At 37.6% G+C, this 72089-nt stretch overlaps 1 protein-coding gene across 2 annotated transcripts; it reads left to right on the top strand.

The window, feature by feature from the left end:
* Positions 1-23663: 23663 nt before the first annotated feature.
* LOC148033646 (phosphate transporter PHO1-like) lies at positions 23664-40592 on the top strand. Of its 2 annotated transcripts, XM_087681562.1 has the most exons (15): positions 23664-24680; positions 25609-26047; positions 28109-28715; positions 28920-28968; positions 29123-29194; positions 29317-29446; positions 29750-29873; positions 30005-30254; positions 30542-30646; positions 30764-30808; positions 31067-31216; positions 31332-31610; positions 31705-31841; positions 32499-32603; positions 36415-40592. In XM_087681562.1, the coding sequence occupies exons 1-14, from the start codon at positions 24447-24449 to the stop codon at positions 32590-32592; spliced, it is 2715 nt and encodes a 904-aa protein (XP_087537688.1). In that variant the 5' UTR covers positions 23664-24446; the 3' UTR covers positions 32593-32603; positions 36415-40592. The 2 variants fall into 2 exon arrangements, with proteins under 2 accessions (XP_087537688.1, XP_087537687.1); XM_087681561.1 differs by lacking the exon at positions 36415-40592 and having other exon boundaries at positions 32499-32604.
* Positions 40593-72089: the final 31497 nt, after the last annotated feature.

The following is a 72089-nucleotide window of genomic DNA, read 5'->3' on the forward strand; positions in this document are numbered from 1 at the left end:
TTTTTATGGGTAATTTGAGAGCTAGTTGTAAGTAGTAAGGGGGTCAAATGGTGGTGGTGGTGGGGGTAGCAATAGAGGGATAGAGATTGAAGATATGGATAATATATAACTAGAATGTAGTTGGCACTGCATATGCCATATAAAGCTATAACAAAAAAGAAGGGGGGCCTATATCACATGCACCTATTGATCTAAATAGGCAGTTAACAAGGAATTTGGATAATGCCAGCAAGCATAACCAAAATGTAGTTAGTGTACTGCATATGCAATATATATAGCACTTACTCATGTGATAAGTAGTTTCACCCATAGTATGCATCAAGAGTGGCACGGTTCATTGTACCAACCGCATCTCATATGATTTAGGAAAATATTTTGTGGCATCTATGAAGTTAGGTCATGGTTTAGACCACTACATAACCCACCTATTATGATTGGCATAGATTACTATGTTTTAAGGTTGGTGTCATCAATAAAACTATAGTCTCAAAGCATTGGTTAATAGTCAAAAGTTAGGAGAATGATCAAGTTGGTTGATGGGGAATGCCAAGTGAACCCTCATATGTCACGAGGGTGTAGTACTGGGATGTGCCTATGTTGTACTTTTTCTTTCATGGAACAATATGAGAGTATACCTTACTTGCACATATTGTATTACCTTTCTATGCCGTGTTGAGTGAGCGATTGAATGTAGGTGCATTACACTTGGTATTAGAGCAACTCTTGCTCGGATTTGAGGAGTTACGGAAGTAGGAGAGAAGATACATCACCCTAAGATCAAGTGATGACACCCCATGTCACATTGACCTCATCTGCAATGTCCCCTAGCGCGACAACCCCTAGCGTAATGACCCCAACATGAGTTGCCATTTGAAGATGTGATGTGGCTTCCTTGCAGCAACATAACTACCACCTAAAGGTGAAACACGACTTCCCCAAGGCAATAACCCCAAAGTCGAGGCAATGGCTTCCCATAGCAACATGGAGGAAAATGGAGAGAATGCACCCATCCCGGTGGTTGAAGAGAGGAAGAAGAGCCAAGGTCAAGAATGGAGAGAAGCTTAAGAAGAGGAAGTAGCCTAATTAGAGAGACAGTTAGAGGGCACGTTAGGTTTGTTAGAGTCAATTTGGAAGAATATGCAAATGAAGGAGGAAGAGGAGAAAAAGAGAAGAAAGTTTGAAGAGGAGCAAGGATAGAGGGATGAAGTCACTACAGGGATATCAAAGAGGGTGATATGAAGTTAAGTGATGAGTAGCCAAAGGCTTCAATGCACCCTACTCCTCCTGAGCATGTAATGGAGGATGTAGCATATGAAAGAAAGTAGGATGATGTTAACCCCGGTGCAAAGAAAGTGAAAGAAAATAAAAAAGACATAAGACCAAGCAGAAAAAGGCAGCCCAAAGAAAAAACACGAGGAAAAAGGGCCAAAAGCACAATGATCAAATTTAAAAGTCTAGCACAGGGGACATGTGCATCTTAAATATGAAAGCGCATCCTAATTCCTTGTAAAAGAGTGCCAATCTCCCTCTTGTGCAATTTGTAAATGTAGACGGGCATGGGTGAAGGAATAATGTAAATAGGAAGGGAATAGGGAAAGCGGACCTAGGTATTTGGTAATGTAAAAAGGGATGGGCACCCAAAGGGAAGCATATGTATAAAAGGAAAAAAGTGAATGAAGAAGCTCATTCTTGTGTGTGGCTAAAACTAGGTCTCTTCTTCTTCTTCTTCTTATTCTTGCTTGTGCATGTGCTTGAGAGAGGGAGTGTGTGAGGGTGAGGGACCATGGTGGAGAATCTCTCCATCTTCTCCTCTCTTTTCTTGTCTCACACATGGCAATGGAGCTTGGAGCTTGAGGATTGAGCTTGCTTGAGCTTGCACCTTGGATCGTGGAGTCACGAGAGAGCTCGTGGAAGGAAGCAACTCGATTGGGTATGAAGCTAAGCTCACTACGCTCGTAGGTGTGAGAGTGCACATGTCTACATGAGAGGTAGTCATTGCACTTGGCTTGAAATGCTTGAAACAATAAGGGGTTCATGGGTCTTGATGGTTGAGGTTGAACTTTTGTATTTTGATTCCATTGCTGAGATAAAAAAAATTCAAGCTTTGAGCGCTTGTATGCTTTGAATTGAGCATTGAAGTAGGGTTTGCCCTGAACCAGTGCTTGAGATAGGTAGGAACTGAGGGAGTTGGAGGGCATTTGATCTTTTTTGCAAGTAATTTTTTTGGTTTTTAAGGTTTAGATGAGTGGGTTGGATAAGCTTAAGTGTTTTCTTTGATTTGGATGCATTTAGGTGGGGAAAACTAAGGAAAAGAAGGGAAACAAATAGTAGGATTACTGCTATAAAACATGGTAGAACACAGAGAAAAAGGGGCTTTAATGCATTAAGAGAGGAAAGAGAGAGAGAGGGGGGAAGTGGAAGACTAAAAGAGAAGGGTTTAAAAGGTAGAGAGAGCAAGGGGAGCTCATTTCTACACTCTGGGTTTGAGAGAGAGAGAGAGAGAGAGAGAGAGAGAGAGAGAGAGAGAGAGAGAGAGAGAGAGAGAGAGAGAGAGAGAGAGAGAGAGGTTTGCGGCAGGGTAGCACGGAGGCAAGGAGAGCTTTAATTTTGTGACTGGGCACATTCTGAGGCTATAAGTAAGTTGTTTTGATTGCTGACCCTTTGTTGTTTGATTCTGGAGCTTTTTAGAGATTAGGAGGAGAAAGCATCGAGCGTGATACACCTCATTTTTGTCGAGTTTGTGCATGTTCTTGCTATCGTAATCGGGCTATTTGATTCCCAAAATCAGACCGTTTGACTCTCAAAAGTCATCAGATTTTCAATTTTGACACATCACAATTGGATCATTCGATTGGACAACACTTGGCCCACCAAAATCGGACAACTTTGACCATCCAATTTGAACAACACATTCGAACCAAAATCGAATGGTCTAGAAATGGACGTAAGAATATTGGATTTAAATCTACAAATTAGACAAGAGAATAGAGCGTTAGTTTCTGGTAGTTTCTGACCTTTCCAAACCCTGTAGGGACCAAACCCTAGTTGTAGGACATTGCAGTAGATCTCTAGGCAAGTAGATAGGGGAATAGAGTCGATTGACTTGAGGGTTAAGACCTGACAGTCCAAGAGCAATTGTGACCACTGGACCATACTCCAATAGAGGTTCAAACTGACAATCTGAACACACTGCCCTTCAGATCACACATCAAACATACAACAGGGACCTAGAGTGGACCACTACGAGTAGCCACCACTTGTATGGGAGAGCTGCAACTAGCCACCACTTGTATGGGAGAGCTGCAACTAGCTAGAATTGATTGAATGGAGTGTGGTTTGCATTGATTATGATTGAACTTGCACACTTCATCACATACATACTTGAAGTGCACAAGGAAAGATAGAAAGCCTGATTTGGCACAAGTTCACTCCACCACTCATGTGTCCAGTTCATATAACATTGCAAACTAATTTGTATAACAAGGAACACATTAATGAGGTCTATGTAAGGAATGAATCCACTAATAGGAGCAAATCCCAAGAAGACGGATACAACCTAAGAACTAAAACCTGAAATGAACAATTGTGAATTGTCAAGTGATAGAGAAGGGAAAGAGAGCCGACAGGATTAGGGACACAGCTTTACCCGATCTGATCAATTTGATCGACATCCTAGTTGCTCAGGAAACCATTGACATGTGGGAAGCTAGCACCAACCCTGCAGACGATGAGCTCAACTTGGGAGTATTCCCAGTCGACATTTAACAAATGGTAAACCAACTTGCGAACCAAAATGGTGCATCAGGGTAGACCAATTGAGGACATCATAGTTGAACTTGACGAAGAGAGGTAATTGGCAAGGAAAGCACTATAAAGCATAGCCACCCACGACCAAGAGCAGTGAGCTTAGAAATTGAGACAAGACATAGGAATCCTTGAGGTCCAGTGCGTCTTAGCTCTCGCTAATAGAACTAGGGCAAGACCAAATGCTGAGAGGGAGGGAGTGCTAGAAGTTGATCTTACACTGAGTGAGCTTCTCACGAAGCGACTCTTAGATAAGACAACCTATAGAGAGCAGAATGGAGCAGCCCTAGCGACTACATTGCTAGCATGATTAGGAATCACATCAAACTCTAAGAGCCAAACCAAAATACCTGCGGTTGCTTAGGCAACTCGATAAGTAGCAGCCCAATAATGAAACGTACAACTTTGTGGAGCAATTCAAGCAAGTATACAAGGAAAATGACCTCATGGACCTTGCTTAATGAGCACAAGCTTTTAGACTTTGTCTAGGAGACAAAGAATGGATGTGGTTTACTAGCCTAGAATGTAATACTTTTAATAACCTCAAGAGTCTCTTCAGCAAGAGGTTCTCCAAAGCAGGATACTCCAACAACCTCATTATCACGTTGATGAATGTTAGCTAAAAGGAGGATATTCGAGACTATGTTACCCACATGAAGAGTCTTTTTAAGAGAACCCTATTGGCAGAATGACCTAACAAACGAGTCATCTCCACTATATTTATAAATAGAGTCCAAAGCGAAGAGCTCTACAAGGTCTTGGTGAGAAACTCGAACCTGCAAAGGGATATGCTAGTTAGGGTCTTTAAAGAACACATACATGTCTAAAGAAGAAGATGAGATTGATGAGCTCTCTAGCATGAGCACACTAGTCTCGCCTATGCGGTTAAGATCAAGAGACGCATCCGCACCCCATGTAGCACTGCATAGACAAAGGCTAGATGCCACAAGCAAGTAGGTTGGTCGAGATCACTAGCAAAAGAGTGTAGAGCCTAATGAAAAGCAAGTGCTTGGAAATTAGCTCATGCCATTGATATCAGCCACTGTGACTCTACCTCTAGGAGAGTTGCTTAGGTAGAACCCAACACAATGGTAAGTGTTGAAGTAGTGGTGGTGGATAGAAAGGCCTGATGAACTTGGAGCAATTGACTTGCCTGACCACAATGTAGTAACACACATATCTAGCTTGGCCCTCAACTTAGGGCCTAAGTCTTTGCATATAAATGTTTTTTGGGAAGGCATAGAGATGCACGTAGTCTTATCTGTCAACGTATTAAGAGATGCTACAAGGAAGGAAATTGTAGTTACAAGAGCGGGATTCAGTGTGCTCAGCCATACAATCTTATAGGCTTGGGGTGATCCACTTGTGGAGATTGCTAGGTTTAATGTCGTGCTGGCTAATAGAATAAAGGTTAGACCATTTGGAGTACTAAAAGATTAGCCCTTGAAGATAGCTGGAGTGCAGTTCTCAGTAAACTTCATAGTCATGAACAGAGTGGACTATGACATCCTACTAGGTTGGCCCTGGGGATATAAAATGCATGAGTGATAGAAGATTGGGAAAACAGCCTCATATTCTTAGGTTACAAATCGAAAGCTATAAGAGTCGAGATGGACACCTAGAAGACCACGCCCCTGGATCTAGATGCTGTCTTTGCTATCTTGAAAGGAGACTCAAAAGTTAATAATTCCTACGGGCCACTAACAAAGTATATCCCTTGCCCCAAGGAGATAAGTGGCATTGGATGCATGTGCTAGCCACCATTGATCTGCCGTTCTCAGATGTGTTGAGGAGGATTATAAGCAGGCTGCCAATGGTAGTTGATGAGTCCCACAAAGCCACACTATCTCAACTATTGAAGAGTAGAATCCCACCATCAATACCACTCCGCATGATGGCCATGAGCTCTAACAGTCAACAACACGTGTCCCCTTCCACATTCCATTTAACAAACTCAAACTCTAGGGGATTGTCAAATACTTGATAAGAGAGCTAGTTGGTAACCCAGTTGCCAATCTCAAGCCCCTCAAGGACGTCATGGACGAGTCAAAGTAGCAATGGACCAAAGTGCATGACTTGAATGTATTATACAATTGGGCTTTAATCACGGATGAAAAGAAGGTTGAGAGTAGAAGCTTAGGAGATGATGAGTAGTCAGAATATGACAATTCAGACGATGAGTATGAAGGCTACTACTCTACGAGTGAAGAAAGTGAGGAAGAAGCCAATACAATAGAGTATGATACGAATGGTTGAGTGATTGAACAAATACAAGTAGACTCCAAGCCACAAAAAGCCAACATCTTTAGGATTGAATGAGGAGTCGTCTTAGGACAGAATGTGACCCTACTTGGTTGGACCACCTAGGTGCAATAAACCATGAGCAAGCTGGATTAGTTCAACCAAGTATCGCACCACTCTTTAGAACTGAGTTGGCCTCAGAGCTGCGACCACCAAGGGAAACTCCTTCTAGTGAGGGTTGTGAAGTTAACTCTGAATATAGTGTGCTCAGAGAGCAATCCAAAGATACCCAACCACCTAAGACCAAATGCACCAAAGGGGACCTACCAATCCACCTACGGTGGAGGCGGTTGGAGGAAAAGAGGAGACAGTCAAAGGAGTCAGAAGTCGAAGAGCAAATGAAGCCCTAGGATCTATCGAAACACTTCACGAAGTTCAAAAAGGACGACGGGGTAGTGACCTTACTAGGAGCTAAGAGGCAAGGATATGCAAGCAAACTGATAAAAGGGCTCGCTAAGGTCAAGGAGGTTAACTTAGCAGGGGAAGAGGTGAAAAAGCTTGACCCATTTTCATAGCTGAGGACCTGACTGAGCAAAAAGAGGAGGCTGATCTCATTGCTCTCCTTTGAGAGTACATAGCTATGTTTGCTTGGTCCTTGGATGAACTGAAAGGAGTAGATTCAAGGGTTGTGACTCATAACATCGCTATGACTCTTGATGCAATGCCAATTAGGCAGTGACCATACTACCCATGAATTCGAAGCATGCACATGCCGTTAAGAAAGAGATAGATAAGTTGTTGACGGCCCGATTCATCTATGAAATTGAGCACACTAACTAGGTGTCATGTATATTGATTGTCTTGAAGAAGAACGGGAAGATTCGAGTGTGCCTGAATTATAAAAGGGTTAATATTGTGACTAAGAGGAACAACTATCCACTACCCTACACAGAACACATGCTTGAAAGAGTAGCGGGAAAGGAAGCCTACAATTTCTTGGATAGCTTCTCAGGCTACAACCAAGTGCAGGTACACCCTGATGATAGACATAAGACAACATTTGAATCGAATGGGCCATATTTGCCTACATAGTCATGCCATTATTTAGGCTGACAAATGCACCGGTTACCTTTTAGTGCCTCATGCACCCATCTTCAAAGACATGCTTAGGCAATAATTGGAGGTATTCATCGATCTGTGTCCACTCTAGTTGGAGGGAACACCTAGATAAACTTCATGTAGTCTTTGAGAAGTGTAGGTTGTATAATCTCTCCTTGAACTGCCTAAAGTGCTAGTTCTAGGTAAAACATGGATGTATCCTAGGGCACATGGTGTCTAAGAACAACATTGCCACCGACTTCTCCAAAGTTAGGGTCATTGTCGATTTACCACCACCCATGAACTATAAGGGATTTCAGTGCTTTCCTGGGGCACACAAGGTACTATCAACGATTCGTTCTAAACCATGCATCGATTGCTAGTCCCCTTTACAAATTGCCGATTGTATTTGAGTGGACTAAGGAATGCCAATGCGCTTATGAGGAACTAAAGAAGGCTCTTACAACCACACCGATCTTATGAGCCCTAGATTGGAACATAATATTCCACATGCACATTGATGCATCAAAGTTCACCGTGGGACATATTTTGTGCCAACTTGGTGAACATAATATTGGTTATCTTGTGAGCTTTGCTAGCAGATAACTCACAAGTACAGAGATGAATTACTCCATGATGGAGAGGGAAGGCCTAGTTATGGTGTTTGCTATGAAGAAGTTTAGTCATTATCTTTTAGCTATGCCCTTCACCTTCTTCATTGAGCATCAGGCGCTTTGCTTTATTTAGTGAACAAACCCTGCACTACTACAAGATGCATAGCCAAATGCTTACTTCTGCTTCAAGAGTTTGACTTCTTCGTGGTTGTATGCAAGGGTAATCAACACTACATGGCAGACCAGATGTCTTGCATATCCATAAGAGAAGATGCTAAGCAGGGCATCGTAGATGACTTACCAGATGCAAACGTTTTTAGCATGTTCAATGAGAGAAATCTATTTAGGGCCAATCTAACACTGTATTAGGCAGATGACATAGTCCAAATCCTAGAGCATGTATTTCCTGAGAGACCTATAGAGAAGGCTAGACTAAATTGCCTTATCCTCAAGGTTCAGCCCTATTAGTTAATAGCCGGCCAGCTCTATAGACTAGGACAAGATGGATTATTACGAATATGCATGTGTGAGCATGAGATGCATGATGTACTTCTAAAGTGCATGGTGGAATTTTTTTAGGACACTTCAGTAGAGGCACTAGAGCACATAAGGTGCTCCAATCTCAACTAAGGTGGCCCACCCTATTCTGCTACACAATTAAGTTCGTGAAGCATTACCACAAGTGCTAGAGAACCAAAGTTTCCATCCGTAAGGACAAGATGGAGTTGACTTTGGTAATAGCATGATAGCCCTTTGAAATGTGGGGAATCGACTTCATTGGGCCAATCAGTTCCACAATGTAGTACTCACAGGCAAAGTACATAATTGTGGCAATGGATTATCTCACAAAATGGGTTGAATCTTGGGTCACCAGGAAGAATAACACTAGGACCATGGCTAAGTTCCTTTGGAAACAGGTGATCTTGCCATTTGGCTACCCCATCGAACTAGTTAGTGATCAAGGCGCACACTTTATTAATGAAGTGATAGTCCATTTACTATCCACCTTCTTGATCATCCATAGGAAATCCTCACCATATTACCCTCAAGCTAACAGTCATGCAGAATCTATGAATAAGATCCTAGTAAATGTCATGACTAAGATAGTCTCCATCTCGCACACTAACTAGGACAATAAGCTCATGGTAGTGCTATGAGCCTATAGGACATCTTATAAGACGGCCATAGGGTAGACACCATTTAAGATAACCTATGGGATCGAAGCAATCCTGCCAGTGGAATTCTTCATTCCATGCTTGAAAGTAGCAGTATAAGAGAGATGGAATGGAAAGGAAGGATGGATGGAATGTTTGGTCGAGTTAGAACATCTCTCTAAAACCCAACTCGTGGCAACCCATGCACTGATCTGTGAAAAGGCAAGATGCAATAGTTGGTTTGACAAACATGTCAAACAACACGACTTCAAGTAGAGTGACCTAGTGCTTCTATGCTTTGTGAAGGGCTTGGCACCTACATACCTGCGCATATCGATCATTGCCAAGAGGACACATGCCTTTGATGCGCTCATTGACAAGGGAGTTGACTTTAATATCCTTACGCATGATCATTGCCCTCATTGGTTAGCCCCAGTTGCAACCTACTAATGCTAAACTCAGCTTGGTTGGGGGGCAGTCTTATTCATTGCTATTGGGAAAGTGTAAGGTAGCTGTCTCTATTGAGATTAAAAGCCTACCAATGATCTTCTACCTATTGCGTAACACTAAGGCCACTAGTAAGGAACGCTACTAGGATGTGCATTCAAGAAACAAGCACACTGCAATGTCGACCACAACTCATAGTGTATTCACCTTACCATTGGCAATGTTCGGATAGTGACGACTTTCAACAAGGGAAGCATGGTTCCATCTAGCAAGATGAGGAGGGTTTTGTCCCATTAAGCTAGGGAGAGAAGGGAAAAATCATGTTGAAAATCCCAGGCAAGAAGAAGGAAACTACAATAGAAGAGGACAAAGCCTTAGAAGAGGTGCAGAAAAAAAATCAAGAAAGCTAGAGGAGGAATGGAAGAAGAAGTAGGAAGAAGAGGAGGAATGCTTGCGAAAGGTAGAAGAAGAGTCTAGAAGGTTGAAAGAAGGATGAAGGAAGAAGCAACCAGAGGAGGAGGAAAGACTAAAGAGAGAAGATGATGAGTAGATTGCTCTTGCCCTTAGATTGTCAGTGGTGCAAACCTCTTGATTAGAAGAATTGGGAAGGATGAGCCTAGAAGATGTACTAGGCTCCAGTGCTACAACAATAGAAGGAAGCTTAAGGGCCTATAGTGGTGGTAGGCAAAGGGAAGGCTCCATTAGACCCACCACTGCCCATCATGGTTGCCACCACTACTACCACCCAGGAAACCACGGATGTAATGGTGAACCAAAGTAATGTGTTGGCATGGGTGCAATACTTGCTAAGCTTGGTGTACTAGTTGGGCCCAACACCAAGTGGAGGAGCCTTAGTGCAAGGGACAAAGAGGCCCATTGCTATAGATGCAGAGTCAAGAAAATACCCAAAGAAGGCCAGAGTAGAAGCCTCAACTATGTCCATACCCTTGGCCATGCCAGGGTCAGAAAAGTATGATGAATATGTCCAAGAGCTACTAGGCCAATTGGAAAAGGTGAAAGAAGAGAGGAAGGCAGTGGAAATGGAAAGAGATGCATTCTTAGCTTACCACCTAGAGAAGATGAAGAAAATAGCCACCCATTAGAGGCAAATAAGCAACCTGAGGAGGGAGTTGGAAGTGAAGAAGGAAGAAGAGAGTGCAAAAGAGCCCCAGGATGCAAAGCAAGGGGAGGAGATAGGGCTTGAGATGGATTTCTTACAACAAAATAAGAACATGGAGGAGCACCTCGAGCAACTGAGAAAAATTGGAGATGAACTCATCGAGGAGCTGGAAAGAGTAAAGACCCAGGTGGCTATGTAGAGTTTTGTAAGGAGAAACAACAAAAGAAATGGTTACTCAAAGAACTACATGAGGCCAAGGCACAAAGAGACGAGGCATCGTCCAAAAGGCTATGTTGACAAAGGTCAAAAACCGACTCCACGTGGCCCTCCTAGGGCAAGAATGACTGGAATGGCAATTGAACCATCTCAGACAACAAAAAGAGGAGATGCTCAAGATTTGGAAGGAGCAATAATAGATGGTAATCATGCTATCTCAACGCGAGATTCAAGGTATAGTTAGGATGGAGGAAAAGGCCAGGGCTTGGGAAGAAAGGAATGTTGGAAGGCTCAGGACCTTGCTGAATGCCTTACCTTGGCAGAAAGTGAATGTCTTATGGCACTAGCAAGGGTGGAAGTAGTGGAGGCAAGTATGGAAGTCCTGTAGCAAGGCTTCCTAAATACCATGCTACACGTGACCTAATTGAAGGTGAGTATATATTAGAAGGGTTGAAAAGGAAGTTGGAAATCACAAGAAGAGCCCTAAGGTATGGTCTCCAGGAGTTCACCTTCATAGCAAGCACTAGCCTAAGTGTCGGAACAACAATGGTAGTACTTAAGGGAGGCTAGGCTCTCAACAAAGGAGCTAATAGAGGTAGGGTTCGGAGAGCAATAACATCTGACATAGTGCTCAACCTAAAGATCTAAGAGAGCTAGTGTAGGAAGAGGGGCTAGACTTTGAGCAAGGCCAAGATGAGGAAGAGCAACCACACGAACCTAGCCCACCAATGGTAGGAGATGCTGATAGAAGATCCCGAGGGAAGCACCATTCTAGAAAGGGTGGTAGAAGCAAGAAGGAAGAGAAGAGAGATGGTGGAGCAAGCAAAGAGGAGGCTGAGGACCCAACTACAGCAAGTTCCTAAGATTCAGATCCCATAAAGAGAAGAATGCTATCTTGTAAAAAATTTGGGCCTAGGAATATGCTATCTGGGAGCAGTGGGAGAACAAATGCCAACCTTTCGAATTCTCCTTCCATTACCCTAACTCCTTAGATATAGGGTCCTGTCTCTACTAAGAGGGGTGGACATGGTGAGGTAGATACACCCCCAGGTAGTGTACTTTCTTTTCCTTTTCAGGTACATTCAACAACCCGCGATCAACCCCACTGACCTTGGAGGGCCCCATCACCCACTCAATCTATCCTTGGCCTTTGCAACCATTCATCCATTTTTTAATGCTTCTTCTCCATGGCCAATCTCCCCAAAGCCCCATCATTTATCCACATGGCAAACCTTCAACCACCCGAGCCCTCACCAAAAAGTGCCATGGGACTAGCACTTGCTTAGGAGGGGGGCAATGTTAACCTTGGTGCAAAGAAAGTGAAAGGAAATAAAAAAGACGCAGGACAAATTGACAAAATGTGGCTTAATGAAAAAATAGGAGGAAAAAGGGCCAAAAGTGCAATGAGCAAATTTAAAAAGTCTAGGGCGAGTGCAAAAGGAAAAAGGCACATCTTAAATATAAAAGCGCACCCTAAATCCTTGTAAAAGAGTGCCAGGCTCCCTCCTATTGTGTAATTTGTAAATGTAGACGGGGATGGGTGAAGGAACAATATAAATAGGAAGGGAATAGGGAAAGAGTACATAGACTAAAATGGCTGGTCATGTAAAAAGGGATGGGCATCCAAAGAGGAGTAGGGCATGTATAAAAGGAAAAAAGTGAATGAAGAAGCTCATTCTTGTGTGTGGTCAAAACTAGCTCTCTCCTCCTCCTCCTCCTCCTCCTTCTTCTTCTTGTTTGTGCTTGTGCTTGAGAGATGGAGTATGAGGGAGTGAGTGTATGAGGATGACGGACCATGGTGGAGAAGCTCTCCATCTTCTCCTCTTCTCTTCTTCTCTTCTCTTCTCTTTTCTTGTCTGGCATGTGGCAATGGAGCTTGGAGCTTGGATCTTGAGGATCGAGCTTGCATCTCAGATTGTGGAGCTATGAGAGAAGTCGTGGGAGGAGGCAACTTGATTGGGCATGAAGGTAAGCTCACTACACTCGTAGGTGTGACAGTGCACATAGCTATGTGAGAGGTAGCCATTGCACTTGGCTTGAAATGCTCAAAATAATAAGCCATTTGTGGGTCTTGGTGGTTGAGTGTGAGCTCCCACAGACGAGAAGAGAAAGGGTAAGCCAGGCTACAAGTTGCAGTCTAGCATAGAGACTACAACAGATCTCAAGAAAGTGCGTGAAGAGCATATTCTTAATAGCAGGGTGGAATTTACACTTAGGGAGGTTCTTGGTATTGCTAAGTGTGAGTTTCGTAATGAAATCATTGATATTATAAAGAAGAAGAGATAGTTTCTTGGTGATTCGGCTAATGTTTTGATGAAGGTAGAAGAGGAGCTTGGTTTGCAAGGCATATGAGTTGATTAAGAGCAAAATGTATGTGCTATTTTGGAGAGGGACGATGCTATAATTAGTGTCTGACTAAGGGTAAAAATGATGATGTAGTGACTCAAAATTTAGTTATTTGTAGTAACACTCATATGGGAGTTAGGCAAATGCAGTATACTAATGATGAGGCTTTGGGATTTATCCCTAAAAGTCATTATATGCAAAACTATTGGGTATGGGGGGTATAATGGAATTATGGTTAAGGTTGGGAGCATGAGACTTCATGCATTGCTTTGCTTGACCATGGTTTGGAAATTAATGTAATGGTTTGTAGTTTGTGTGAAAATGGTGCATGGCTAGTTGACATAGATCATGGTTGAGGATGGGGGACTACAAACAACTCCCTGGGAGATCTATATGTTGCACATCCTAATGTTAAAATAACTATTAGGGATGTAGAAGAAGTGCAACATTACTATGTGCAAGATAGTTCTTCATATATAGTGATTTTGGGATAGCCACACATTACAACTATTCGTATGGAGACAAAGGTATCGAATGGTGGCTCGACTTATGCTAGAGTTAGAGGCAAAGATGGTAAAAAATTTGTCCAATCTCTCATTGTATGTGTGAATCGCTTGAGAAATCAATATACTTTAGGAGACTATCCTTTGCCTCCAAATGCAAAGGAATTCAGAGAATTGGGTTTTTAGTAGGCACTGTATCATGTGGAGATATGGGTTGCTAGCTGTAGATGATGGAATTTCAGGCCTCTATGATGGGTTGAGTTTTGTTGATACTATAGTTGAAATTTTAGCAGTAACAAATGCAGAAAATAGGTGCTTCAGGTATGCTCTTCGGAGATGTTTGAAGTCGTAGCAAAATTTTCTCAACAGAAGGGTTAATGCTAAAATAACGGGATGATGCAGTTGTTGAAACAAAATATAAGATGGTTAACAGGAAAATCAAGCTGGTTGCTTTGCCATTGCCACCTAACAATGATGGGTTGCATGAAAAAGTGTCAAGGTAGTTAACCTTGTGGAATCCAAAGGGTATAGGGTATCAATTTATAGTAGGCTGAAACACTAAAGGAGTTGAATATTGTTTGTGAGGCATTCCTCTTGCTTTTGAAAGGGAGTGTTTTATGCAGATATTAGCTAGACATGGGAAGACATTTGCATTTCAACCTATTGAAATAGGCTATTTAGACTCGAATGTTGTGGCCCTGATTGTGATTTTTATTATTCCACATGTGCCATGGAATTTAGGGCCAATTCTAGTGCCTTGGGCTTACTTTTCCAAATTAATGGAGTGCTAAATGAAAAGATATACATGAAGTTATTGGAGTCATCTTCATCCCCATACTTGAATTGGTGGTTTATTGTACCCAAGAAGAATGGTGTATTGAGGTTTATTCAAGACATGCAGCCAATCAACAAAGTGACTATAAAAATGTTGGTACATGGCCTATAGTCAATGAGTTTGGTAGAGACTCTTGTTGGGAAGAGCTATTTATTCTTTAGGATATTTATACTTAGGCTATGATTAGTTTCAACTTTGGCAGTTGAATGTAGAGACATCCCGACCATGAAAACACCTTCAAGCTTGATACGAATGTACACTCTTTGATAGGGTGTGACAAACTGAGTAGCAAACATGATAAATGCAATGAATACGGTATTAAGGGGTAATATACCACATCTTACTATGCCCTTTTTGGATGATGTACCAATAAAGGAATGTGCAGAGGATGAGAAGAATGAAGACTTGGGTGCTCATGGGTGTAGAGAGTTTGTTGTAAAACATATTAGCCAAATGTCAAAATATATTATCTCTCTTGGAAGAAGTGAACTTGAATCTTTCAAGCCACAACTTTGTGTTTGGATTTGAAGAATTCTTGATTATGGGCCATAGTGTGGGCTCTATGGTAGGAAGCCTTCACTAGGAAAGATATATGGCATTGATACGCTGTAAGATATTTGTGCTAGTGTTTCAAAGGCCAGATGGGTTTTGGAAGCATGTGTATTTTAACTTATATGGATCCCTCATTATGTGCATGTGGTGAATGATGTCTATCAACTATCTATTGAGGAAATGATAGAGGTTCTAGTCGGGTCAAAAGTACACTAAAGCTATGAGGAAATTAAAGAGAATGTTGAAGTCAATATGGAAATTGAGGGATATAGATTTATGATATCAACTTAGAAAAACATCATAACACTATTCAAAAGGTCTTTAAATGGTGGTTGGTCTGTATGTGGTGAGATATGTATATGACAATGGCACTTATTGACAAGGTGAATTGGATAGGATAGCATTGAAATTGTAGGGAAGCAAATTAAGGTCTTCAAGAGATTTGAAGATGGGATAGCATTGAGGATTCCTATTGTAAGGAAGCAGATTAAGGTCTTCAAGAGATGTGAACCTGATGCATATGAGGTATAGGAGCTAGAGACATGTACTACTCATGATAGTTTTGAAGAGGAGAACAAGGATAATATTGAGGTGGAAGATGAGGGCTTTGAATCCACAAAAGACTTGAGAGTCTAGAATGATGTGCAAGTTTGGAGGGGTTGGATGTCATGAGATTTTTGGCCTAAGCTTTGAAAGTGGATGACTACCTATAACTTGTAGAGTTTCATGCTTTATCTATAGGACATGAGGAGACATGCTTATGGGAGAGTTTACTTAGTGCACTGACTTAATTTACAAGAAGTCTTAAGAGTTGGGAAGTTGACTATGTGTCTAGGTTAGGAGGAGGACTTGATAAGTCATGGTTTACATGTGGCATGATGTATGACTTAGGGGGAAACTTCGGGAGCAAATAAGAAAAGGAAGTGATGAAGATCAAATGAGGAGAGAGGAAGGAAGATGCGAGCGCATTTTTTAGTGCATTTTGGATTGATTTTGGTAGCATCAATTGTGGCTCGGAAAGGGAGAGATATGGCATGCAAGATTCAAGTGGAAGGCAAGGGAAAGTAAGCTCCAATAGGAAGGAGGGTAAGTCTTATGTCTTGAGGAGAAAGTTTGTTGTCTTCATTTGGTTGTTCTAAATATGGAATAATAGGGTTATAGCAAGGTAGCATGCTATCCATAGGGATTTTGCCTTCTTCTATTGGCTTCATGTTCATCTTTGCAAATGAACTTACTCTCTACCATAGGGGGATGCTTTGTGCTTGTCCAAAACATAGTCTTGAGAGGTAGAGTAGTATATGATCATTTTAGTGCTGCTATAATACATAGTAAAAACATGACTAAAGTATGAAATAAGGCCCGAATAGGGTTTTCTTCATCTTCAATCATTTCTATCAATTGATATTGCTTTTGGGTGATGAGATTGACCTTCACCCTAACCTTCACCCATCAAGATTCATACATTGAAATAGAAATTTGATGCTTTTTCCCATCATAAATGCCTATTTACAATAGGGTTTTGATCTCTTCTAATTCAGGGTCAATGTTGGACTATTGATTTTGAGTTGATCAATTGTCTTAGCAAGGGTTGAATTGATCTTGCAATATTGTACTTAACGATAATAAAAAGGCTTGGTTTTAGATTACTTCAGTGTGTGGATTGTATCTTCCTTCTCTCTTGTTCTTCTCTTTAGCCTCTACTCTTTCTACCCTTATTTCTAAAATCCATGTGGTTTTGATCTTCACCCCTTTATCATCGACAACATAGTGGTATTAACTTGAAAAAGTTCGAGATAGAGCAAGTGGATTGCTTGAAGTGGATTTAATGCTTGAAAGATATGTTTGTGTCTTGGAATGGCTATTTTATGTTTTTAGTTTTGAATGGAAAGAGCTAGAGTGGAAGTTTCATAAGTAAATCAAGAAAGAATATTTTGGCATCATATCCAAGATTATGGACCTACTGAATGTACATTCACTAGTTAGTCTTGGTCACATCCTCGAAAAACCATGCATGCAATCAATTTGTGGTTCATTTTCCAAGCCTGAAACATGCTTTTTTGCATACACAACCTTTGCTCTCTCCTATTTTCTATATATTATCAAAGCTTCCTAATAAAATCAACAATTGGGAAGAATCAACTATCTATTATTGCAATAATCTAAGTTTTGATTTTCCATATTGTATGTTCATCATTGCTTAATTTTTTTTTGTACTCTAGTGTGTTCTATTTTATTACATAAAACACAAAATTTTCCAATTCAACTTGTGAGATTCTCCCATTAAATGACACCCTTCTATATGGTAAAGCCTCTAAAAAATGGAAAACTCCCTTTTGTTGAGCCCACTTGATATACCTACATATGTATGTGTGGCATGCATGAGAGAGTTTTCTTCCATATGTTAAGTTGTCAAGTTTAAAGCCTTGTCCTTATGCATCTAGGCCTTCCATTTTTGCTTCCAAAACTTCTTGATCCCCATTATCCTTGCTTCACAACATTGGTATCACCCAGTGGTTCATCCATACCTTGATTTGCTACTTTTTGGCATAAAAAATCAGGTATATACCCTTGGATCAACATATATATAGAAGGGGGTGGATAGTTAAAAGTTGACCATCAAGAAGTTTATCAATCTTTTTTTACACTTATGAGTTGTTGTGCTGCATATAAAAATCTTGCTTGTGACATTAGGCTTATGCTAGAGTGATTGTCTTGCATTTGAGGCATCCAAGGGTGATCTTTAGCTTACTCTAGTTTTGTTGGCCTTTTTACATTGTCAAGCACTAATTTATTCGATCAAGATATGTTTGGAAGATATGGGTTTCTTAGAAGAGTGTTGATATCATTTTTGCACTTGTGAGCATCATTCTCATCACTAAGCAACTCATCAACATTGCAAGGAGTAGGAAGCATTATGGGCATTTATTGCTTTACATGTAGGAAGAAATATGCGTTAAAACTATCCAAATCATCATCTTTTGGAACCCTTGAGGTAAAAATGGCTAGCTTTACCTTGAGGGCACTAGTTCTTGCATCCAAGGCTTGACTTGAACAGTTTGCACACTCCATGCCTCTTGTAGGATCATTGGGCATTATAATAGAAGTGTGCCTATACCTAAGTTGCACTATTTATTTGTAGATTTGATCACTCTTTTGTGTTTTGGAGGACTCATAGTTTTCTAACTTGAGGGTAAATTTTCAAGCTACGTGGAGCTTGCTGATCCATTATACCTCCTAGTGTCAATTCACTTGATAGACCATCCTGGATTTGTTTGGCTCCTTAAGTCTAAAACAACCTAATAGTATACACGCACAAATCAACATACCCCTTGAATCATAACACTTTATAGACGTTGATAGCACCTCATGAGTAGGGGCCCTAAGCATCCATTTCGACCTTTGTTGCACCTAGAAGCTTACATATGCACCCTTCATTATTTTGTTATACAATCTAATAACAAAAACCCATGGATCAACATGCTCCTTTAACCCATAATAATTTCTAAACATTGAGGTTACCTTGAGATAGAGGGTCTAAGCATCCTTTTCCACCTTGTCTTGCACCTAGAAGTTTGCATGTGCATTATGCTACTAATATTGCTTTGTGTTGGCATGCACTTGTCAACACTATAGAGCATCAAAACCATCCCAAGCCTCAACAATAGGAGGCTTTGAGATAAAAAGTGATGTTTTACCTTGAGATCATGGTCCAAAACTCCTAAGACACTTCTTGCATCATAGACTTAACTACTCTAATGTGCACAGTCGTGATGCATTGTTTTAGGGCTACATGCTATGGGCTTTTGAATTATGCCTTTCTCATTTAAACTAAATCTCACATCATCAATTCTCTATAGGTTTAGAGTTCATCAAAGCATCCCTTGATCATCATAGCATAGTTTCTGGACTCATCACATAGTTCCACTAGCCTCTAGGCATTGCATGGTCACTGGGCATTGCATTCAAGCTTGGACCTTACTATATTCTTGTGCCTGCTTTGATTACTTATCAAATCTTTGGCCAACTTCTCCCTCAAGGAAAAACACATAGGATAATGAATTTTAACCCATATCATTCAGAAAGTCTTGCTTTTGCCAAACATTCAATCAAGAACAATGCCTAAAACTTATAGTTGACTTGTGGAAGGATTGTGCTTGATAACAAGAGTAAAGTGTGAATTTTGAAGTGCTCAAGGTAAAAATGTGTAGCCCTTGAGATAAGAAACGAGCATACCTCAAGGGCACATACATCAACCCTAGAGTAGGACTTATCAAATCCTTTGAGCTCTAATCAATACACATTGTTGCTAGAGCTTGTAAACAACTTAGTGCTTTTCAAGAAAATTTCTTGCACCTTTTTAGCCCTCAAGGTAAAGTACTTGAATATTTGAGAACACTCTTAAGCTAGAGACTAGACTTCTAGGACATCAAATATTTAGGATTCTTAGTGATGAATGACTTGCACTTGCATTACACATTGTGTTTGAGAGTCATCTCTAAGTTGTACTTTCTCTTGATTCTAAGAACTTGTAATTTCCTTGCTCTTTAGACCCCTTGAAGCAAAATAACTTGCCCTCAAGGTAAAAATTCTTCAACATAACCTATCTTTCGTGTCTTGTGTAGCTTGAACTTGATCCAAAGCCTTGAAATTTTCTTGACAATTGAGTCAAAATAACTAAAAAGAGTAGCTCTCAAGGTGTTTTTCTTTAGTGTGTTAACATGAGGGAACTTAGGACTTTTGACCTTTACATGCCATTTTTTGCAAACAACTTTGTCTCACTCATTTACATGCAATGAGATCTAGTTGCACCTCAAATATCGATCTTACTTTAATTTGATAGTATAGTTACTTATTTTGGAGGTAAAAAATTAGAAGGTCCTTTTCTCTTAGATCATACGATTAACTTTGATTGGGATCTTGGAACACACTGAGATAGTGGTAGCTTTGGATTCACCTCAAGTGTCAATTGCTTTCAATTGAGATAGAGCTAAAATTCCATGTATAGGAGGCCTGTAACTTGATCCAACTTTCTCAAATGAGACTCACCTGTGCATTAGATACACAACTCAATGAATAGAAATTATTGGATAGAACATAAACATCAAGAAAAGTTAGCAACTATGTTTCAAGATAAAAACTTTTGTTTTACCATGGGAGCTTCCTTCTTGCACATCTAGACGTACAAGTTTTATATAAACCACCAAAAAGGTTCATAGAACATCCAAAGATTTAGTAATGAATAAGAAATTATAAAATGTTTGTCTTCAAGTGATTTAGATGCCCTAGAACAATGTGAGAACCCGCCCTCAAACTAAAAATTCATGCACGTTGATATTTGCATAACTTTTGACTCCAAACTTAGAATGGACTTTTTATTTTGAAATCAAACTGGCATCAAGGCTCTAGATCTAGATGAAGAACTTGATCTCTAGCCTGTGAAAAAGGTACATTGACTGCCCTCGAGGTAATTGATCATATTACCCTAAGGACAACCAAGCTTAGTTCCAAGGCCTTATAGCTTATCCCATTCACATCATCTTAGACCATATAGGCCTTGCATGCTTCCCAAAATTCACTTTAACCTACTTTGTATTATCATTAAAAAATTTAGTAACTCAAGCAATTCAAAGCTTCCCCCACATTAACATCTCAAGGGCATCTTTCATTAGCTAGAAAACAGGTATATCACCTAAGCTCACAAATCGTTCACCCAAGAGCCCCTTGCATAACCATTAAGGCTTTTCCTCTAGGTCTTGAATTCATCATATTTTTCCAAGTACAAAAGACTCTAGCATTCTTGACCTAAGATCTATCCGATCATATCAACTCACAAGACATTCTTGACCTAAGATCTATCCTATCATATCAACTCACAAGACATTGAACCTTTGTATTATGGCCTAAGGGCAAGAAAATTATTTTTGTAAGGTTATATTTACTAAACAAACTCTAAAAATTACTAGAAAAAAGAAAGCTATTCATACAAGGAAAGCAAATAATCAAAAATGCATTTCATGATTTTGGAGCACAAAAAGTTAAGAAATACAAATCCATAAATACATGTGTTAGGGAGGCGCTCACTTAAGTAAGTGTTAGTTAGTGTTCAGGGAAGGGAATAGCAGTTTCCTAGAGAAGTACACATAAAAGAATGTGAACATTTCAAAGAGTAAATATTTGTCCCTAAAAGTATCCTAGCTCAAAAGATCATGGCGTTTTTAGCTTGAAAAATGTAAGGTCCCCATGAATGGATATCTATTAATAGGAAAGGATGAGAGATGGTAAGGAGTCTTAGCATCCACACATACTTTAGTAAATCTTTGCTAAGCATAAAATCAGTATCAAATTCAAACAAGGAATAGGAGTGGATAATAGTGTTTTCTTTCCAAGGCTCCTTGAATGGAAAATCCTAGGTACATTGTGATGACATCTTCATATTTATGGCTCATCTTTTCATCCTCATTTGATCTTTTTAACAAAGAATAGGAAATGTGAAATTTGTGCAATAATCTTGTTAAAAATGTAAAATTTCTCTATCTTATAAGAAGTGAAAAAATTAGACAATTCGAATAGGGACAACTATATGTTGAAATTCTATAGAGTTCCTATGTTTGGAAAGTAGTTGTTGCTTCTCCCATCATTTTTTGTGATAGGAGCAAATCTAGATTAATGCTCTAATCTTTCCCACATTGAAAGTGGAGTAGAGTAGAAAATTAAAAGGCTTTTCTTTGAGATGTGTCAACAAAAAGATTTCACTAAATGCACTCCAAGAAACAAGTTTACTATCTTAATAATTTGAAAGACTAGAATATTCTCAAGGCTCAATACAATGCTTTATTGTTGAAGCACAAGGGCATGTTGTGTTTTAGTTAAGAGAATGAGGAGGACAAATCATTTGATCTTACAAAGTCATAAAAAAAATGCTAACATGGCTTTCAATTATTGTTGATAGAACAAGGTTACAAGAAAGACTTGGATATGTGCTTCCATACTTGTTATTAGACAATTAGAAGAAAATACCATATCATACTTTTGCATCAAGAAAACAAGTACTACATTCATAAACAAATGAGGCTAGACTTTTTGGAGGGAGGTGAGGCTATACAACAAGTTAGGATTAGAGCTTAGTTTTAATTGTTTAGCATATGAGTACACTTGCTCTTCTCGACTTAAAGATAGTTATACAGATGTTGCATTTTTAAATCATATTTTGTCTTTACCTCAACATGTGTTCTCAGCTCATAATTCTAAATGGCATCATGAGTTTATTTAGGCTTTGGTGTCCTTCATTTATTGGGCTCCAACTAATTATATGCATGAAATCAAGATATGACATATTATACTAGATATACATTGACACAAGGTATGTAATGATGGAAATGCTTTGGTACTATGCTTATACAAATCATGTCGCTAGTCTTTTCAATAACAACTTGACATACATTATCCTTAGTGTGCTTGTAGGGTTCTTGCTAGGTTGGCATAAGAAGAACACACCAATCATAGATAGGCTAGAGGTGAAGGGGAAAAACATAATTGCAATTTATACATTTTCAAGATGAAGACCTAGAGAGAGCAAGGTAGTGACAAGTAACCATGTCATGCACCACATCTTTAATAAACACAAAATTTTTCTCCTAATTTGGTTATGACAAAGTGGTTTATGAATTTGTGTGTTGGGTTAGTAAGCAAATGAGGCTAGCCTCATTAGAAGAAGGTGAGGCTATACAAACAAGTTAGGACTAGAGTTGATGTTTAGTTGTTTAACATTCATACAACACTTGTCATGGACTGAAAGGTAGTTATATAAATGTTGCTCTTTTTGTATTGTGCTTTTTGTGATCTCAAGTTGAGTTTTCAATCATCATAGTGAATCACATCATGAGATTAGTTAGGCTTTGATGTTCTTTCTTGATTGAGATCCACTTGGAATATGTACTAAACCAAGATATGATATATCTACTAGATGTCATAAATTGTCACAAAGCATGTAATGATGGAAATGCTTTTGGTACTATGCTTGTACAAATCGTGTAAGTAGTCTTTTCAATAACAACATGACATCCAATATCCTTAGTGAGCTTGAGCGTGCTTGCTAGGTTGGTGGAAGGAGAACACACTAGTCACAATCGGAAGCCATAGTTGGTTTTCCTTTTGAAAATCTTTCGATGTGTTAGATCGGCTAGAGGTGAGGAAGCACAACATAATTGCAATCTCTACACTTTTAGGATGAAGATGTTGAGAGATCAAGGTAGTGACAAGTGACCAGGTCATGCACCACATCTTTAATAAACACTTTGTTTTTCTCTTTTGGTTATGGTGAAGTGATTTGTGAATTTGCGTGATGATGTTGATAAGCACTGTTGAACGTGAATCGAACAGTTACATTGACTATTGGGGGTTAAGGCCTCACAAAAAAATGAGGCAACTATAAAGGTTAGTAGAAAAAACACTAGGAAATCTTTAACCACAAGATAAGGGAACCACAAAGGGTGTAAACTATGTCGTTAGGATGGTAGTGGTGGGGGGGGAAAGGGAAAGCCGATTGGTGGAAAGGCAACTTTTGAGGCATAGTGAAGTATTAGTGCAAGCCCACTGAAGCTCAATGGTGGGCGCATCATCGAGCTGGTATTTTCAGGGCAAGTTCCATCATCTGATGATGCAGTGGATTTCTGGGCATATTGTTATTAATCCCTCTCATAAGTGCCCTTTGCTTATTGTATCCGTCTCTCTCTCTCTCTCTCTCTCTCTCTCTCGCGTTTAATGTCTTAGACTAATCAAAGAGCCAAACAAACGCATATAATTATCGCCAGCATGAAGCATAATCCCTACTTAGACCACCCTGGCTCAGCCTCCGATGACTGTATATTAAGCTTAATTTGATCAGCTGATCCGATCTCACAGCCCCAATCCCGAGGATCATCTTATCTCCATAGCAACATACCCATGTAACTAGCGCCAGCATGAAGCATGAAGCCCTACTTAGACCACCCTGGCTCAGCCTCAGATGATTGTTTGTATATTTTTACGCTTGATTTGATCTGCTGATGCGATCTGACAGCCCCAATCCTGTGTATCACCTTATCTCCATAGCACCATACAGAGCGCTCCGTTATCTCCATAGCAACATACCCATGTAACTAGCGCCAGCATGAAGCATGAAGCCCTCAGATGATTGTTTGTATATTTTTACGCCTGATTTGATCTGCTGATCCGATGTGACAGCCCCAATCCTGCGTATCACCTTATCTCCATAGCACCATACAGAGAGCTCCGTTATCTCCATAGCAACATACCCATGTAACTAGCGCCAGCATGAAGCATGAAGCCCTACTTAGACCACCCTGGCTCAGCCTCAGATGATTGTTTGTATATTTTTACGCTTGATTTGATCTGCTGATCCGATCTGACAGCCCCAATCCTGCGTATCACCTTATCTCCATAGCACCATACAGAGCGCTCCGCTGTGAGCTCATTTGTTTTATCTCTGTGATTCCTATCGCTCTGATCGTTCCCTCAATGGTGAAGTTTTCAAAGCAATTGGAGCTTCAGTTGGTCCCCGAGTGGAAGAGTGCCTTCTGCAATTATTGGAAGCTCAAGAAGGACCTCAAGCTGATCAAGTTCCAGGCAGATGATGATGTTGATGATGATAATATAATTGACCCTCCTTATGGAAATTTTGGTTACCCTCTCAGAAACATCAGGAAGAGATTGCCCACCAATAGTAATGCCAAACAACAAGATGTGATACGGGTAATGATCCACCTCTTCTTTAGGTTTTATGCAACATCCCCTCTCGGAAGGGTCACTCGTAATTATGTGTGTCTATCACATGGGTTAGATATAAGGAAATTTTAAAATTCTATTTTTACACATTTTTATATATATAGAAGGGTGCCAAATAAAAGGATTACTTATAGATTGAATAGAAAAGGGTTGTGTTTTATTTTGGAAAAAAATAAAAAAATAGGGTATATATATATATATATATATAGTGAACCCCCCAAGAGCCCCCTATGATCTATCCTAGTATAAAAAAAAAACCCACAAAAATCCATGCGTTCCACCAAAACTCAACTATAACATTTTTGGTAGTAGATTCAAAAACCTTCCACCTAAAATCTATGTTTGTCACCTCTATAACTAAGAATTTTACAACATTCAAGGTTTTATTATACAATTTTTTTTTGGACATTTTGTGATTCATTTTATGTTAAACCTTGATTTTTTGTTGATGTTGCCCTAGTCCTTTAAGCTTCATTAAGGCCCTTGTTGAATTGATGGATAGCTTGGCCAATGTTTAAAGGCACCAAGTTAGTATCACCCTACTCTCACCCTATCATAGCTTGGTTAAGATTTCAAGACACCAAATTAGGATCATATCATGAAACCAAAAACATTCATACATATTGACTTATTGTGTGATCAATAGCATGCTACTTTGAGTAGTAGATTTATCATGATAGTTCACATGTATCTGGTTTATCTATGTATAATCTTCACACCCTTATTAATATCATATGCTTATCCATTTAATATTGATAAATGCATGCTAATCCTAATTGTCTTGGTTGAAATGAAACCCAAGTTGTGCATTTTGGTTCTTCAATCACGATGCCACTTACCATGATTGAGGTAATGATTGTAGCTGATAGTTGAACATTGAGTGGGGTGCTTGCAGGTTCATCATCGAAAATGCAACAATACTATTGGCCCAACAAGCATTGGAGGGCATTCTGTGTTAGAAATCTATGAGACACAAGTCTTGGAGCCCTATTGTGTAAATAAATATGAAGTGGCCTTCTTTGCAAGTGTTGATGCAGAGCTCAATAAAGTGAATGCATTCTATGGAGCAAAGGAGGATGAATTTGCGCAGCGATTAGAGACACTCAAGTGCCAACTCCATACTCTCGTAGACTTGCGCACTATGATGGCTTATACTAGTGCAACACATAATATGGTCAACAACAACAAAAGAGGCAACAACAACAATAATAACACTGCCATTGACATCCTTGACCTTTCCTCACCCTCTTCTACTACTTCATCCACCTCTGCTTGTTCTTCTTCTTCTTCCTCTCCTTTTCTCTTCTTCAAAAAATCCCTTAGCCTTGAAAAGCGTACGTAAACATGCATCCCATCTTTCAATCCATAACCATATTAAATTGAAGTAGGAGATTTGAGAACATAACAAAGTTTTCAAAAGTCATATAAGTTTTCAAAACACTATATCAATGAGTGCATCTATTTTGCCTCAAGCACCAATAAAAATTAAAAGAAGCAAAAACACATATGTATGTGCATACATACAACATACATATACATAGTACACACATGCCTGGGGATGTGTGTGTGTGTTTGCATGATTATATGTGCATGAGACCACATACACATGTGATGGGATGAACACATGCATGTGTGTGTATACATACACACATGCATACGTGTGTGTGTTATATGCGCATGCCCCCACACATGCATGTGCATTGTGGGCCACAAACACATAAACACACATGCATGCTCACATATGCACGTGTATGAGAGAGAGAGAGAGAGAGAGAGAGAGAGAGAGAGAGAGAGAGAGAGAGAGAGAGAGAGAGAGAGAGAGAGAGAGAGAGAGAGAGAGAGAGAGAGAGAGAGAGAGAGAGAGAGAGAGAGAGAGAGAGTGTGTGTGTGTGTGTGTGTGTTTATGTACATGTGTTTACACACGTGTGCACAAGCACGTGCACACATGTGCCACATTTACACACACACACACACACACACACACACACACACACACACACACACACACACACACACACACACATGCATACACACATCCATATGCACACATGTAGGCACACCTACACACATATAGATACATTGAAGCTAATATTCTTGCTAACATGATTTGCTCAAGTTCGTAGATACATCTCCACATGTGATCTATTGTGATGTCACTGTGAAGCATAGCCATATAGGCCAAACCATATTATAGAATTAGATCTTCCTAAGTATTAGTGTTTTTCTTAGTCAATCTAAAAAAATCCATTCCATTCCCACCCTTCCTTTTCGTACATTGCCACAACTAAAGATGTTTTGCATGACAAAACTAACATGTACAACCACTAAACATAAATTATCCCTTTGGATGATTAAATGGGGTGTTTGAAAATATTAAATATTTTGAAGACATTGAAAAGTATTATTTAAGAAATTTATAATCTTTCATATGTAAAGATGTATTGGTTTGGCACATAAGGCTACTTAGTTTAGGACACACGAGGTGCTAACATATACTTGTCTACTTAGATTCTTGCATGGAAATTCTTAAGTGCAACCTATAAACCTACATAGCCTTTAAGAAAGAGTCATCTAGTGTTTTCACACTTTAGAAGGGTCTAGTCTTAGGATTTTTTGAGTAACCTTATAGATCTTATATAAGCACTCTAGCCCCTAGAATACTAGGACGAAAACAACTAGCTCTCTTACATAACTACCAACAAATCTTAGAATATTAGTGACTATAGCTCTACTCCTTTGGAAAGGATGGCAATTATAAGGTATAGAAGTTTGTATCGACTACTATTGACTATCATTGGAGGGCGTCATGTGAGTATGGGAAAACTAGAGCCAAGGATTCTTGCTTTGCACATGACCAAAGTCCATTTAGGGTGGTTTTTAACACCTCACCATGTGATGAAGACAATGTAAAGCTCATCAATATATGATGATCAAGATTGGAGTACTAATCCCAAATGGTGTCACACCAAATAGCTCTTGGTAGTATTCAAAAGAATTCTTGCATTTGACTTGTCATGCAAGTGGCTCATTTACCCTGATTATTTTTATAAGCAACTCATATATAGAACATAGATTATTTGTGTATGGACTTAAATTACCTTCTTGCTTAGCTATATGCATGTTGCATGTTATTTCTTGATCAATCTTTCATGTAATGCTCCATGCTTTTGCACCATTTGTTCCATTGCATGATGGATAGCTTAGCTCATGACATTACCCTTGACCACGTAATATGAATGTATTATTTCAAGTTTTCTTGTTTACTTTGATTGGGAACTAAAAAGTACCACAAACCTTACATCAATTTTGGCATTAAGTCTTGGGTCAAAGAAAGTAAGTCCTATTTTTGAAATAATTTAATTGTTTAAAAATGGTTGTCTTCTTTGACTATGCAGCATTATTGCGACCAATTGCTTCTTATAAACAGACCTTGGAAGACAACGACACTAGTTTGAAGACAAATGATGTGGATTTGGACACCACTTGTGGCAACAACAAGCTTCTACCAATTTTAGATGCAACCATCTCTATGCAACATCAAACTAAGAATGGATTAATCACAATGAACAAAAATACAAATGTTGAGTTTAATAATGCATCAACAAAAGAAGGAGAGGAGCATCTAGAGGATCTAGCCTTACCATTTTCATCATGTATAGATCAAGAATTATCAGTACTACGTGCAACTCCTACTCAAAAAAATAATAAACATTTGATTATGAATAATAATCAACAGCATTACCATGTGGCTAGCAATAATAGTTTTCCATTGAAGCGTCTCATGACATGTAGTACTCCAAAGGTAGCCATACATATGGCTTCTACAATAGGAGCCCCAATGCGTTGCATCAACATGAATATGAATGTTGAAGCTGACCATCATCAACATGCTAGTGGGTCAAGCTCTCTACTAAGCAAGAAGAGAATAAAGTATGCAAGGAAGATGCTTCGTGGTGCCTTTGTCGAGTATTATCGAGGCCTAGGTTTACTAAAGAGCTTCAGGTATGGCTCTAATACTACTAATACTATTTCTTATGCTCCTTGTGTTATTCTCTTTCTAATCCTTGTCCTCCCACCCCTTAACAATGCTATTGCTATTACTAATCCAAAATTTATTGCTCTATTCTTGTTGTTGCTTTTAACTAATTTGTCATTGTTATTACAACTACCACTTTTAACTAATTAAGGCTTGAGTTTCTCTTACAGCTCACTCAACATGCTTGCTTTTGGAAAGATATTGAAGAAATATGATAAGGTAAAGGCAAACTTCCTCATTTCATTCCATGAGTTCTTAAATTTCTAAAAGTAGTAATGTCTAGTGTACAACTTTCACACAAGATATTATATGCTAGTAGTGGGTGTTTCATAGAAATTTCTTCAACTTTCCCCTCTTTAATAATTGATTGTAGGTGACAGGAAGAAATGCATCTCCTCCGTATTTGAAGGCCCTTGAAAGATCACGACTCAATAGCTCAGACAAAGTGAGTGTGTGCGCTCCCAAAATTCAAAGAGCTTAGACACATGTTTCATCATATAATGACTATGTTTTTCCTCATCTTACAAATTGGATCAAATTATGACTATCTCTTCCCTCATCTATCAGGTCTCACTTTTGATGGAAGAGGCAGAAAAACTATTCACTCAACATTTTGCAAAAGATGATCATAAGAAGGCCATGATGTTGTTAAGACCCATACAACAAAAAGTTTGTCACACGATCACATACTTTGTTGGTAATTATTTGTTAGAGAAAACATACCAAAAAATGTGCTTCTTATTCAAAAAATAAAGAGAGGGGGAATTTACTAAAGTTTTCTACATAAACATATCAAAGATGTATAGCAAGTCCCATATTAAATATGAGAATAATAATATAATTAAAAGGACGATATATCTCTATATATATAGATACACATATACTTAAATGTATCTTAAGTAACAATGTTGTGAAATTTCCTTTAAGAATTTATATGTCAAGTTATGGTAATGATTTTATTAGCTAGGAATTCTTTTGATGAGAAAACTCAATATTGTAGGACTCTTCACTGGGTGGTCTCTAGCTTTTCTAGCATCCTTCATAATTTTGCTCCATGTAAATGGTGTTCACTACAATGGTTCACATCTTCAAAGCTATGCTGGAACAATGTACCCAATTTACAGGTAAATTATTTCGAAAGATCAAGATTATAAATGTTTGAGTGTAATTTCCCTTCTTTTGTTATAGAATGCAAGTTTGATTGAACTAATCATGTGTCACATTTCTAACCTATTTTCCCATTTCTTATGAATAGCTTGTTATTTCTTATGCTTCTTCATATGTACATGTATGGATGGAATGTCTACTTATGGCGGCAAGTAAGGATAAACTATCCATTCATTTTTGAGTTTGCTCCAAGCACAGAGCTTCGAAACCGTGAAATTCTATTGGTTTGCACAAGCCTCACAACTTTGGTTGTTGCTAGCATGGTGTGCCATCTAATTATTTACTTTGGAGCAACTACACCTTTTAATCCGGACTTTATACCCTTTGCAACAATTTTGGTAAGAAATTGGATACTCAACTCCATTAGATAAAAATTTCACTTTCTTACACAAGTGGTAAAACATCTAGATTTACACTCTTATTTTGCAATTATACTCACATCATCATCTACTATGCATACAACATTTTACCTATTAACATTTGCTTTTGCATTTCTTATTTTGGAAGTTTACATAGATATGGTGCATATAGAGCATTTCAAATTAGCACATTGGACTTGAGACTACTTGTATTCCTAAGATTTCTTAATATATGCTAACAACCATGCCTCTTGCAATCTTTATAGGCCTTTTTGACCATTCTTCTTTGTCCACTAAATATATGCTATCGCTCCAGCCGGGTTTTCTTCTTAAGATGCTTGAAACGTATTATTTTGGCACCATTTTGTAAGGTATCATTCTCTTAGAACATTTTTCATGCCTTTTAGAGGCAATAAAGAGTCACTAAATTTTTCATGCCCTTGTAACTAATGTGAAAGCATAAATGATAGTGGTATTCTATTATGTAGGTTGTGATGGCTGACTTTTTTCTTGCGGATCAACTAACTAGCCAGGTGCCTTTCATCACTTTTTCATTGGGATAATGAATGTCAATGAATGTATTCACATAAATGTATTTTGAAAAATAAAATGAAATCAATGATCTTCAAGTAAAGGATTCACATAAATGTATTTTGAAAAATAAAATGAAATCAATGATCTTCAAGTAATTGTATCTCAAATGTGGAAAAAGCATGCACCTCCACACACATGCACATGTGCATACTTGTATGCACATACACACACATTATGGCTTATTTGTTGGACTTTAGGTGGCAGCAATAAGGAGCACACAACATGTGGCATGCTACTTCTTAGGAGGCCACTTCCTTAACCATTCCACAGAATCTTGTGGAGGTCCCAATTATCATCAAATTGCATATGTATTATCGTTTCTTCCATATTGGTGGCGCTTACTGCAGGTGATTATATCCATATAAGGGAGTTGAAGCTTATATGTTGAATAAAACAAGATAACCTTAGAGATCTATTCACATTTTGTTTATTTTGAAGCTTACTGTTAAGGTGAATATGTAGTGCTTGAGGCGATGGTTTGATGAAGGTGATCGAGTGCATCTTGCAAATGGTTGCAAATATTTGTCAGCAATGATTGCAGTTGGATCTAGACTTACTTACCAATTCAACCCTTCCATGGCTTGGTTTGTGATCTTCATTATCACATCTTCCTTAGCAACCATATATCAAATGTATTGGGACATTGTGATGGATTGGGGCCTCCTTCAACCAAACTCAAAGAACCCTTGGTTGAGAGATCAACTCATATTAAAAAACAAGTGCATTTACTTTATTTCCATGGTACATTTATTTGCTTTCATAAGTTTCTTAATAGATGTGCTCTTGATTTATTGAATTAAAACCTTATATCTATAGCATGTATTTGATTCTATAGGGTATAAATTTGCTTCTACGATTGGCATGGGTGCAATCATTATCACACTTTCAATTCGGTGTATCAGAGCATTACTTGTTTGATTTCTTCTTTGCTGCTCTAGAAATCATGCGGCGTGGTCATTGGAACTTTTATAGGTAACTTACTCTCACAATCTTGTTTACTTGTTGGTGGGGTCACTCATATAATATGTAAGCCTATCATGTGGGTTTAAAAGAATGGATTTTAAAAATCCTAATTTGAAGCTTTTTTACATACATAAAAGTACCATTTAAGGGTGATGTTTATAGATTGAATAGGAAAGAGGGGTGTTTTATTCATGATAAATTTATAGATAAGGGGTCTTTAAATTAGACTTTGAATGTATATGATAGTATGAGTTTACATTTGTGAATCCCTTAAGCTCATTCAGACTCTTTTTCTCTAGAGATGTCACACAAGATATGTTTTCTCATATTTTACATATATATACACATAAATATATACATACACATATACACTCATTTCCACATATACATACCTATATAGACATCCATACGATATATGCATACATGTGTACATATACATTCACATAAGCACATACATTTTTTGAATTTTGAAAAGGAAAACCTATAAAATATACATTTGCTTTATGATTTTTTTGGTAAAAATTAGGTCATGCTCTATATAGTAAAGAAACATGGAATGAATTTGACGAAAATTAACATAAAGTGGTGAGCTAGATTATTGGGGAATATAAAAATGGATGTCTTTTCATTTTTGGTTCTAAGCAAACTCATTATGTTTGTTGCTAGGTTGGAGAATGAGCACCTCAACAATGTGGGCAAGTATAGAGCTGTGAAAACTGTTCCACTTCCTTTTAGTGACGATTTCATTGGGAGAATATAGTCCCAAATGAGGTATGGTGTAGTTTTATGAATCCTAATGTTGACAGTAAAAGAGGGTGAAAACATTAGTGGCAAAGCCATGTTTAATGATCTTGGATTGTTTACAATGCCCATATTCAAAAGGATTTTATACCTTATGGTCATAAGCACATGTTGTATCATGTGGTCCCTAGATTAATATTGGGCATATGGAATGACTAGCTCATGGATGCAATTTGCATCCACTATATTCCAGACAAGTCTATAAATAATCTTTGCTACTCAATCATACTTTGTGATATACATTTGATACACTTGTCATTATATTCCATCATTTCAACTTTGATGTTTGATATGTAACTATTTTACAAGCATATGTAATGTTGCTTAACTAACCAATGCACTTGTATTGAATAAGTAAGTACAAAGCCAAGTGTAAATTGTCCAATAGGTTAACTTCTTGCTTCATTCAAGTATGACATATTTGAGTTTTAGTGAGATAATGAGTTATGATATTGTTATAGTAATATCTACTATGTAATATGCAAAAAGATATTTGACTAGGAAGAATCATGTTGTTATTCAAAAAGTTACACTAATCCTTCCTTCCATTATGATACATAGATGGATTGAAATTTTCAAGCATTGATAGCTAAAAAATATGGCCTAAAAACCTCTCTATTTTAAGGATGATATGATTGTATTAAACTAGGTTTGCAACAACACAAATATTCATGATTATGAAATTTTATTTTGGCTCATTAATTGAGAAACTTATAATGCCATCAAAATTTTTAGTTTCTCCTTTAGTAAGTTTGTCAATGGTTTGAATTTAAAGCTTATTACCTACTTGATTATTGATATGAATGAGGGAAATAACATTCTCATGTTTCACAAGTAGTGATTTAAAGAAGCTTTAATGATTCGCCTTCTTTGTAATATTTCATTCTCTGCAATTTTCTCAAGGTTAAAGCCATAAGGATACTTAAAATTCCCAAGTTAAATGGATGATGTACAAGATCAATCATCTTTTCAATCCATATACACATTAATACATTAGTGGGTATTTGTGACCTTCCAAGACATTCTTCTTGTGTGAGTAACATTGGTCCCAATTCTAGCAATGTCAGGAATAGATTAAAAGTTGATCATCAATGATAAGAATCATAAGTCTAGACCAACAAATAGAAAAACTAACCACTTTTGAAAAGATATGAATTAACATTCCAACTTATTAGAGTCACTTTTCAAAGGATGTATGCTTCTAACTTCCTCCCACATGAGACAACTCATTATGGAATCATGATACATTGCACTTGTAAATAAGACAAGTGATAAGTCTATTTATCCAAGTAAATATTTCCAATTATAACTTAAGATAAACTCTTGTATTCCTATATTCCTTGCATGGATCTCCAAGGGTGCCTTTGAGGATGGTTAGTGCTTGCTTAACTAGATCCTTTGCCTTTGGTAGATGAGATGACTTGATTATCTTTTTGTCTTTGATCCTCCTAGCTTCTAAAAGCTTAAATGTGTGCTCTACATATCCAAAATTCACTTGAACAAAAATAAAGTGGGAATAAATTATCATGTGCTTTTGTGCTCTCTTTTTGAGAAGTTTGCTTTACTAACTTCTCAATTGACAAGACAAGAATGATGCCACTATTCAACTTTGAAATAATAATCAACTTTATATTCCTCATTCAAAAGAGTCATCACAAGTAGATTTTTGAAGAATGAGTCATTACAACACCAACATTGTCATCCCATGCTAATGAAATTACTTCACCATCTTACAAGATAGCATACACCTAAAATAGCATGTTTGGAAATAATCAACATGTGAATACTTAATATTAAGTCCTTTTTGACTTGGCATGAATGGTTTCTCTAAAAACAAAATTTTTGTATTCACTTGATTATGCCCCTTAAAACAAAATAAAACCAAAAGAAAGACAAGGAATTTGATCTAGGAATCTATCTTGTAGGAAATTTGTCAAGGCTTGCATCACAAAAAGCAAAAGATTGCAAGATCTTTGATTTAGGCTTATATCCCATATAGAATTTTAGTTTGTGGAGGACCCATGCCTATTCAATTCTCAGACTTTTAATGGCCTAGTTTGTGTGGTAGGATTAAAGGGAGACATCTTGACTTTACTTATCTAAAATGAAGAATAGACCTCACAAAAACTTTAAGATGAAATGACCAATTTTTTACTTTATAGTGCATTGATTCCTCTTTGTTCTTTGAGGTGACAATTTATCAATTGATTTCCTTGACTAAAACTAAGTGGTTTTTTTATTGCTTAATAACAAGAGGTAATGTATCCACATGAAATTTCCTTATTGATATCAATAATCCACCCCATGGATGTAGCCCTTTATCATCATTGTCACTACACCAACCATCTATCTTTGTAAGAATGATTAAAAGAGTTACGGCTTCAATCACTTGCTTTCATTGATCAAATAATCCCATTTTATGGACCAATAAATAGCCTACTTATTATTTTTCTTGGATTCATTCCATAAAGGGTTATTGAGCTCTCATTAACTTTTCAACATGTTTATAGTGTTAGTAATTCTTCTTAAATAGTTTGCAAAGTAGAGTGGAGTTACATTGATTTAAATCCAAGAATCATATGTGGTGAAATCCTTCCATTTAGAGCAAGATTTCTAGAAACCCCACTAACGAGACTTGGCTCTTCATTTTTGGACTTTGAAATGAGCCTTAAAGTAGATGTAAAAGTGAAGATTGAACTTATTTGTTTCTTATTTTGTTGATCAGAGTGAATAAGTTTCATCTTGGAATAAAACTTAAAAAAAAAATTTGAAAAGGGAACATCTTAGTAATGAGGTTAAAATTCCTATTGTATTATAGTAAATTAAGGTATCAATGATGAGATTGTCTGCACAAGTGATAGAATAGGTGTGAGGAAGCACACATTATTTATGAACTTTGACATGACTTACCATTTTGGGAGAGCACTCTACCATCATCTAGTCTCATGTCCCTTTAGTTTGCAGGCATGAGGGAAAAGGCTAAGGGAGTCACAAGAGCTCGATGGGGTGGAAATCCCAAGCTATAGATGTCATCTCATGGAGATATGGATTTAATGTTGATAGTGAAAGGGGTAGAATATTTAAGATATGGTGGTTGATTTCCAAAATCAAAGTAGTAAAGAAGGTATATCGTAAAAATGGTAACAAGAGAAATGGTTGATCATTTTTATCTTATTATTGGAGGGTGTTGAGCCAAACATAGAAAAATTAGGAATTTGGAAAAAATTCTATTCTTTTAGAAGTTGCAACTCACTTCAGTGACAATCTCTCACCTTGTCACTCAACACTTTGCTTTAACTAACTATGCATCCTTCTCTCCAAACTAAGAAAGCAAGAACACAAGACTAGCTTCGAGGTATAGTGAACCCACCAAGTTGTTGTCCAAAATCTTGAAGACTCGAAGATAGTTCTGTGACCCAAGAAACACAATCCAATGCCATTGCTCCTTTACATCCACCACCAAGCACACCAACAAGTCGAAAAGCTATTAGAGAAGAAGAAGAAGAGAAAGAAGACAATGAAGAGCTTCACCTTCCCTTGATAAAGAAAAAATTGACATTGGTAGGTTTAAGTGAAAAAATACAAATGACAAAGGGGAAGAAAAGAATCAATCTAGGGTTTTATTCAAGAGATTGGGTAGAAATAAACAAAGTTTTTCTAACATGTATGCCTTTCTCAATGATCTTGTAGAGCTAGTTAAAAAATAAGTTTGCTTCTTGGATAGAGTGTCAAAAAATGTTACTACCATATCTTGGAACTAATGATATCTAATCTTCTATAGGAAAAAAGAAATCATGCAACAAATTATTGAAGCAACAAAAATCAACAACCTTGGCCTTTCAAAAAGTGAAGATCTGGGAAGAGTAGGTCTAATAATTACCCTTTGAGGGATATGAATGCTTTATGGAGACACAAATTAGAGTTTGTGGTGCTAGGATGCTTTTTTGTTAAAGTAGAACTCATGCCAAAACTTGTTTGCAAAGGTGAATGTGGCTCTTTATTAGAGGTCCAAATATATGTGAATGGAGAGAAAATTAACGTAGTATCAATGTATGGTTCTAATGTTTTAGGGGGAGAAAAGAGAAGTGAGAATGGTTTAATAATCACATTATATTAGGGGATACAATGGTGATTGGACACTAGAGTATGATAGAAGATTGCAACACATGGATTAGCATATATCATCCATGAAGAAAGAGAAGCATGGGGATGTTTCTACATGCAACATCAACTCGTTGATGTCTCATGAATAATAGATCTAGTGAGAAATTCACTTGGCATAGAAAGTGTGTGGAACACACATTGAGGGAATATTGATGAGATCATTCCTATTTGTATGAAGGGAAATAGTGGATCCTCCATAATGCTAATCATTGAGTGCTTGACGCACAATCACACTCTAATCATGTTGATTATAAATATGATGCTTGGAAAACTGAGAACACACATTTGCTTTTTGGACTTAATATTACCTTCTAGATTTGAATGCCGATTGAAGGCAAGTTAAAGAGATTTGATAATTGCATGAAAAGTTTGAGGTTGACCCTTGTTAAAAGGAGTTGTGCATAAATAGTTTTGCTACTCTTTTAGAGGGACATGGGTGCCATAAAGTTTGTATAGGTAAAAGAAAGTGTGATAATGTTTCAACATCTTGAAGTCACATCTTTTATGCTCTCTTTTTGTACCTTGGAGATGTTATTTTACTTTGTCTACTATAGGATGCTAAAAGTTACCTTGAAAATAAGGAGGATTTTAGAATTCCAAGTGCCTTAAATTGAACTAAGAGCAAAGTGGGATCTGAAAGGAGAAGCTCCAAACAAGTTTTATTCTAGTTCTTTGCATGTCAAGCAAAAGAAAGAATCTCTTATGATTGAAGATGTTAGTGGTAGGATGGCTATAGATAAATAAGATATTGCCATAGTTTTTCATTCACTTATATTCCATTGTTGGGAATGAACCTCAATGCAATGAGGATTATTATGCAAAACTTGTGAAATTCCTTAAATGGTCTTGTAAAAGTGTGGGAAAAGACATTTAATTGCTTATGGAGCAACCTTGGGGGGTTTCACTACATGTATATCCTCTATATCATGTGTGTTCAATGCCTATTGTAAAATCCTATTGTCATGAGATTTGGTTTGAAGAAGAAAGTTTAAGGCAATTTTTGAAGATTCTCAATGATTGATTAGAACCAAGGCACATTGCATATGTGGAAGAAGAGGCTAAAGCTATATGGAGTTCTACTTACTCTTATAGATCCAATTTCTTATTTTGGAGGGTGATGGTGATCATCCTTCACAACAAGAAAATTCCCCACAAAAGATTTATAAATTTAATTTCTTATTGTGGAGGGTGATGGGGATCAAAGAAATACCAAATATTTATTGATTAAGTACAAAGATGTCTCTCCACTTTGTGTATTTTGTTAGAGGGAAGAGGAGGATAACTTACATGTTTTGTGGGGTTGTAGTGAAGTGTGGCCACCATAGACTAAAGTTATGCTGATGATGAAGGTACTTTGTTTGCTTTGTGTATTGAGTTGGAATCAAATATAATAGGAGTTAGAAGATATCTTAATGAAGAATCAAGGAAAGTATTAGAATATCCTTAGGGCATTGATCTTCAAAGTTTTGAAAGGACTAGTAAAATATGATAATGCTCTTAAACTGGTAGAGTTAAGCTTTTGAGAAAGCTCCTATAAGTTTCCTTTGGGATGATGTACATATTTAACTTATTGTTTAATAATATCATAGTTGCACTACAAAAAAAGTGAAGAGATACAATGTAAAAACATACAATACTAGGGTTGGTGCTAATTGCAAGGAAACCCTAACATGCCTTTGTTGTTCTATGAGTGTGTTGAAGGGGAGCTGATAGAATTATACATGACACCATAAATATCAAGAGGAGTGTTTCATACTCGATCAGATCCAACATATGGGCATCCACCTAATGACCATGTTTACAACTATGTTTATTGGCATCTATGATTGTATTAGTATATTCAAATTCTATAAAAAGATTGAGGGAAGTAGATATGGAGACATTGCAACCTACAATATATGCATCTCGAGTGTATGGTAGTGGTTTATTGGTAAAGACTACAACAAAAATAATAGGATCTCTAGCTAGCTAATAAGGGCTATGTTTGATGTAGGAAATAGCAAAAAACTAGGCATAAACATGGAAGATAATGATGGCTTTTGATTAAAGAAGATGCCTTGTGTTTGATGGTACAATGAGATTGTACTTTGCATAAATCTACAAAAATAGGCCCGAACTTCCAGAATCCTCTAATGAATTATAACTCTAGGACTAAGAACTAATTATAATGTGTGTACATCCATTATAGAGTATAAAGATGCAAAGTTGAGCCAAAATTCTTTACTTAAGAACTCCTCTTGGATGTAGACATTGTGTTATCCCACTACAAATGTGGTTGCACAAAATTTGCAATAACTATTGTTTGGCTAATCCCAATTGAGCATGCTCTAACTTTAGACAACTCTCTCTTCAAGAAGTTTCATCTCATATAACTATTGCATGTATACTGTTAGATTAGAATCCAATCCATCCCAAAACAAAGAGTTTTCTTGTAGTGAAATAGAGCCCACTAGTTGACATAGTCTCTTTCACAAATAATACTTGAAGTTAGGGAAATCATTCCAAGAGTAATCTTGGTCTAAGCAAAGGCCAAAATAAATCCCTTATCCACATAAATCAAAAGGAAAGATATTATCAAAACCATAAGCTCAATCATAGAATTGATCCATGTCATCTCTATCATGCATGGATTCATAATCAAGATCCTTAAGTACCAATATACTAATTGTTGTATTTACATCTTGAAGGGTGGTATGCAATATACTTGTCTATATACTTTTTCTCCTTACACTCCTTATAAAGGAATTAGCTTGTCATTATTGGGAGTAGAGGTAGGTATTGACTTTATTTCAACATATTGATTCCCTATCTTAGCACCATTTGAGGGCTTGAAATTTATCCCCCTTGCTTGGTGACATTGTAACATGGGTAGGTAGGAATTTTAGGGACATGAGCCTAGGAAGTAGCCTTTCCATTCTCATTGTCATTTTGTCCTTTCTTTGTAGTGGCTTCTTGTTGTCCAAAGGAATGCTAAAGATTTACATCCCTCTTATACTTGTGAGCATATCTTTAAGCCAAATCAATTGCTTGAAAGAGAATGGAGGGGTTTTGTACCATCACATTTGCTAATAAATGATAAGGGCTGAACTAATTTATTTCTTGGATTTTTTTTGTCTTTTAGTGCTAAATGGTTGATTTTATGGTGAATTGATTAGTTTTAGAAGTGTTTTGGGATAGGTTGAATATGTTTGAGAAGCTCATGATGATCTTTGATTGAGTTATGATGTTTTGATTGGTTTTGTGGTATGTTTGTTTGGTATCGTTAGGTCTAATTTGCCTCTATTTTAATTATTTTTCTTTCTATTTGAGAGGTTGAGATAGTAGATGAGTGATTTGAAGAATTATTGGGAGTTTTTTGGATGGTTTTTGATGGATTGGATTGGTTTTAGTATGAGTTGTATGGTTTTTATACTTTGTGTTTACCTTCTATACTGTCTCTTGAGCTTTTGTATGCTTTCTCTTGTCTTTTATATGCTTCTATAAGTGTCCTATCGAATGAATTTTTAGCTTGGGGATGTTTTAAAATCTTGGAAGGGGAATAATATAAGCTCAAATTAGCTAGTTCAAGTGGAAAAAGTAGCAACATAAGACTTCAATTGAAGATTGAAGCAACAATGACATTGATGATCTCTGAAGGGTCATGGTAGTGGCTCTGGTACCTCTTCATATCAGACATATCTCTTGGGGGATGTATCCATGACCAAGAGAGGATTATTGAGAATTATTCTTTGTTATTCTCATGTACTATTGAGGGAGAGCATGTGTGAGAGAGATTGTGTATAAGAGATAGCTAATTTCTATGAAAAACCTTGTATTTATATGAGATTGAGAGAAAAACTATGAAGATTTTGAGATATGAATACTATGTGATTAATTTGATTCAATATTGATTATTATTTTGTGTTCTTTTGGTTCTTTGGTGGTTTCTACAAAGAATATGATAAGTTTTGTTGTGATAAATCCATGGGAGATCTCACATACGATGCTATGTGAAGACTTGTTGTTTATGGTGTTCTTTTTCTTTCTATGGTTAATTGAAGCATAAAGAACAAGCTTGTTGGTGTAACAAGATAGATTTTCTTGTAGTATTTGCCTTGTTTCTTTGGTGTTCTCTAGAGAGCTCCATGTTTTTGGTGTGCAACTAGGGAAAACTACCATCAACAAGAACCCACCAACAGAGGTTGAAAATGGAAGTAGTGGCACTGTTGAAGAGTAAAAAGAGCAAGAAAAGCAATGAAAGAGTGTAAAATTCTTGCCACCCTTGAAGAATTGGAAATTTTCATTGCCAAAGCCACCTTTTACAAGAAGTCATCTCTCAATGGTAGAAATACATCGCCATTTTGATGCGGACTCTCCACAAGCATGCTGATCCAAATGTCTTCTAAAGCTACAAAGAGCTATATTATTCTAGCTAAAAAACAGAAAGAATAAAAATCAATGTAAGATTTGGCTCTCATTGAGGAATTTTTAGACATTATTAAGTGGAAGATTATGAAGAAGCTCCAGCTCCAGGAGTCATGGTTAGTGGAGGTTCATAAGAACAAGAAGGAAAAGAGTTGGGACTTGTTCATGGATGCACAACAACAAGACACATGGGATGCTTGGTGTAGTGATAACCTTTTGTTTATTCAATTGGAAACCCACTAGAAGCTAGTAGACAGAGTGTTCTTCACAACCTATGCCATTGAGACTGTCCGAAGTTGGTACTACCAAAATGATGGCACTATGGCAATCCTCAAAAGAATGAATTTTGATACGTTTAGAACATAATATTTTCCTCTTTGCAGTGGAATAAAAGTTGAATTCAGAGATCATGAAAGGAAAGAAGTAGAAAAAATGTCGGCAAGGGTCTTCTAGAGACTAAAGTCCTTTTGTTTTCCTTTTGTTGAGTATAGCCAAATTGGGTGGAGCTAACTTCATGATGAATGATGCGATAAAAAATAAGCTCTAATGCTTTGTACTAGGCAAAGGAACCAAATCCCACGTATGATTTTTTTGCAGCGAGTCATACTTTGACTGCATGGCCCTCTTCCAAGAATGACTATTACCTCTACACATGGCCTCATCATAGGCAAGAGACTCACCAATATCTATGACCATAACATAATCCATAGAGGATACAAATAGCTCAGGCTATTGTTTATCTCTAGTAGACTACCTCAAAACAGGTTGTGGGGGTTGTATATCCTGTGGAGTATCAGGGACTTGGGCCACTAGAGCATGAGCTACTACTGCAAGCTATCTGGTTGGTTGTATAGTAGCAAGTGACTCCTCCTAAAATATTACCATGTGTACCTCAATGACATGCTTAGGCTACTGATGCATTTTCTCCTCATAGAAAACAACATCATGGCTATGGATAACCTTTCGAGCTTGCAGATCCCATAGGTGATAGCCCATCTCACCCGCATTTCCATGACCAAGAAAGATGCATTTCACAGACTTAGGATCCAGCTTATTGTTCTTGTCCTTGGAAACATGGCAAAAAGACTCACAACCAAAGACACGCAAATGAGCATATGATGAAGGTTTGCCAGACCATACCTCCTTTGCAACCTGATAGTTAAGAGTAGTACATGGGGACTGACTAATCAAGTGTATGGTTGTAGTAACTACCTCAACCCAAAAATATTGTGGTAAGTCTACTTGCCTAAGCATACTATGGACTCACTCCTGAATTGTCCTCTTCATATGCTCAACCACCATACCATTTTGGGGTGGGGTCTATGGGATGGTCAACTGATACTTAATACTCCTTTCATCACAAAACTGCTCAAAGGCTTTAGAGACATACTCACCCCCATTATTTGACCTTAGGCATTTCAGTCTATACCAGACTAGTTCTCAATAAGATCGAGCCAATGCTGAACTATAGCCAAGAATTCTAATTTCTACTTAATAGGGTATTACCCAGACCTTATGTGTATAGTCATCAATGAAGGTAATGAAATACTTCGCACCACCTAATGACTTGTAAGGCATGGGACCACATACATCCGAATGAACAAGAATCAAAGACTCACCCATGTATATCCTACCAGTATTTTTATATGTATTATGTGTCTACTTGCCATATAAACAATGATAACAAGATTCAAAACACTTATAGTCAAGGGGGGACAAAAGATATTACAAATGATTAAGTAATTTTATTCCTTTCAAAGACATGTGTCCAAGGCGAAGGTGCCAAAGAGATACATGTGGAATTGCATCCATTGCTAAAATATGGTCAATTGACCCAGATATAAGCAAGGGGTAGAAAGTATCGGACTTAGCACCATGTGAAATGACAAGTTTCCCACAGATAATCTTTCATGAGGAGTCACCAAAAGAGACAACATAACCTGCATAATTCAAAGTGCTTGTATAGATAAGGCTCTTCGTGAGAGTTGGTACATGATGTACATCATGAAGAGTGAACATGTTGTTTGAGTCAAAGTGCAGCTAGTCATCACCAATACCAACTATCTCTAATGCCATGTCATTACCCAAATGGACAGATCTAGTCATACTGCAATAAGAGTGAAACGACTCTCTGTGAGGGGTCACATGAAAGGAAGCCCTTGAATCTATTAACTAACACTGAGTATATCTTGGCAAAGCATCGGTCAACTTGTGATGTATCAAAAGAAGAAGCTGCTAGTATGAAATCATCATTAGAATCATTCTGAAAGGTATTAATCTCTTCAATCTTGATGCTAGACTTTACCCTTGCCCTTTTCCTTGCCTTGTCTTCACACATTTTATGGCACTACGACCAAATATGACCTACTTTCCCATAGTCTGACAAGTCAATGAGGACTTACAGCCACAAGACTTATTGTGAGATTGTCCATGTGACTAAGAATGAGACAGCTAAGAGTATCTTCCACGGCGGTCATTACCGCTCCTACCATTATTGTCTCTGAGACAATCAAAGCAAGAGAGATGCATGAAGCATCAACATTCTTTCTATTAACCTCTTCATTCAAGAGTGCACCCTCTATATCCTGCAACTTTAACCCATCAATTGGCATGTTTATACACATAGTAGTACGAAATGTATCCCATGACCTAGGTAGTGTAACTAAGAGGAACAAGGGAGGGAGATTACCCTTGAATTCAATCCCTTGCGAAGACAAATGACTGAGAATGGAATGAAACTCATTTAAGTGGGCTAACATGGAAGTGTCATCCTATTGAAAGATATGATAAATGATGTATGCTCTAGGAAGAGATGCTCTATATCCCATAGGCACAATGAGGAGAGTGGAACAACCCAAAGACTACATAAGCATGTACTTGGTTCTTATTTCAAAGCAATGTCATTTTACTTTTTTTCCCTTTAGTCAGTGTCATTTTCTACACACACAAGATTGTGTTTATGAGTCCAAGCTTTCACCTTGGAACCTAATTCACTTGTGTGACAATTAGTCCTTCTTCTCTATGTTATCATGAGTCTCCTCTTTCTCTTCCATCCGCCATAGCCATGCTCTAGATCCATGCATTGTAACATGGTATTAGAGCCATGGTGAGCATGGCTCAGCTTTGAAATCTCTTCTCTCAACTCCTCTTCATCTCTATCCAGCTCAATTCAAGTGGTTGACTTCATCTCCAACTTCATCTACACTCCCTATTTTCATGGTAGCCATAGCCAGCAGGACCTACCCTACTTGGAGCAATCAAATCTTCTCATACAAGCCATATCTCAGCTAAATTTCCTTTGAGGATTTGTCCATCTACTCAGGGCGCAACTACTTGGCATGTCACAGCCCGACATTGGTTGCTCTATGCAATAGCGTGACAAAAATTGGAGATTGCTACTTATTTTGTGCCATTTTTAGTCTGTACAGCATGTTCACCCTGCACGCAATGCAATCCTCCCTTGCAGGTATAGGACATGGATTTTGACATAGTGACTTGTAGAACTACTATAGTTAGAAGACAAGACACCATAGTTGAAGGCATTTATAGGAGCTTGTGGAAACAATGGCAGTCTCCATGCCATTTTAGTATGTTGTCATCAAATTTGGGTTTATTTTGAAGGAATTTGACAAAAAGAGTGCTACAACTAGCTGGGAGAGACTAAAACACTCTAGGTTGTCATCAAATTTGGGCTTATTTTGAAGGAAATTTGACAAAAAGAGTGCTATAAGTGGATGGAGGATACTAAATCATTCCCTACATTTTCAAGAAAGGGTTTCTTCTTTTCTTTTCAACCTCTTCATCAAGCTTCCATGGTGGATTTTGACTCCTTTCTCTCTCCTTGAGTTCCTTTAACTTCAAAGACCACTCAATATTGATTCTTCAAAGCTTGAGGAGCCTGTTGATAACCATGAAGCTATGCTTTCCTTCTAGAAATTCACATGATCCAGGAGTATATTCCAACTTTGATGGCACCTATTTGGGGCAGATCTTTTGGACAACAGATCAACATTTGAGCTCTATTTTTAGAGCTATGGATCTCTATTTTGCTTAATTTTGCATTATCATTTTGTAAAGCTACCATAAGAAGCCTTTTCTTTTGTGATTTATCATGACAACAACACACTAAATTTGTACCCTAAATCTGTGATGAAATTTCCCTTAATCTACACTAAATTCCTAGACTTTTCTCCTACTTTCTATGGCTGCACTAAACGTGGATACTTGGAGCTTAAGAGAGCTCTAAACAAGGCCCACTCAAGACTCATGCAATGTATCATCAAGCTCTTTCTTCTTCTTGGAGTTCTCTATAGAGTGATGAACTTGGACATGGCTATTAATCTCAGGACAACAACTTCATGATATGTGATACCCATATTTCAAGCTTGAAAGCTCTTCTTTACCTTGCTAATAGGTGTAGTAAGCTTCTTGGCTAAGAGTTGGAGGTTATGATGGAAAATTTGAAGGTATATGCTTTCTTCTTTAACTATATGAGCATGGGCAATAAGCTTTAATCTCAGAGTTTCTCTTTAATATCTTCTATTTGTGGTCTTGCGTCTTGATAAAGATCAGTGATGGCTTCTATGTGGAAGATTGAAGTCTATTTTTGACATTTCATACTCTATGAGCCATATGATTTTCCCTTTTATCTCTTATAAACAAGGCAACCATGAATTCTTGATGAAAGCTTCAAAATCTTTGAAGTATTCATCATTTTATTACTTTAGGATCATTCTACATCAAGCTTGCTTTAAGACCCCACCAACATTAATAATCTTGAAGGCATTATTCTTCCTTTCTTGAAGCTTGGCACACCATCTAACTATGGAGGATTGTGGATAGTAGACTTATTTGGATCAAATGTCACTGATTCAAGTTTAATTTCATTCTAAATGCTCGTGGGAATCATTTGCAATCTCTCTTCTACCCATTCAAGCCAAGATTTGGCTTATTTCTCCTCTTCTTGAGATTCATTTCTCTATTATGGAGCATGGACAATAGTGATCATTAAATTTTCTTCCATAATGCTTCAAGATTGAGGGATCTTACTCATTTGAATTTAGAGATCTCATCTAAAGCAGGGCTACTTGTGAATCTTGCTAGGATTGGTCATATTGGGAGATCAATTGCTATAAAGAGCCTCCTATGAGCTTGGATTTGGGGATTGTTAGGGGCAGAAATCCCCAGAACTTGAATCCCAATAGTTGTCTTAGTTTCTTACTTTAATATATGAATATAGTCGTTGGAGATTAGCCTATGTAAGTGTGTCCATAAGTGTCATGAGACATGTTACCTGCATGTTAGGCATTGATTCTGGTATGCAGGCGATTGTATTCTGGATTATGAACTGTATGAATTGGGAATACAGAGAATGAATAACCATGGCTGATTTATCAAAAATGTCTATGCCATATTCTTTGAGCATCTAAGTTTTTGATTTTGAAGTCATGGAATTATAAATATTCCCGGTCATGGCTATTGGAGTCTGTGTATGAATTGTGTCATGTTTATGTTCTATATTCCACCACAATCAGAAGTTTGTATATTTTTTGCTTTGGTTCTTGATAGCCAAAACACTTTGGCGATCCTGCTAGTGTCTTGGAAATTATTCCTTGATTAAGGCACAGGCCTCGAAACAATCGTTATTCAATTAGGTGGCTGGAATGCTGATCGCATTGAGATTGGATCTAGTGCCTTATATGGGCAAGATTTATGTTAGACAAGTACCCTTATTTATCCAATCCTATTCTTACCAGGAGCTGATCTCAAGAATTTAGGGAAGCTCTTGCGAGACAGCAACAACCGGTTGCAAGGTTGAATGATAGGAGTGGAGCAGAAGGCCTAGGTAGGTTGTATGAAGAGCAGTTTATTGTTGCATAGGGCAGCCTTCTTTGGAAGGAGGTACCTCTGTGGGTACCTTGAGATTCACCTGCCACTTCAGCAGATTCTCCAAATTTGTCAGATGATGAGGGGATATTGCTTCCTGACCAGTAGCATACTCCCCCTAGGCAGGCATTTGAGAGGTTACAACATTTAGTATTGGAAAGCTCGGTTTTGTTAAGGAGTGCTAGGATCCCATCTCAGAGGTTTTTGAACTTTAATCCTTCGCCACCTCAAAGGAAGCTAACAAAACAATGCTTAATGAATCCAAATCAGCTTGTTAATCCGAAGGTTTGAGCATTTAAATTTTTAGGCAAGAAGAAGGAAGACCCTGATTGCCATGTGGCTCAATTCGAGACAAGGTGGACGACTAGTGGATTCAACCAGATGTATGGTGATCAGGTTAAGAACCAGTAGTTTGCTGCCACCTTGCAGGGAAAGGCAATGGATTGGTTTGCCAGTCATGGTATGGCAGCTTTCAATACATATGCTGCTTTAAAAACAACATTTTTAGGCAAGTTTCATAAGGACAAAACTTCAGGAGATATTTGAAGGAAGATAAAAAAGATTCAGCAAAAGACTATATTGGTGGAAGACTATGCCCAAAAGTTTAAGAATTTGTTAAACAGGCTGGATGCTGATGATGCACCTTCAGTGGAAATGCAGATCACTTATTTTATGAAGGGCATGAGGGGTAAGATTAGGAACCCCATTGCCAATGTGGAGATGGGTCAAATTGATACTTTGGATACACTGATCAAGGCTGCTATGAGAGTGGAGAGGAGACTTGGTACCTCCAAATCAAAGACCTGTAAGGACGAGGATTCTTTGGATTCAAATTCTGATGTATATTCAGGCTCAGATTCGGCTAAGACAGTGATGATGAGGATAATGATTATAGTTCATATTCAGAGGAGGATTCTAGTGACTCTGATGATAATGAGTCCAACAAAAAGAATCATAAGAGGAAAAAGAAGAAATTAGGATCAACCAAGACTAAAAAGAGGAAGGCATGATAAAGATAAGAAAAAGGGGGAGGATAGCAAGTTGGATAAGAGAATTAAACAAAAGTTGAAGGATTTGGGTCTTTCTGATACTAAGAAGAAGGAAAAGTATTATGAGATGTTAGGGAAAGGACCATGAGACTAGGACTTGTTGGTACAATCCTAATGTTAGGATGGCACAGTAGATGCCGGTGATGCAGTCTAGGTCGAGAATTATTCAACCAACTGCAATTAATCATGTTATTTCTAATACCATACCTCAGAGGCCCTTTAGGGGACCTAGAAGAATGCAAGCAAGTCAGCCTTGGGAAAATTTTATGGGGAAATTTTTAGGCACAACAGCCAATTGCCCAAACGGGAGCATGCCATTATTGTGGAGGTCAAGGGCACTTTGTTGGACCAAACTGTGAACTTTGGGCGAGGCATAGAACTGAGAGAGGAATGCCAGTAGCAAGGTCCCACAATGATGGAAGACTTGCAAGAGCATCTCACCCACAACATCCACTTGCCTCAAGTGCAGCAATCCTTATAGAGTTACATGACCATGATGAGAAAAGGCAATTTCTTGAAGATACAGGTGTTGCTAGCTGTAGGAAAATTCAGTAAGAAAAGGTTCAAGAAGGGGCAAAGGAGGTGTCAAGTAACACTAATGCTGTAACTATGCATGTTCATTGTGATTGTTCTAATTGTATTGAAGTAAAGGATTGTCAAGAGGAGGCGATGGTTTTAGCAGTAACTAGAAGTCAAGCTGGTATGAAGCTTAATTGGCAGGAACAAGAGAAGGCAAGGAAAAAGGCAACAAAGCAGGTTAGGAAGTTGTAATAACTTGCTAAAAGAATTTGAATATGAACAAATTGATGATGTAGGGAAGTCTAAAATACAGAGCCTTGAACTGCAGGAGCAGCTTCCTGACAATTAAGATTATTTTCCTGTACAATAGAATTAGTTTCATGATCATTAGGAATAGTTCTATGATAGTATAATTGCTGGTAAATTACAGCAAGGAGGTTCAAAAGAGCTATTTCAAGCTTTAGCAAAGTGTTCTTTGCATTTCACCCTGGAACAACTTTTGGATTTGATACCAGGGTTTAAGGAGAAGTTACTTTTAAAATTAGGCAAAAGCAACATGAAGTTCTTCAAAGTACATTAGTTCAAGATCAAGCAGTTCCTGAATGTTAGGCACTTATACCAACCCAACAGGGAGTTGTGGATTACCAGGTGCCTACCATTCAAGTCAAGTATGCAAGAAGAAATCGTGATGATGTCCTCTTGGATGGGGGTTCAGGAGTTAATTTACTCTTAAAACATACATATCCGGCAATCAAGCAAGAGGAGTTATTACCAGCCCCATGCTAAGCCTATCATTCAAAAGAGGTATATAATGAACCCTAATTATGCTAAACAAGTCAAGGAAGAAATTGACAAGCTTTTGCCAGTTGGGTTCATTAAACCGATTAATGAAGTTATTTGGTTATCTCCTATTGTTGTGGTTTCAAAGAAGAATGGGAAGATCAAAGTGTGTGTGGACTGTAGGAAATTAAATGCAACTACTATTACTGATCCTTTCCCAATTCCTTTGATTGATTCTCTTTTGGATGATGTGGCATGCCATGAGATGTACAATTTTCTGGATGGGTTTTCAGGGTACAATCAAATCAGGATGCATCCAAAGATATGGATAAGATCGCCTTTATCACAGAGTGGGGAGCATATGTTAGGACAGTTATGAATTTTGGTTTGAAAAATGGACATCTTGAGCTTCAGGGAGATGCTGATAAGACATTTGAGCCATATCTATCAACCTTTATGTGAGTATTTAGTGATGATTTTTGTGTGTTTGGTAATAAGAGGGAGCCATTTGAAACACCTCAGATTATGTTTTTAGAGATGTAGAACATTTGGCATGCCTTTAAATCCCTTCAAGTTAGTGTTTGTAGCAAAAAGGGGTGTGATGTTAGGTCATATCTTGTGTGAAGAAGGTGTGAGTATAGATCTAAGAAAGATTCCGACTGTTCAGAAAGCTAAACTCCAAGCAATGTGCAAGAAGTCATGAGATTTGTGGGGCAAGTTAAGTGGCATAGCCAGTATTTCAGGCACCTTTCACATATTTGTTCTCCTCTCACAACTCTAACCAAGAAGGGGATGTAGTTTGTGTGGAGGGAAGATCAGGAGAAAGCTTTCAATATTCTTAAAAAGATGTTAGTTGTGGCTCCAATCTTGTAGCCCCCAGCATGGGATTTACCTTTCCATGTTTTTGTTGATGCATTTGACTTGGCCGTGGGAGTTTTCCTTATGCAGGATAAAGTGCGCAGTCGGTATAGACCCATTTATTATGCAAGTAGAAGATTACCACTAAAAAGAACTATTCAGCTAACTAAAAGAGAAGCACTTGGAATGGCTTTCTCTATGCAGAAATTTCAACATTATTTGTTGGGAAATCAAGTCATCTTTCATGTGGATCATCAAGCACTCTTATTCTTGATAAATAAATGTCAATTCATGGGTAGATTGGCAAGATGTATGTTGCTATTATAGGAGTTTGATTTCAAGGTTATTCATACCCCCGAGAGAGAACATGCTATAGCTGATTATCTAAGTAGATTGGATAATGATGAGGTTGAAGTAGGGGTTCTTGATCAGCTTCTTGATGCTGAACTTTTTGAGGTTCAGGTGCTAGACCCTGATTCCTATTATGACCAATTGTTGCATTTCTTGAAATTATGGATTATGCCAGCACATTTTTCAATAGATCAAAGAAGAAGATTGGTATTGAAGAGTAGACCATTTCAGGTTATTATGAATACACTGTATAGAAGGGGTGTTGATAATGTTTTAAGGTGTGTCCCTGAATTTGAGCAACCTGCAATTTTGCATGAAGCTCATTCTGGACTATCAGGTGGTCATTTTTCAGGGGATATTACCGGCAAGAAAATATTGCATGCAGGTTTATGGTGGCCTACTATGTTAAAAGATGCTCATCAATATGCTAAGGAATGTTTGCAATGTTTGAAGAAAGGCCAACCCCTTGACAGGGATAGAATGCATGATCATCCTATACTACCACTTGAGCCATTCCAAAAGTGGGGGATTGATTTTGTTGGGCCCATTAGACCAGCAGCGAACATGATAGATAACAAATATATTTTGGTTTACAGTACTGACTATGCTACAAAGTGGGTGGAAGCTCATGCATTAAAGGATAATAAAGCAGTTATTGTGGCTAAGTTCTTGTATTCTAACATTATGACCAAGTTTGGTTGTCCAATTGAGCTCATAAGTGATTGGGGAAAGAATTTTTGAATCAAGTCATCAAAGAATTGACTCTTAGGCATATGATCCTACATAAGAAATCTACTCCCTATCATCCTCAAGCTAATGGACAAGCTGAAAGTTCTAACAAAATCTTGTATTCTAACATTATGACCAGGTTTAGTTGTCCAATTGAGCTCATTAGTGATCAGGGAAAGCATTTTTGAATCAAGTTATCAAAGAATTGACTCTTAGGTATATGATCCTGTTGCATAAGAAATCTACTCCCTATCATCCTCAGGCTAATGGACAAGCTGAAAGTTCTAACAAAATCTTGTATTCTAACATTATGACTAGGTTTACTTGTCCAATTGAGCTCATTAGTGATCAGGGAAAGCATTTTTGAATCAAGTTATCAAAGAATTGACTCTTAGTCATATGATCCTGGTGCATAAGAAATCTACTCCCTATCATCTTCATGCTAATGGACAAGCTGAAAGTTCTAACAAAATTTTACTTCGGATTTTGAAGAAGATTGTGGAGGATAACAAGGAGGATTGGGTTTCTAAGCTTGATTTAGCATTATGGGCCTTCAGAATTGCATATAAGGTGACAACATGCCTTACACCCTTTAGATTGGTGTATGGTCTAGAGGCTATGGTGCCCATGGAATTTGTGGTACCAAGTTTAAGAATTGTAGTTATACAAAAATTGGATCCTCAGGAGTCAGTGCACCATAGATTAGGGCAACTCCTTAAGTTAGAGGAGGACAAGGTTCTAGCGGCCTACATTTCAAGAATTACCCAGCAGCGGAGGCAAGCTTGGGTAAATAGGCATATTTGAAAGAAATTTTTTCAGAAAGGTGATTGGGTTGTGGTTTATAATTTCCGCCTCAGTAAGTTTTCAAGCAAATTAAAACTCCATTATGTAGGTCCATTTATGATATTTAAAGATATTGGTCAGGGCACATTTTTGCTTAAAGATCTGCAAGGCAATGTGTTGCAGCCTTTGCAGTGAATGGGTTTAGACTCAAAAGATTGGTACAACCTTACTATGCAGAGGTCAATTTAATCTTACCATGGTCAATGCCATAGTACCATGCAATGATTACGAGGAGTGGTCTTTGGTGTGTCATTCTGATATGATGAATGGCACAAAAATTTTGAACTTGGACTTAATTTTTGAAATGGAGAAGAAGTTTTCTTCTATTGTTGCTTCTTCTTTCTCTCCATCATCGTCTGTGAATCGGCCTGCACTCCCTGCCATGCCACACACTCGACACACTTCAGCTAAGTGGTGGTCCATGAAGAAACATATCCGCGAGGATGATGATGACGATATTGAGTATGACCCAGCTAGAGAGTCGGACCAGCATGAAGCAGCAACAATAGCGCAGGCATCATCATAAGTACTCAGTTCGAGTGCTACTTCAACACCCATTGTGGATTCTACTTTGGCTTTGGACCTTGATCATGCCCCCACCAAGGCGTGGCTAGAGAAAATTGGTTTGTATCAGCTTGCATGTCTCCTTGTTGGCAAACGTGGATAGCTAATGTCCATGCTTCTTTGCAATGTGACATCTTGCGACAATCTCAGGGAAAAATTACTGGTTGTCTTGAGCTTACTACGGCTTTAATGCATCTCTAAAGGTTTATGGAGAGGTTCATGATGTTTATCAAGACAAATTCTATTGCTCGGGAAACCTATAGATTGATATATTATGTTTAGAATGTTGATATGCCAAACTAGGCAGCGGTGATGTATGATAGGCTGATGATCGAGATTAAAGTACTCAAGACCAAGAAGGTTTTTCATAAATCCTGCATGGGTTGTTTTGGTCGCCTTGTATGAGTATGATTTCATGCAATGTCCTAGCTTAACTATGGATGCTTTATTGGCATGGACTCCTAATACTATGTCTTGGGATAATGGGAATGTTGATAATGTGACAAAAGATACTTGTAATGGAAAGGATAGTGGGGATGGTATCCATCTTTTTGGTGGATAGTGGGGATGGTATCCATCTTTTTGGTGGTGATAAAGATAAATTTGCTATTTATCAAGACTTGAAGCAATCAGGTTATCAAGAACCATATGCAAAACAGGTTGCAATGGACTTTGATAAGGATCATAGGAAGCAAATACATGATGATCAGGTCGAGTATGTGGATGCACAGGTCAAAATGGATACATTGAACTCTGTAGGTAATTTGCATGCAGGGAAAAAGAAGCAAAGAATTGGTAGGATTTGGCTTAGGGGTAAACCTCAAGTGGATGAGTAGCCCCCAAATGTTTCGGCTGATGTTCTTGACATTGTCAAGAAGGCTTTGCATAAAGACTTTGAGTCTATGCATGCATCTCAAACTCCTTTGGTTTCAAGTAATATGGATGGGGATGCTTCTAAGATTGGTAGCACGTCACATGCCATGAATTTGATGAAGAAAATCATGATGTATTTGTGGCAGTCTAATCGAGCTCACTCATTGCAGCTGAGCTTCAAAGCTTGCATCATTAGTTGAGGCAGAAAACAACTGATTATGATGCTTTGTTGATTTAGCATCATGAGCACTTTTCAGAATTGCAACAAATGATAGAGCACAACAAAATTTCAGTGCATGTTTTTAAAAAATGGACGGAAGAGTTGAAGTCTCAGTGTTTTGATGGTACACAGCATTTTATGGATATGTATAGGTAGTATACAGGTTGATTAGAAATTGTTGATGGATAGATTTCATCCCTTGAGGATGGTGGAACATCAAATATTACAAAATTTGGATGTTGATGTTGATGGGTTAGTAGTGCTGAAATCGAAGTATGAGGAACTTCATAAGGCTTTGGTTTTGGAAGTGAAACAATCCTAGCTAAAAGTTGCTCAAAACTTGGATGCTTTGGTTTCTTGTCCTTTTGCCATGTTTAAGGATGTTTTTATGGTAGAGCAGTCGGTTGACAGTCATCAAGATGAAGGGTTACATAAGAAGATATCTATGCTAGAGGAGAAATGTCATGACTTGGAAATTAGATTGTAGGAGGCTTTGGCGGCTAAGAGAAACATTGAGAATTACATTGCTACTTTGTTGCAGGAGAAGCATTTTCATGCAATTGATAGCAATGATGTAGTGCAAGAGGTGGTTAATGAAGTGCATGGAGAGTTTCAGGATATGGATGGTGCTATACCTACTGCTGGACATGATGGTCAGTCTTCTCTAGTGCAAATGTCCTCTTGTAGGGACATCATAGTTTATGTTCCTATTTCTTTTTAGATGCTCAAACTATCATGATGCTACTTCTTTTTGGATCATTGTACTTCATCTATTTTTTATTGGCCTTAGAACTACTTATGCAACTACATAAGAGGATTATGAGTATCTCAGAGAGGAGCTCTACTCATGATAGCTCAATGTGACTTGTTCAGAGGTGCAAGGCCTCTGCCAGGGTATAAGTATGTTCTTTGTGTCATCTAGTATTTTACTTTATGCTTGTGGGTTTGGGTCATGCTTGTGCCAGGGGGTTGTGCCAGGTGTTAGGGGCACAAATCCCTAGAACTTGAATCCCGATAGTTGTCTTAGTTTCTTACTTTAATATATGAATATAGTCATTGGAGATCAGCCTATGTAAGTGTGTCAATAAATGTCATGAAACATGCTACCTGTATGTTGGGCACTGATTCAGGTATGTAGGTGGTTGTATTCTAGATCATGAACTATATGAATTGGGAATATAGAGAATGAATAGCGCTATGTCTTGACAATCGTGGTTGATTTATGCCATATTCTTTGAGCGTCTAAGTCTTTTCTTATGAAGTCATGAAATTATAAATATTCCTAGTTATGGTTGTTGGAGTCTGTGTATGAATCGGGTCTGTGTTTATGTTCTGTATTCCAGTGCAATCATGTGTTTGTATATTTTTTGCTTTGGTTCTAGATAGCCAGAATAGGGAATCTTTAGCAACCATTCACATTTCCAATCCTTGAAGTTTAAAGAGAGCTAGATGCACTTCCAATTGAAGGATTTATCTATCTTTGGGACTGATTTAGTGAATCCGTTGATTCTAAATGACCAGGAAGAAGGAAAGCATTGAAGTTATGGAGCATACAGGAGAAAATGGGGGTTGCTTATGTCACTTAAATCAATTCATCAAGCTTCATTGGATACAAAAAGGTATTCTTGATCTCTCTTAATCTCACCCTATTATTAAGCTATTGGCCACTTGTTGGTTGGAGAGACATAAGAATTAATTATGCATTGGATTGAACCCTCATTGCTTGTATGAATCATACATCACTTCTCATTTTAGTAATCAATCGATTTACTACAGATCCCTTTTGATCAAGAGTCATTTGTTGATGGATTTATTGACCTAATCCAATATGTTGTTGATGGTTTGTTATGCATAGCAAAAATGTATGAAAAATCCATTGTAAAGGGTAAGTCAAGTAGTGACTCATAGCATGGTAAATCCCTCTTCTTATCCATTTTATCAGTTCATTTTCCATTATTGCATTACATGGAATGAACTAAAAGTTTCCTTCAAGTCTTTGCACATCATGCTAGTTGATTAGAGTAGTATTGAGATACCATGTCTATGATTCCCATAAGGAAAAGTAGATGTCTAGTGAAATGTGAGATAAAAGAGAGGGGACCCTCTCTTACATCAATGATCCTAAGGGGGTGCAAAACCTGGCTTGAGGAGGAAATTTGCTCACCCCTCAAGTCTCAAAGCGCATGTATGTATTTATCTGTCGCCATTTTATCCCTCACACAGGTAGTACTGCACAATAGGAATGAATATTGAAGTGATCGTGAAGATTCAAGCCTCTTGAAGATTAAAACACAGTAAAACATGGCACTTTATAGTACACTACAAGGTTTACATGGTTATTATAGGTACACCCTTCATCATTGGAGGTGAAGTACATGTGATAGAGGTTGCCCATAGGTCCTCCTTAGCTTTACACAGTGCTTGATAGGCTCAAAGAGCATTCATTATTTAACAAGTATCAAACCATTGAAAACAAAGCACTTATAAGTTAAAACAAGGTGCAAGATTGGACAATTCAAGCACAGAGATTGGATTGTAGGATTTTTTGTTTTAAATCTAGTATAACATAGAGTAATTATTCCAAAGGGGATTGTAGATTTGATTTGAACCAAAAAGTTTGGTAGTCGAAGTTCCTAGCTCAAGTTATATCTGATTTACCGATAATGGGCCATGTAGGACTACATCAGTATGAAAGGTCACAAAGGGAAAAAAGAAGGCCCAAGATGAGTATGCTCAAAAAATTAGAGAGTTTATGATGGATAACACATCCCAAGGAAGCCCAAAAGAGACTCAAATACAAGCAAAGATTAGTGGCCTCAACAATACCATGTGTGAACATGAAACTAGGCATGCTCTTAAACATGTAGAGTTGCTCTCAAGAGTGGAATAGATGATCATATCCAATAGCCAAACAAAGTCTTCCATTGAAAAATTAGTGAAATCAACAACTCAAGTGAAGTTTCCAATTGATAAGCTTGTGGATTTCAATACTCAAATCATGGCACAATTTACTCAATGGACACAAATGCCAGAGGGAGATAAGGATAATAGAGAAAAGTTTAGCCAAAGAGTGAGCCTAGGGTTCCACTTTAGCAAACCGGTTCTAATTCCCAAGGTCAAGGCATCATTGGATGACAATGTATACTAGTAGTCAATATGAATTAGGTGAGACTTCGCAAAGGAATGATGACTACTTGGGTAGTATCAATGGTGGTAATCCACAAGTGCATGGGCTAAACCCTCAAGTGCCAAAACGTCCTTTGCCTATGGGAAGATACAAATCGAATACTCAGCCACCTTATGGAAGAATGCAATCAAATTTTGGAGGTCCTATAGCTATAAATCATGATCAGCCTATTTTGGGACAACAACCTTTCCTAAATGGGAGTTAAGAAACAAAATTGTACTCGCAAAGTGTAATAAGTAGTCATCTTTACCCTCCAACCAAGAGGAATGGATTTGCACACACTTGATGGCAGTATATTAAGAAAGAGAATGTACTCATGGAATCTTAGAAAGCATTCAGACACTTATGCTGGCTGAAGTCTTTGTATCTCCACTTGAGAAAGAGAAGTTAGCAAGAAGGTAGTATGGACTAGAGCAAAGAGGCCTTAGCAAAGAGGTTATACAAACCACTTCCTCAATCTCATTATGTATGTGGAGAGCATAAACAATGATGCACCAAGCTCCGTAAGTATATGTATAGCCTAGAACCTTTATCGTCCCAATGACTGATGTTATGGCACAAAACCCTACTGAGACCCCACCACCCTTTTCAAGGCCATAAAGCTTGTAGAAAGGTATGAAATAAAGTATAAGAGAGAGCCTACATTTTAGTCCATATGAATGGCCAAGGAATATTTTAAAGCAAGGTCAATTTGGCAATATTTATGGCAACAATAATGCATCTAGTGGGAGTTCTAGAGGGCAATCTATCCACTATTCGATGCTACTAAGAAAAGAGCTGATTCAATACAAGATGCTAAAACAATGAGCCAATATGTTGAAAGGAACACCTCTCAAGTTCCATGGCTTCTCTCACCTCTCTCCTATCTTTCTAGTCTTTCTCTCTGCTCATCACTTTTTCTCTTTCCTCTTTTCTCTCTCTTCTTTGCACTCTTCTCTCTCATATCTAGTCCTCTTATTGACATCTCACATGATAGTAATCAGTACTACTTACAGGTCCAAAAGTGGTTTATACAAGGTCTGCATGCCTTAAACAGAGTATACATGTTGCTTTTACTCTAAAATAGGTGCTTTACAAGGTATACTATTTTGGACAGTTATAGATAATTGGTTTCAAAATATTATGTCCTTATTCTCACAAGAAACTTGATGGCTCATCTTGAATATAGTATTTTCACCTTAGATTTAAATAAAAAAAGTTCAGTGTTTGGATATTGGAATGAAAAGTTATTACCATTTTAGTGGTAGCAATCTAATGGATAACATCTGAAAATGGCAAGCAATAGGGGGGGTAAAAGCAAGCCCATGAGAATTTACAACATCAAATTAGGGACTCTATGACTAATCATACTTAAGAAGATCATCATGAGGATTTACAAGAGGATGGAGCATATAATACTCTCAATCCAACCCTATGTAATCATGAAACCCGACATTTAGTGAGACATCTTGAGTTGTATCTAAGATTGATCAAATGGTTGAGAAAATGGTCTAGTCTAGTTCTTAAATGAAAGAGGCTATTGATCATTTTGGCCCAATCAACTAAGGAGGTTACTACCCTCTATGGCTTAGCATACTCAACAATTAGAGAGGTACTCTCCCCTCCATCTGATCTCAAGCACTTCACTTACCCTATGTAATTGTGAGACCCAACATTCAATGAGACAACTTGAGTTGGTTTGTAATATTTATCAAATGGTTGAGCTAATGCCCAATCCATTTCTCCAAAAAAAAAAGGCTATTGATCATATGGCCCAATTAACTAAGGAATCGTTGGATAGACTTATTGCCCAAATATCTCAAGTAGTGGCTTTACAATTAGCTGATAAAGATAGAGGGATGAGTCTAAAGCTAGTCCATTTCAGCCCTTGAATATGAATTCATAGCAAGGCATTATTATATGGAAGGGTATTCCTAACAGTACTTATGAGGTGGACAAGCCTTCTCAAAGAAATGAGAAACTAGTTGCAAGTACCCATTCTATAAATTCCCAAGGTTAAGAGGTCAGCCAAGTGGAGGTAGATTTTAGCCTGCATTTCAAAGGATTTTCTCTAATAATTCAGGTCATATGGAAGCTACTTGGACCATCATTATAATGCACAACAAGCTTCTAATGGACAACAAGCCTTTAATGAGAGAGAACTCTAGGACAAGGTTGTTTTATCAAAATACAATGGGCATTCTTATTGCCCATTCGACCTAGAAGAGTGGATCTCAAAGTTAGAGTCTTATTTTGATACTTATCCATGAGTAAATGATTAAAAAATCCACTTTTCTACCCTCCATTTGGAAGGATTTGCACACACATGGTGAAGGTACATGAAGAGGGAGGAAGATAGGTTACTAGCCAGTCTACTGTTATTGTCACTAGGACTACCATCTAGATAGTCCCATTGCCAACCTTGACCATGCAGCTAAAGAGCCACTAAGTTCATGGGGGAAGGTGTGGGCATTGGTGAAGCAATAGGACTTGGGGGAATAGAATGGAAATGAGCTAATTATTCTTTCAACTCTATAACCTTGGTAGCTTGATTGTCAATAGTAATATTGTTGGATTGCAACTCCTTAGTTGGAGTATCTACTAACACCTATAGTTCTTGAATTTCATGGAAGGCCTATCCCTCTCCCCAATAACAATCTGCAACTAGGTCTTACTATCATTAAGCTATGTTTGTAAGAAGGATATCTTAGCATTTTGGTCTTCTAGCAACTGAGTGAAATGCTCTATTTGTTTAAAAAGATGAAACAATTTCTCATTTGTGGAGCTAAGCTTAGTAGTAACTTTATATAACTCATCCTTGGATTGCTACATATTCTCATAAAAAGACGAGAGCATAAATATTGGACACAAGTTGTAACTATCAACTTAAATATTGGACACAAGTTGTAACTATCAACTCAGTAGAGCATTGAATATATTGGTATAGAAAAGGAATAGCCTCTCCCACCACAACATGATGAAGAGAGGAATCCTGAATCTCCACATTACCTTCTCTTTGTGGCAAAAACAAATTAGGGCAAGTGAGGAACATAGGAAGAGAACTTCCTGATGTAGTAGGAACAATGACATGAGGAACTTAATTAGGAACTAGTTCAACCACCCTCTTAAACCTTTTGCATTGGATTACCACATGGGGCAAAGGAGTAGTGACACCCTCTTCAATAGGCATAGGATCCTCTACAAGAGCAATAGGATCAACAAGTGGATTTGCAGTTTGAGGTAGATTCTATGAAGGGGTAAAATAGGTCATGAACACATATATATAGAAACTATACGTCAAATTAGTTACATTATCTCAGGTGACCTTAAAATAGTGTTAGTCCATCTTTGTAAGGAGATAATAACTCCAATCAATTTTAATGCCTTTCAACACTATCTTAGAGAGGCAATGGACAACTCCTTAGATAGGTAATTTGTAGAAGTCTTAGCTAGGATGAACCTATCTTGGAAAAACTAGCATAGTTGCTTCCAAAAGGGATCAAAAATCATGGACATAGAGACATCAGAAGTAGTGGATGTTCACATGAAAAAACATAAAAAATGCATAGAAAAAATACCCGAGCCTTGTCAAAATTAACAACGAACAATCCGTGCATCAAAATCACAAGCTATAAAAAAGAAAAAAATATCAAGAGGAAAGGGAGGATCATGGTTGTGCGATCAAATCCCAATTCTGGTACAAAAAAGATACATTTGCATAGAAACATATCCAATTTACGTAAAAGTTTCAAATATTCATAATAGTTAGAGACTATAAGTTAAAACAGGGTGCTATAAAAGGGAAAAGTGTCCAATTCAAAGGGACAAACAAGGGTATGATATCAAATTACATTCTTGGTGAACTTAGAGCATGTTCACATGAACAAAATAAAAACATTACAAAAAGAAAGGGGCAAACCCTTGTGTGAGGGGTAAGGATGAGTGGGGAAGGGATCCCAAAAGGAAATAGAAAATGGTTTCTATTGTTGGAGATTTTATAGAGGTATTTTCATGATGATATGCTAAATAGATAGGTAAGGATGCATCCCTACACTTAAGACCTTAATAGACTGGTTATGCTGATCAACAAGGGCTTAGACACTAACAATCTATCTAATCTTGGTGTCCCCATGCTTGAACATGACATACATTCATAAGCACAAGATGTAGGGTTAGAAACACTTGATCCATTCAATAGTTGGGAACAATTGTTATCGTGCATCAAGAGGTTAAAGTTGACTATAGGAGGTACCACACCTCGACACAACATACTCAAATCATGGCAGGAATCATGCAACAACACCCCATGAGATAACATGATTGATAAAGACTGCTAGTTTATTGTTGATGAAGAATATAGCACTCAACTCAAAATTCACTCATGTTGGAATGATAGATTAGTCTCTCATCCCATGTCTCACGTTATTCAAAGAGGAGTAAAAAAACCCATAGCTTACACCCAGCTTAGAAATTGACAAGATTAAGGGGCTCAAAGGGAGTATGCTAGCGTGCACAATTGATGGCACATCAATGTATCCCAACCCGTTTGGCATAGGTATGAGGAGGAAGTCTAGGGAGCCTTGTAGTTATGTGCTTGGAATAGAGTGACATGTTCAATTGTAGATGTAGAGGCCCATCCCGTGTGTGCATAGGGAAACAAGAATGTAGCTGTCACCACTATCATAACATCTCTCAATCCTTATCTCTTAGTTGATTGAAGGGAAAACTCAATCATGCTCAACCCCCCGTCTATCTCATGCTCTGTTGATAGATACAGGAGAGCAACCCGATTCCTAACACCCATTGATGTAATGCTCACTATCACTCGTGCGAAGGTTGTATACCTTGTGTGCAATTGATTGTGCAATTATGCATCCCACCCCCTGTGCTGGCATACAATGCAAGAAAGGAAGGCCAAGGAGCCTTATAGTGTTTTGCATACAAAAAAACATGCTTTGTGCATTGAGAAGCCCAACCCATACATATAACACTCCATTTGTGTAGAACACCTCTCATTGATTGAAGGAAAACAGACTAGGTAACTTACCCCACCCTCTATTGCACGCTCTATGTTTGAAAAATAAAATGCAATCCATACTCACATCCCCATCTAGTTAGGATGGAATCTCACATCACTCTTAATGATTATGAATGAAGATCAGCTTCGGCTTGTCGATGATGTCAAATGTTTGCTGAAGAAGAGGCATACCTAAGGAGGTAGCCGAGAGACGAACATGGAATGTGCGTAAGAATATTCTGTCTATTGTAGGAGTCAGACACATTGTGGAATCACAGGACATAGTGCACTAATTTAACTAGTCTAGACTACAGGGTGTTGTCACCTTTTCCAAAGCCAACTTCTCATCCAAGGGTTTTGCCATCTTTGCTAAGAATGAAGCTTGTTATGATAGGGACTTTCTTCCTACTATGATTGTTACGATCCCCAAGGAGGAAAATACTTCTTCAAGTGATAGCCATTAATCATGAAGAGATTATTAGAGACATCAATGGCTTAAGCCATTAGGATTGACTGCTAACACTTTGTAAGGGCCATTCAAAGCTATTGGAGCTTTCCAAGAAATTACAAAAGCACAAATTGTAGACCAAGATGAGGTCACCTTTCTTGAATTCCTTTTGCTTGATGAAGCCATCATGGTAGACTTTGCATCAATTCTGTGTGCTTCGATGAACTATAAGGCCATCCTTTGAGTCTCATCCATTGGCACTATAAGGACTCTACATCTCCTAATCATTTTGTAATAGCCACTTGTAAAGAGGGTAGTTCCAACTCAATAAGAAAAATAGCTTCTATATCATAGACCAAATGGAAAGGTGTCTATCCTATGGTACCTTATAAGAGGTTTTGTATTCCCAAGGGGCTTCTATAAGTCGATCATCCCAATCATGGCGATGTGTAGCAATCATCCTTGTCAAGATCAAACAGAGGATGTGATTGGTGGCTACCAGTTGACTGTTAGTTTTGGGGTAGTAGGGTATGGACTTACGATGGCACATCTTGTGGACTTGTGAACCTCTGTCAACTCTTCCATAATCTTATTCAGATTGTGAATTCATCTATCCACTTATAAGCTTTAAGAGACTGCCAAAGAGTGTGACAATGTTCTCATAAAAAGAACAAATCCACACTATTGCCATCATCTTGCTTGAGAGCTTCAGCTTTGCACCACTTCATCACATTGTCCATACAAACCAATATGTATCTCTTCTACTTCCTTCTAGTTGGAGAGCCAATCAGTCCCATGAAGTCAATACCCCATTTCTCAAATGGCTTTAGGGAAAGGATAGGTTGCAATGGCATGGCACTGGTTTTTGTGGGTTTTCCCATTCATATTGGGGGTAAAGGTACTCGTGCCTAGCCGCCGATCTATTAGTTACATTGACAACACTCGCACCATACATTAGTTACCCACACACTTATACCATGCAGGTGGTGAGTGCCCATCATTGTCACTTTATTCTTTATTCTTCCAGTCACATTTGAATAAAGGGAAGGCCAATCTACATTGTGATTGTTAGAGTTCCCACATCTTTTCTCTCTCTCTCTCTCTCTCTCTCTCTCTCTCTCTCTCTCTCTCTCTCTCTCTCTCTCTCTCTCTCTCTCTATCCTTCCACTATACCTCTTCCTTCTACTCCATGCTTTCACTTTAGGGTTCAATCCCTTCAACTAGTATCAAAGCCATATTTTCCTAGAGCTTGAGCCTCGACCTAGCATTATTGCTTCAACTTGTGGAGAATACCTACAATTCATAGTTTCCATGGCAACCATGGCTCAACTTAAAGTGGTATGTATTATGATTAACTTGCTTTCTAGCTAGTCTAGGCATGTTCTAGAGCTTCATTGAGCTTCTCAAGCTCCCCTTTGCCCCATTAACATTAACATAACCAGTAGTAGTCCCAGGAAAGTAGGTGCAACTTACACTAATTTGTCAACCCCCTTCCTAATCAAATTTAAACCATCCCACCTCATCTCTAGCTCCTAGCATTGCTCCTAGTCTTGCGCAATCACTTAGCATCATATTCAACACTTTTGGCATGAGTTTTGAGCATCAATTGGAGCTTTTGGGTTTAGCCATTGGCTCACACTTTATGACAATTTGCTATAATAAAGTTATGGACAACACTTTCCTCATTCTTTGGAGGTCACTTTTGCTTCCTGAGATATTTGTTTGATGCTTGATCACTTGGGGATGCTATGTCAATGTGTTGGAATGCTATCAGACTGATTTGAGCACTCATTTGCTTAGTTTTATAGAGGTTTTTCACTACTGTAATAAGTAGGGTAGTTGAATGCTATTTTGTTAGAGAAACTTTACACCTATTGCTCATTGATGCTTATTGACTACTCAGTATACTATAATGATGTCTATGGTTGATGCCACATACTTGGCTATGCTTCTAAAATACTCTTGGGCTGAGATTGAAGCTCGAGCTCATTGACTTTGACTGTCATATCTCATAGTAAGCATTCACTTGAGACACTTCATGCCTCTTATCATTGGATGATATATGAGCCATTTTTTAGATGTATTTTGATGTGGATGCTACATTCTTGGTTGTATTATGATGGACATTGAGCTTTGCATTTGACTTATACTTGAGCTATCTTGGAGCTTGGACACTTGACATTGGTTGTCATTTACCTCATTGGATGCTATAGTAAGAGTTTTGCAGACTACATTGGGTTTTATGCTCCTAATGTCTGTTACTTGGATCTCGGATTTATAGATGCCACTCACATGAGGTTTTAAGCTTTGCTTGCTAGCATCAAACTTTCATTCCAATGGGAGTTGCCACTTGACACTTGGATATACTACAAAGCATTTGGTTTATGTAGTTGAACTTGAGCTTATTATAGTGAGACAATGGGAGTCATTGTGATATACATATACTCTCTTAATACTCATTGGATATAGTTACCCTATTGTGGGATGATTTGGTCTTTTGTCTTGGACCTAGCACTTATGTCTATCAGAGTGTTATCGATGGTATTTATATACTTTTGGGTTTTGCATTGAGCCTAGCTCAATGGGTTATGCATTTGGCAATTCTCTTCATTTACCTTGAGACCTACCCCGTACATGACATCTATGCCTCTTACATGTATGGTTATTGACACATTGTAGTTGTGATAGTCTTCAATGTTGGTTATTCCTAGCTTTTCTTTTCTTGGTTGCTTATAGTTGATTCTTTGCATATTGCTGCAATTTATTACAACAACCTATCATTTCAATTCTATGCATTCTATTTGAGAGTAGTCACTTGGATTTGATAGTTTCTGGCCTACAATTTGTGGATAGCTAATTATTTTGGTAGTACCTCTTGTTTTTAGCTTGATTTGACAATAGTTTTGGTGTTGATTTGCAGGTTATTACAACAACCTATTTTGCTCCTTTTGTGCATTTTGTTAGTCCCATTATGAGTGGTGATTCTCATGACAATGCTATCTTTAATATTGACAAGTTGAATGCCGCCAACTATAGTTATTAGAAGGCCAAAAACTAGCAAGTTTTAGTGCAAAAAATGTAAATTAAGCCTTTGAAACATGAGCCTATCAAACAAAAAAATATTGATGTAAATGATGGGCTGAACTAGATGAGCTATGTAAGTCCATAATTGTCCCTCTCTAAGTAGGTTTCCTACGATGTTGTCTTTGATGGGCAGTCTGCATGGGATTTATGGGATACAATTCGCAATGTCTATGATAAGAAGAGCACTGCTTCTCAAATGTATTAGTCAAAGTAACTCATGGACCTTCTCATGAAGGAGGTGTTACAATGCATGGATCTAGAGCATGGCTATGGTGAATGGAAGAGAAAGAGGAGACTCATGGTAACATAGACAAGAAGGACTGATTATCACACAAGTAAATTAGGTTCCAAGATGGAAGCTTGGACTCATAAACACAATCTTGTGTGTGTAGATAATGACACTGAAGACTGAAGGGACAAAAAGTACAATGACATTACTTTGAAATAAGAACCAAGTACATGTTTATGTAGCCTTTGGGTTGTTCCACTCTCCTCACTGTGCCTATGGGATACAGAGAATCTCTTCCTAGAGCATATATCATTTTTCATAACTTTCAACACCACCCCTCAAATGATAAGTTCTTACACTTACTAGCTTTTGCCCCCCCCCTACATGATGACATGGCCCGAGAGACTAGCCCATAGGTAGCTTAGTCAAGTTAAAGCTTGAAACTGTATATCTTTGGCAAGAGTTTTTACAAAACAACATCCGTTAAGGGGGGGAAAAAAATCCAATACGGGAAAGATACAATGAAAATTTCTTCAAAACAATCTGTTAGAGTTGTTGTTGATAGCGAAAGCATCTTCTTCATTCATGAACTAATTTTGATGGTTATCATTCTGCACCTATTGTGCTCTTTTCCTATGGAAACATTCACTAACCATGTGCCCAGTCTTAACACAGTAATGACATGTGACCCGATCCTTGTTGTTGGTGTTGAATCCTCGTCCACGTTCTTTTGCTCCATAAGTTTCATTGGTGTACAAGAGATTGTCCTTTGAGATGATTTCTTTTGCATCCTTGTTTTTAAGTTTACTTTCTCCATCAAGTAGAGAATGCTCAATGTCTTTGAGTGAGAGATTAGGAACATTACTTAGGGTAGACACAAGGTTCTCATATGGTTCTTGATTTACACTTGCTAGTAGCACTACTATGGCTTCATCCTCATCTATGTTCTTCTTTAAAGTTGCAAGTTGAGTTTTTAGGCTCTTAGACTTGTTAATGTGCATAGAAGAACTATCCTTTACATCGAGCTTATAGAACTGCATGAGTAATTTTACTTTTGAGTTTTTTGCTTGAGTTCCAAAGATCCAGTCAAGCTCATCCCATGCTTTTTTTGCATCTTTGATGTTGCCGGAGATATGGTGCAATATGTCATCAGATAGTTCCTAGGGAATTATGCCTAGAGCCTTGTTGTTCATCTTTTTCCATTCTTTTCTCTTGAACTCAACTTCTTCAATGAACCCATCTTCATCAGCTTCCTTCTTGCATCTCCTATATCATCCTTAAATAGATCCTAGAGGTCTTTCCTCATGAGATTACATTGTCTTTTCTTTCCAAGAGTGAAAACCTTCACCATTGAATTTGGCTATTTTCTCAAGTTCAAACATTTTGAAGGAGGTCTTACCGAGAGCATACTCAGGCAATGTCTATCATTTTACAATGAGATTGAGGCTTACAAGGGATTTAATCAATTGGGCATTCCACATTAAAAATCTTCATGTTTGTCATTACAAGAATCAAGGTAAAACCAACAAATGAGTTGTTCTTGAATGTGCTAAGAACATAAGTGCCAAGAAGTACTAGATAAGTATCAATGGATATTATCTTGATGACCCTAATGTTTATGCTTGATCTTCTTGTTGATCTTGAGTCTTCCAATTCTTCTTAATGAGCGTTGCACCTGGAAACTGAGCAAATTTGAGTAGCAAGAACTCCAATAGGCTTAGACGAGTGAGAAAATGATGGAATTTATGAGCCTGAGGTTGAAGGAGCTATGGTGTAGGGTTTGCAAACAAACCGGCTGGTTTTTTCTCGATTTCAACTTTAATGATATACAAGAGATTCGATAAAATCAAAGGATCAAGGGAAGAGATTACCTTAGTAATCAATGACTCACTGAATTGCTAGGTTACCCTTTACAATTCCTTGGTGGGATTTGTCAATGTTCAAGCACAAGAAATCAATCCATGAATAAAGAATTCAATGGAAGATTGAATATGGAAAAATGCCAATATGCATTGCTATATGGATTCCTCTACTTCAACAATGAAGCATCACCATTATGCAAGAAGAAAATCAAGGCTATGATTGATCTAGTTCAATAGCAACATTACCTCCATGGAAACCAATTGTAGATAAAACTCACTCGATCTTTATTATAGTATCTTCTCTAACTAATAAGGGCTTTAGCTTCCAAGAAAACCCTATGTAAAGATGAATAAGCTTTTCAATCATTTTGTAAAGTATACAAAGTGTGCAAATATGAGCATTAGCCAAAGGAATATCTAAAATTGGCTTGAAGTGCATGTCTTTGATGTGCCAAGATGGTGCTTTATTTTAGTTGCTTGAGCTCAACTACGAGACATGCAATACAAGTAGGGACATCTAGAGTTTGCTCCTTTTGACACATTGTACATACACTTGAGTGCTTTCAAGTCACAAGCTATGTGTAATTTGACCTTATAGTTCCCAAATCTCTCGACAAATAGTTGTTCTTCTACTTGTTGGCTCGTAATCATATTAGGTATTGAAGTCTAATGACAAATTCAATTTAGTCCTCTGTACTTACTTTAAAAGCTCCTAACCACTAGATATTGTGTTCAGATTTTAGTACTAAATGGTGTTGAATCATTGTAATGACTTGATGAAAGTGCATGTTTTTCAAAAGGTAAATCATAGAATTTGATCATCAAACATTACAAGGTAGGTAAGTCAAGCAAACTATTATTAAATGCTTTGAAAAGAACCTCTTTCTTCTTGCCCTTGAAGCTAGCATTAATATGGAAAGACTCACCTAGAACTTCCATCAATTTATCATCAACTCTTTACCTAATACTCTTCACCTATTAGGGGAGATCTAAGGTCTCAAAAATGTCCTATACGAGATCCTAGAGAGAGAAAATAGTTTTAAAATAAAAATTATTTGTATGGTTTTTTAAAATTTTAATATTTTTATAAATAAACATATCTAAAATCCCTAAAAAGTCATTGCTATAATATTATTGTGACTTGCATTAAACTTAGAAATGTCGGTTGCCATAAAGATGATAATGATTGACTTAATGAAGATTCTACCTTTTCTTGATAGAAGTTAAAGTGAATATTCAATTTGATTTTTTTCAATATTTGGTTACCTCAATCCATTCTCATTCTTTTCTTTCTTTCTTCTTCTCCTTGCTAGGTACTTTCTTATTATTATTCTTTTTTGAATTCACACAGCGTTCTTACTCAAAGTTGGAGATTATATCCTTAACTATGGATCAATCATCCAATGATCTTTGTCACATTGGTAAAAAAGCTCTCTATCATCTTCACATTGAGCTAGAATGTGAGTATTAATCGATTAGGAAAAGAACAAAACAAAACATTATTTCAGAGTCCATGAAATATGTGTTTCAATTTTAAGAAAAGAAAAATCTTAATCTTTGGTTGGATGGAAGGTTATATCCCCCCCGAGATCATATCAAAAATAGCACTACTCCTTTTTATAATAGCTCTTCATTGATGAGGTTTCTTAATTATGGTTACAATGTACTTTTAGATTATATGTTTAATCTTTTTGTAGAGCAGGATGTTCTTAGATTGGAGAATCAATTTTTAACAAAACATAGAGATGAGTTGTTGCAAAAACTAAAGAATTTTCAACAAAAGATCCATTCATTAGAAAAACACATCAAAGCATACCAACAAAAACAAACTATTTTAGGCCTTCCAAAACAACAAAGAACTCTCAAGAATATTGAGAATCTCAAACAATGAGGAGGTGGCTGCAGTATAAGAATCCAATCAGTAAGGTATAGCTTTTTACTTATTAAAAAATATTGAATATGGCTTTGCTTATAATAGTATTTGAGTTATGCTGTTGACCTTATTTAGGTCTCTTCTCTAGCCAAATGCGAGTGAGAGAAATGCTTCAAAGGCATCTTCGTTTTATTATCATCTTTTGCTCTAAGCAATCCCAAAGGATATTCTTGAGAAAAAGAAATAAAAAAAGTGAAGAGATAATGATTGGATTATTTTATTAAGCACCATTCTTTGGATTCTCGACTAGAGCAGAAGACTTTGGATAGTATCAATATTAGTCGAGATGCATATACACAAATTTTTCAATTAATGGAATAAAATATGATACAAGGTCAGCTACACAATTGTTTACTTTCAAAGCCATCTATAGTGAAGGCTATCAAACAAAGAGTTAATGGAAAAGTGATGGAAGTTTTTTGTGAGCCTTTTTACATCAATACTAGCTTCAAGAAGAAGAAAGAGATTCTTTTCAATAAATTTGGCAATATTTTTTTAATCTATCTACTTTGTAACATTTGATGATTAGATTTTATGATTTGTTTCTAGAAAAAATACGAGTAGCCAAGTTTGTAATTAAAATTGATGAAAGTAAGATTTTAAAAGCATATAAAAGTAGCTAAGGTCTCTTTAACCTTGATGAATAGATCACTTTCATTAAGAGCACTTTCATCAAGTCATTACAATGATTCAATATCATTTAGCATTAAATTTGAACACATTGTCTAGTGGTTAGGAGCTTTGGAAGTTGGCACATATGATTTTGATATATTATACTAGGTTTTCCATCAAGCTTCAATATTTAATGTGATTGAGAACCAACAAGAAAGAGAGGAGCTATTTATTGAGAGATTTGGAAACTACAAGGTTGAATGGCACATAGCTATCAACTTGAAGATAATCATGCATGTATAGTGTATCTAAAGGAGCAAACTCTAGATATCCTTGCCTACATTGCATGTCTCCAGCTACACAGTTGAGCTCAAGCAACTGGAATAGAGTCGCCTCTCTGCATATCAAAAACCCATATTGCAAGCCAATTTTAGATATTCTTTTGGACAATGCTTATATATGTACACTTCATACACTTTGCAAAATAATTAAAAAGTTCATTTATCTTCACATAGAGTTTTCTTGGAAGCTAAAACCCTTTTCAATTAAACAAGATGCTATAACAAAGATCAAGAAAGTTTTATCTACGATTGGTTTGTATGGAGATAATATTGTTATTAAACCAAATTCTTAAAAGTCTAAGGATGGAAATTGTATCCTTGAAAATCCATCTATTGGTGGAGTGAAGGCTAGAAGGTTCCTATGCTTTCATGGAAAACTTGGCAAGATAAATGTAACGAGTGGGAAACATAGAAACTAGGGGTTAGACACCTAGTCACACAAACCGGGGTATATAAGTTGTAAGAGTCTCAGATTAGGGCAACCAATTATTATCAAGAACACACTCTTTACCTTCTTCTCCAGCTTCCATGGCTTCCTCCTTCTTTCTTCCCTCTTTTCTATCTTTCTCTCTCCTCTTCTAGTCTTCCTTTCTCTTCTTCTTGCTCTTTTCTCTCTCTTCAGCTCCTTCTCTCTCCTCTCGGCTTCATTCATTACAAGTGGTATTAGAGCTTTAGGATTTGGTCCTTTTCTTCTTTTTCCTTTATCCCTTTTCAAATCCCAAAACCCTAGTTACTCAAGTTACATGTACAAGTACAATAAGAAGGACTTTAGTTAATCTCAACTTTTTGAAGCAAGCGGGAGTTATGACTGGAGACTCAAACATATATGGAGGTAAAATGGCTAAATTAGCACGTCATCACTTCTTTTCATGCAAATTTTAGGGGTTCCAGGCCAAGTTTAGAGATCCAGGAGTTAGAAGAGGGCCAAAATCCCATTTACTTTTTGCCTCAGCCTTCATTCTCTCTCTGTATTCATCCATTGGAGTGCTCCAACCAACTGGGCTTACTTGATGGAGCAAATGGGCATCATAATGGGCTATGCTTCAACCATCTTCCCCAAACACTGAAGAGGTATGTCAATCTGATATTAATCTCTCATATTTATCCACTTGCAGAGCTTAATCTATTTGTTGGAGAGATTAAAAGCTTGCATAAGCTTTCTTAGTTCAATCCCTCTTTGTATGCATGTGTCTATTGAAAGTCAATACCCCGTTTGCCTCTTAATGCATCATAACTAATCCTGAATCATTTGTAATTGCTGGCCCCTCTTTATCTTATGTGCCCTTGGATAAATCTCAAGTGAGTTATAGACCTTTGTAAATGGATAGGTGGCAGCTAGTGAGTCACTGGACTACCAAGGCAACCCCTATCCAAGCTTTTTTATTCATCCTTACATCTCATGAAACGACCTAATGTTTCCTTTCGAATGCATCTCATGCTGATTGCTTAATAAAAATGTCTGCCATGTATACTCTAGCTGAGGAAAAAGGCTAATGCAAGGCGAGGTGGTAAGACAAAAGAGAG

The sequence above is a fragment of the Lygodium microphyllum genome, chromosome 7, assembly GCF_053477565.2.
Source record: "Lygodium microphyllum isolate KBCC chromosome 7, Lygodium_microphyllum_v1.1.10, whole genome shotgun sequence".
NCBI lineage: Eukaryota > Viridiplantae > Streptophyta > Polypodiopsida > Schizaeales > Lygodiaceae > Lygodium > Lygodium microphyllum.

Bases quoted from the DNA above. Each gene is read 5' to 3' on its own strand.
- LOC148033646 (XM_087681562.1), top strand. From the start codon at position 24,447: ATGGTGAAGTTTTCAAAGCAATTGGAGCTTCAGTTGGTCCCCGAGTGG. The intron at 30,647-30,763 runs GTATCATTCTCT...TCTATTATGTAG, and splicing joins TTTTGGCACCATTTTGTAAG to GTTGTGATGGCTGACTTTTT. The intron at 31,611-31,704 runs GTACATTTATTT...TTGATTCTATAG, and splicing joins GCATTTACTTTATTTCCATG to GGTATAAATTTGCTTCTACG.